This window comes from Somniosus microcephalus, chromosome 11 (genome assembly GCF_052327205.1).
Source record: "Somniosus microcephalus isolate GS21.2 chromosome 11, FLI_Smic_1.0, whole genome shotgun sequence".
In the NCBI taxonomy this organism is placed as follows: domain Eukaryota; kingdom Metazoa; phylum Chordata; class Chondrichthyes; order Squaliformes; family Somniosidae; genus Somniosus; species Somniosus microcephalus.
Genome location: NC_140997.1, coordinates 20,742,396 through 20,814,315, shown reverse-complemented (window position 1 = coordinate 20,814,315; position 71,920 = coordinate 20,742,396). Strand labels below are relative to the sequence as shown.

The window sequence follows — 71,920 nt, the reverse complement described above, 5'->3', positions numbered from 1 at the left end:
CGCCCCCGCCCTAGCCCTGAACTCGCACCTTTCTCTAGTTTCTCTCCGATCTCCCCTCATGCCCTCTCCGAGCTCATCTTGTCCATGAGACCCACCTCCTGATTCCTCGCCCCCATTCCCATCAAACTGCTGACCACCAAACTTCCCTTCCTGACCTCTATGTTAGCTGATATTGCTAACGGTTCCCTCTCCTCAGGTACTGTCCCCTCCACTTCAAATCTGCCGTCATCACACCCCTCCTCAAAAAACCCACCGTCGACCCCTCCGTCCTTGCAAACTACCACCCCATTTCCAATTGCCCTCTCCTCTTCAAAGTCTTTGAACGTGTTGTCGCCTCCCAAATCCATGCCCATCTTTTCCACAACTCCATGTTTGAACCCCTCCAATAAGGTTTCCGCACTTACCATAGCACTGAAACGGCCATTATGAAAATTACAAATTACATTCTACATGACTGTGACTGTGGTAAACTATCCCTCCTCATCCAGCTCGACCTATCTGCCGCCTTTGACATGGTTGACAACACCTTCCTCCACCAACGACTCTCCTCCGTCGTCCAACTAGGTGTGACTGTCCTCGCCTGGTTCCATCCTTGTTTATCCAGTCATAGTCAGAGAATCACCTACAATGGCTTCACTTCCCACTCCCGCACCGTTACCTCTGAAGTCCCCCAAGGATCTATCCTTGGCCACCTCCTATTTCTACATACTGCCCCTTGGCGACATCATCCCAAATCACAATGTAAGGTTCCAACATGTACGCTAACGACAGCCAGCTCTACTTCACCACCACCTCTCCTGACCCCTCCACGGTCTCTAATTTGTCACGTTGTTTGTCTGACATCCAGTCCTGGATGTGCAGAAATTTTCTCCAACTAAACATTGGAAAGACCAAAGCTAGTGTCTTTGGTACCCACCATAAACTCTGTTCCTTAGCCACCAACTCCATCCCTCTCCCTGGTCACTGTCTGAGGCTGAAGCAGACCGTTCGCAACCATTGCATCCTATTTGACCCTGAAATGAGCTTCCGACCATATGTCCGCTCCATCACCAAGACTGCCTACTTCTACCTCCAGTAACATCGCCTGTCTTCGCCCCTGCCTCAGCTCATTTGCGGCTAAAACCCTCATCCATGCCTTTGTTACCTCTAGACTTGACTATTCCAACGCATTCCTGGCTGGTCTCCCATCTTCCACCCTCCATAAACTTGAGGTGATCCAAAACCCGTACCCTAACTCGCACCAAGTGCCATTCACCCATCACCCCTGTGCTGACTGACCTACATTGGCTCCCGGTCCGGCAACACCTCCATTTAAAAATTCTCATCCTTGTTTTCAAATCCCTCCATGGCCTTGCCCCTCCCTATCACTGTAACCTCCTCCAGCCCTACAACTCTCCGAGATCTCTGCACTCCTCTTGCGCATCCCCGATTTTAATTATTCCACCATTGGCGGCCGTCCCTTCAGCTGCGTTGGCCCCAAGTTCTAGAATTCCCTCCCTAAACCTCTCCGGCTCTCTCCACTCTTTTAAGACGCTGGTTAAAACCTACCTCTTTGACCAAGCTTTTGGTCATCTGTCCTAATACTTCGTTATGGTGCTCAGTGTCAAATTTTGTTTGAAAATACTCCTGTGAAATGCCTGGGATGTTTTACTATGTTAAAGGAACTATATGAATGCAAGTTGTTGTTGTGGCTCCACGTCTGCACTCTTTTCACCCAGAGGATGGTGGGGGTCTGGAACTCACTGCCTGAAAGTGTGGTAGAGGCAGAAACCCTCATCACATTTAATCTACAAGGCTACGGACCAAGAGCTGTTAAGTGGGATTAGGCTGAATAGCTCTTTTTCGGCTGGCATGGATGCAATGGGCCAAATGGCTTCCATCTGTGCCGTAAATTTCTAGGATTCTATGATGGAAGTACCGTTCGATGGGGCATGGTATGTGTCCATACTGTGGTCAAGGGGATGGTGACAATTCACTCTGATAGTTTATGGCATGTTGTGCTGCTCATCTTGGCTCATGAGGAGTTCCCGGTATCTGCTGTCCACTCAGGCCTCAAAGCCACACTATTCAGTTATTTAATGATCAAGTAGCAACTATTCTTCTCATTGTGGGGAGCAGAGATAAGCAGGGTCCCTTTTGGGTTAGGTTGGCTCCAAGATGCCCCACGTGCCCATGGAAATATGGAACCAAGTGAACCCTTTGTGGCAGATTCGGTAATCCACAATTATCCATGATGCTGTTGCAATTGACCAACAGGCCTGGCTCATTAATGGACCTGGAGGGGTAGACCTATCACTGATGTCTGGGATTCTTCCCACTCAGCTCCTAATACCTCTGCAAGCCAATGCCCTAACGGTTTGGGTCCACCTAGTTGGACAAGCAATACGCTGTTGATAAATTATGTAGCTTTAGCTGGTTAAACTCCAGCAGTAGCACTTTTACAAATGTTGGGATTCCTATGCCTTTAGCTATTGGCAATTGGTACATTATCTCTCTGGATTTGGGTAATTGAGGTCTGTCTGTATAAGTAAGAGCCGGGACTCCATATCAGGCAAAAATATCTCTACCTGTATGAGTTTCTCTGTAGCCTGGTTTGAAGAATCTTAAGCATGCTTATGGGGTTCCAGACACAGGTTGATTAAACAAAATCTACAAACAAATTGGTGGATGTTCTGTTGATTCTTGGTGCAGAGTACTACGGTGAATAACCCATTTAGCTGCCTTTCCCTACAGTAAATACTTTTCTTGTCAGCATTACGTCTGCCTCATATCCCAATTGACAGAGGTGAAATTATTATGGGCAAAGGAGGGAATGGTGTAATTGTTTTAACATGGTAGGATTTTCCATTTTGTTCCATATGTTTCCCTGATTTTATCATTGTGTTTAAAAATGACAAGGAATAATGTTTCCAGATAGTAACAGTGAAATAAAATGTATGTTTTGAAAACAAAATAAAATTCATTCCCAATGATTTGAAGATAGTTCCCCACAAGTATCCAATGAATCTGCTTTCCCCACCCGCTGCACTGCACTGTTTCTTCCTTTAACTATTGCTGTTTGTGGGAAGCTTGTTGTGCGTAAATTGGCTGCTGCGTTTCCTACATTACAACAGTGACTACACTTCAAAAAGTACTTCATTGGCTGTAAAGCGCTTTGGGACGTCCTGAGGCCGTGAAAGGCGGCTTTATCAATGCAAGTTCTTTCTTTTCTTTCTTTTAACCTGAAGATGGAACCGACAGGACTGGGGACTTGCGTGAGGGGGGACTCTGTGGAGCAGGGCTGATGCTGGCTGTCTCTCTTTTGCTGCAGTGTAAGTGCTTCAGTTGGTGAACCAGCCAAGGGCTGGAGAAACTCACCCAGGAGGGCGGGCACATGCAAGCCCAATGTTCTAACCCACACCCCCATGACTGGTACAGCCAATGCTTTATCACTGAAGTCATAGAGTCATAGATTTATACAGCACAGAAAGAGGCCCTTCGGCCCATCGTGTCCGTGCCGGCCATCAAGCCCTATCTATTCTAAAACCATTTTGCAGCACTTGGTCCGTAGCCTTGTATGCTATGGCATTTCAAGTGCTCATCTAAATGCTTCTTGAATGTTGTGAGGGTTCCTGCCTCTACCACCCTTTCAGGCAGTGAGTTCCAGATTCCAACCACCCTCTGGGTGAAAAAGTTTTTCCTCCAATCCCCTCTAAACCTCCTGCCCCTTACCTTGAAACTATGCCCCCTGGTTATTGCCTCCTCTACTAAGGAGAAAAGTTCATTTCTATCTACCCTAACTATGCCCCTCATAATTTTGTACACCTCAATCAGGTCCCCCCTCAGCCTTCTCTGCTCTAAAGAAAACAACCCTAGCCTGTCCAGTCTCTCTTCATAGCTGAAGCGCTGCAGCCCAGGTAACATCCTGGTGAATCTCCTCTGCACCCTCTCCAATGCAATCACATCCTTCCTATAGTGTGGCGACCAGAACTGCAAACAGTATTCCAATGATCTAAGTAACACAAAATATTAATTTGACAGCTTGGCTAAAGAATATATAGATTTTTTAAAAATCTATTGCATTGCAAATGAGAACACTGGCTAATTTTAACCGATGTATAGGATGGAACAAAATGTTTTCTGGTTGACATATATCTGTATAAACAGTTTCCTTAGGTTCTTCCCCTTCCCTGCCCATTCCTACATTCTGCCCGAACGCATCTCCTCCCATAAAACACCCAGGTTACAGAGTCTTGTTAGCAGGTTTCCTGCAATCGCACTTTGCTCAGAGGCTCTCTTCAAATTACGACTGGACTTTCAGAAGCAACAGGAATCAAAGTCACTTTTCTGATGTTTTATTGCACTTTTTTGAGCGTTTCTGAAAATTTGTCCTCACTGTGACCTGCTCTGTATTTTCTGTTACTTTTAAAGCATTTTTATGCCATAAGTCACTTTAAAAATTGAAAAACTGCCCCGATTTCTGATTCTTAGAGGGAAAAATGGAGTCATGCCCCTTTGGGGCGCTAACTTCACCGGGGCACTAAATTAGCATCCCCGCGGCCAAAATTCACCGGTAGTGCACCAAGAGGGAAGCGGGGTGCTACTGGAAGTGCCCCGCCTCCCTCTTGGGGCGCTGCAACTGAATATTGCGGCGCAACATGCCACAGCGCCACACGCTGCGCCACGTTGCGCCGCAGTACTCAGGCCTTCCTCCACTTCTTAAAGGGGAGGGGCCTAGCGCAGCGCAACCCGGGGCCCAGCTAGGCCCAGCAGGATTCGGAGTGCCGGCAAAAGAGCCCGGGCTCACGGAGCGCAGCCGGCATTCTGCAGGCGCGCTGCAGAGGAGGCCGGGGACGGCAGAGGGGGAAGGTGCTGGCAGGCAGCCAGCAACAAAAATGGCCGCCTGGCACCTCCCCTTTAATTTGCACTGCCCCGGCTGCAGGTAGGTCCCCCTGACCCCGTCGGACATAGCGTCAAGTCCGGGGGCGCTACCGAAAATCACGGGCGGGGCGCTACGCACGACACTGACGTCATTGCTGGCAGTGCCGCGGGGCGCTAACTGACCGCCGCCGCTAACCTCCCACTGAATTTCGCAGGAGGCATTGGCGTCGCCGTGCCCAGGCGCTAGTTGCTTTGCGCTAACGGGAGGCGCGAAGCAACCGAATTTTTAGGCCTTAAACTTGTGCCTGAACGATGGTTGAATGACTTGAAATTAAATTTTCATACTTAAAGAAGGAATATATGGTGTGGGTTCCCGGTTGTTTACGCTAATTTACGCCCATTTTTACATTCGGGCATATTCTAATTAGATTGGCAAGGAAATCCGGCGTATCTTGAGATCGGGAGAATGGGCACAAGAATGGGAGCATGTTCAGCTCTAACTTCCAGGATGCGTTCACGCAGAAAATTCAAGGCTGTAGATAGGGATTTAAACTAAATAGTGGGGGATCCGCTGAGCGGAAATTAAAAAAGTCAAAGAAAAATGAGAAGGCAAAAGTGCAGGGTAGCGATAGGGGTCATGATAACCAGAGTGTGACAGGAGGAGACAGAACGTATACACCCAAGAGTGCATCAGAAAGAGAGGTAAAAATGGTAAAAAAACAAAATTAAAAGCTCCATATCTGAATGCACGCAGCATTCGTAACAAGATAGATGAGTTGACAGCACAAATAGAAATAAATGGGTATGATCTGATAGCCATTACAGAGACGTGGTTGCAAGGTGACCAAGGCTGGGAACTGAATATTCAGGGATATTTGCCATTTTGTAAGGATAGGCAGAGAGGAAAAGGAGGTGATGTAGCTCTGTTAATGAGGGATCAGATCAGTGCAGTGCAGTGGTGAGAAATGATATTGGCTTAGAAGATCAAGACGTAGAATCAGTTTGGGTGGAGATAAGAAATAATAAGGGTAAGAAGTCACTGGTGGGAGTGGTCTACAGGCCCCCAAACAGTAGCCACACCGTAGGACAGAGTATAAATCAAGAAATAATACAGGTTTGTAAGAAAGGTACAGCTATAATCATGGGAGATTTTAATCTTCATATTGATTGGACAAAGCAAATTGGCAAAGGTAGACTTGAGGAAGAGTTCTTAGAGTGTATGCGGGATGGTTTCTTGGAACAATACGTTGTGGAACCAATCAGGGAGAAGACTATTTTAGATCTGGTAATGTGTAACGAGGCTGGATTAATTAATGGTCTCGAAATGAAGGATCCTCTTCGGCAGAGTGATCATAGCATGGTAGAATTTCAAATTCAGATTGAGGGTGAGAAAGCTAGGTCTCAAACTAGTGGCCTGAACTTTAATAAAGGTAATTACAAAGATATGAAGGCAGACTTGGTTAAGGTGGACTGGGAAAATATATTACAGGGTAAGACTAGAAAAGCAGTGGCAAACATTTAAGGAGATATTTCATAACTCTCAGCAAAGGTATATTCCAGTGAGAAAGAAAGACTAAGAGAAGGATGAACCATCCGTGGTTAACTAAGGAATTAAAGGATGGCATCAAATTAAAAACAAAGGCATACAATGTTGCGAAGAATAGTGAAAGGCCAGAGGATTGGAAAGTTTTTTTAAAACCAGCAAAGGACGACTAAAAAAATGATAGAGAGAAGATAGCTTATGAGAATAAGCTAGCAAGAAATATAAAAAACAGACAGTAAGAGCTTCTACAGGTATATAAAAAGGAAGAGAGTAGCTAAAGTAAACGTTGGTCCCCTAGAGGATGAGTCTGGGGAATTAATAATGGGAAACGGAAATGGTGGAGACCTTGAACAAGTATTTTGTATCGGTCTTCATGGTAGAAGACACTAAAAGCAACCCAATAAAGGATAATCAAGGGGCTATTGGGGTGGGGAGGGGGGAACTTAAAACAATCACTATCACTAGAGAAAAAGTACTAGGCAAACTAATGGGACTAAAGGTGGACAAGTCCCCTGGACCCGATGGCCCGCATCCTAGGGTCTTAAAAGAGGTGGTTGCAGAGATAGTGGATGCGCTGGTTGTAGTCTACCAAAATTCCCTGGATTCTGGAGAGGTCCCAGCGGACTGGAAAACCGCAAATGTAATGCCCCTGTTTAAGAAAAGAGGGAGACAGAAAGCAGACAACTGTAGACCAGTTAGCCTAACATCTGTCATTGGGAAAATGCTGGAGTCCATCATTAAGGAAGTGGTAGTAGGACATTTAGAAAATCATAGTGTAGTCAAGCAGAGTCAGCATGGTTTTATGAAAGGGAAATCATGTTTGACAAATTTGCTGGAGTTCTTTGAGGATGTAACGCGCAGCGTGGATAAAGGGAAACCAGTAGATGTCGTGAATTTGGATTTCCAGAAGGCATTCGATAAGGTGCCACATAAAAGGTTACTGCACAAGATAAGAACTCACGGGGTTGGGGGTAATATATTGGCATGGATAGAGGATTGGCTAACTAACAGAAAACAGAGAGTCGGGATAAATGGTCATTTTCGGGTTGGCAAACTGTAACTAGTGGGGTGCCGCAGGGATCAGTGCTGGGGCCTCAACTATTTACAATCTATATTAATAACTTGGATGAAGGGACCGAGCGTAATATAACCAAATTTGCTGATGATACAAAGATAAGTGGGAAAGCAAATTGTGTGGAGGACGCAAAGAATCTCCAAAGGGATATAGATAGGCTAAGTGAGTGGGCAAAAATCTGGCAGATGGAGTATAATGTGGGAAAATGTGAGGTTATCCACTTTGGTAGGAATAATAAAAAAGCAAATTATTATTTAAATGCGAAGAGATTACAAAATGCTGAGGTACAGAGAGATCTGGGGGTCCTTGTACATGAATCACAAAAAGTTAGCATGTAGGTACAGCAAGTAATTAGGAAGGCAAATGAATGTTGGCCTTTATTGCAAAGGGAATTGAGTATAAAAGTAGGGAAATAACAACAGAAAATGCTGGAAAAACTCAGCAGGTCAGGCAACATCCGTGGAGAGAAATTTGAGTTGACGTTTCGGGTCGAACCCTTCTTCAAAACTGGAAAGAAAAGAAACTAGATCGAAGGCAGGGCTTCAAAAGTATCAAAAGTATCAAAAGTATGATACTTTTGCTATCATAAAAGTAGGGAAGTCCTGTTACAACTGTACAGGGCGTTGGTGAGACCAAACCTGGAGTACTGCGTACAGTTTTGGTCTCCTTATTTAAGGAAGGATATACTTGCATTGGAGGGAGTTCAGAGAAGGTTCACGAGGTTGATTCCGGAGATGAAGGGGTTGTCTTATGAAGAAAGGTTGAGCAGGTTGGGCCTATACTCATTGGAGTTTAGAAGAATGAGAGGGGATCTTATTGAAACATATAAGATTCTGAAGGGGCTTGACAGGGTAGATGCAGAGAGGATATTTCCCCTCGTAGGGGCATCTAGAACAAGGGGGCATAATTTCAGAATAAGGGGACACCCATTTAAAATGGAAATGAGGAGGAATTTCTTCTCTCAGAGGGTCGTGAATCTTTGGAATTCTCTTCCCCAGAGAGCTGTGGAGGCTGGGTCATTGAATATATTTAAGGCGGAGATAGACAGATTTTTGAACGATAAGGGAGTCAAGGATTATGGGGAGCAGGCAGGGAAGTGGAGTTGAGGCCAAGATCAGATCAGCCATGATCTTATTGAATGCCAGAGCAGGCTCGAAGGGCCAAATGATCTACTCCTGCTCCTACGTCTTATGTCTTATGTCAACTTCATGCACCACACTCTCCAAGTTACTTTTCATCCTGCTACTATTTGGAGTCAAGTCTGGGAGACCCACACTTCCCATTGTAAAAGGGAGGGATACTGGAGATCCACAAAAAGCCACTTACCATTGCACTGCTGGTGCATTGGAGCTGTTTTTTTAACAGTATAAATGCAGGCAGCTGACAGATGGATGCCATCCTCCCACTATCCGAACTAAACAAGTGCCTGAGATTAAAGAGTGCCACCATCGGCAGGAGTACCGGGTGTCTGCAGTTGACAAGATGGAAATGTAGCTCAGGTTGAATTACCAGATCCAACAGCTCAGAATATTACAGTGTGTCCCATTGGTAATCACATTGCTGTTAAATTTTTGAGACATAATTGAGATCTTTGCTTAGTGTTTAATGCAGTTGCTTGAGCACAAAATCTGGGCTAAGTAGTGTCAGCTGTGGCTCAGTGTGTAGCACTCTCGCCTCCGAGTCATAGGTTGTGGGTTCAAGTCCCAGGGACTTGAGCACATAAATCTAGGCTGACACTCCAGTGCTGTGCTGAAGGACTGCTGCACTGTCAGAGGTGCCATCTTTTGGATGAGACGTTAAACCAAGGCCCCATCTGCTCTCTCAGGTGGATGTAAAAGATCCCTAGGCACTATTTTGAAGAAGAGCAGGGGAGCTATCCCCGATGGCCTGGGGCCAATATTTATCCCTCAATCAACATGACAAAAACAGGTTATCTGGTCATTATCACATTGCTGTTTGTGGGAGCTTGCTGTGTGCAAATCCACATTTCCTACATTACAACAGTGACTGCACTTGAAAAAGTACTCCTTTGGCTGGAAAGCGCTTTGGGACATCCTGAGGTCATGAAAAGGCGTTATGTAAATTTAAGCTTTATCTTTTCTTTATTGTTAAGAGAGTCACGCAATCACAAGAAACTGATGATGCAATGAATAAACATTACTCACGTGGAAATGTGCTCATTTCCTGTTGAAATAAGTTGCTTTAACCTAGACATAGCCCAGGGTGAGGTGGGAGCAACACCTTAAGCACAAATCCTAGATTCGAGTGTATCAGGCGATTACACCTCGCCCACTAGTTGAAGGGGCTGCTCCACCATTTCTGGCTCCACTTCAGTCTCCACGCTCCTGATCATTGGCCACCGGGTGGGGAGGTGGGGCACGGTGGGCAGGTCGGAGGACCTCCTTGTGGGTCTGGTCCTGGGCCTGGCCAAGGTGGCCATTCACAGGTCCAGGTTGGATGTGGGGTGGGCACTCTGGCTGCCTGCCTCTCTTCCGCAGATTTTTCACGCCCGGGTGGCCCTGGAGAAGGAGCACGCGTTGTCTGCCAGTACACTTGAGACCTTCCTCAACTGGTGGGCACCACAGGGACTGGAGTCTGTAGTCTTCACGGGGAATAATATTATTTGAATTTATTATGTCTCCTTCCATTTGTATGATTTGGATTTTATGCCCCTCTAAAAGAACAACAACAATTTGTATTTATATAGTGCCTTTAATGTAATAAAACATCCCAGGGCGCTTCACAGGAGTGTTATACGCAAAAAATTGACACCAAGCCTCATAAGAAATTAGGGCAGATGACCAAAACTTGGTCGAAGAGGTAGGTTTTAAGGAGCGTCATAAAAGAGGAAAGAGAGGTAGCGAGGCGGAGAGGTTTAGGGAGGGATTTCAAGAGCTTAGGGCATAGGCACCTGAAGGCACGGCCACTGATGGTAGAGCGATTATAATCAGGGATGCTCAAGAGGGCAGAATTTGAGTAGCGCAGATATCTTGGGAGGTTGTGGGGCTGAAGGAGATTACAGAGCTAGGGAGGGGCGAGGCCATGGAGTGATTTGAAAACAAGGATGGGAATTTTGAAATCAAGGCGTTGCTTAACTGGGAGCCAATATAGGCCAGCGAGTACAGGGGTGATGGGTGAACGGGGCTTGGTGCGAGTTAGGACACGGACAGCCGAGTTTTGGTTGACCTCAAGATCACGTAGGGTAGAATGTGGGAGGCTGACCAGGAGTGCGTTGGAATAGTCAAGTCTAGAGGTAACAAAGGCATGGATGAGGGTTTCAGCAGCAGATGAGCTGAGGCAGGGGCAGAGACGGGCAATGTTACGGAGGTGGAAATAGGCGGTCTTAGTTATGCCACTGATATGTGCTTGGAAACTCATTTCGGAGTCAAATATGACGGCAAGGTTGCGAACAATGTGGTTCAGCCTCAGACAGAGAGGGCAGCCTCAGACAGAGAGGGTTGGAGTCGGTGGCTAGGGAACGGAGTTTGTGGCGCGACCCGAAGACAATGGCTTTGGTCTTCCCACTATTTAATTGGAGAAAATTTCTGCTCATCCAGTACTGGATGTCGGACAAGCAGTGTGTCAATTTAGAGACTGTGGAGGGGTTGAGAGAAGTGGTGTTGAGGTAGATCTGGGTGTCGTCAGCGTACATGTGGAATCTGATGCCGTGTTTTCAGATGATGTCGCCAGCAGATAGATGAGATAAAAAGGGAGCACTTCTGTAAGATTTTTTTTTGGTGTGATGACACTGGGGCAGATTAAAATAGGCACCTTGTCCACACGCAGGGTTTCAACACCTTGCATCATTGCAAATCCCAGATACCCTGGGCCTTATTGTCTTTCATGGTGTTATGTAATATACAGTAAGCAGCTCCTCCTCCCTGCCTTGTGACCAACGCTCCCTTTAAATAGACCCAGTCCCAGCTCAGGCTTCCCGCAGCCGAGCCTTGACTCCTCTCGGAATGGCTTTCGAGAGTCTGGGGGTGATCCGGAGTGTTCTGTCCGACCAGACCTGGATCCTTCTCCTCACTTTCCTGGTCCTGCTGGGTTGGTAAGTGTCTGATTTATTTATTTCCCGGGTGTCCTCGTTCTAACCAAGTGAGAAAATACCCACAAAGTTTGGCTGGACTCACTCTTTGCACAAGGAAAGTTTACAGCATTTGACACTAGTTTGTTTTGAACCGTGTGTGTGTGTGGGGTGGGGGGCTCCTCGGTCTCTGCTTGCCCCCGCCAATGCAATCCCCGCAGACCGGACCTGGGTCCTGAGCCGCGGACGGTGCTGGAGATCGGAGCCAATTCCGGGGTTTTCCCCCTTCCTCCTCCTCACTGCCCGCGGCTTCACAGCAGATCAGTCTTTTGGGGTTGGGGCTCTGTCAGTTATTGCAGATTATCCCAGGGTGGAGCTGGGATGGAAGCTGATTCCAATGGATTTGATTTTTTTTGAGGGGGTGGGGGAATTGATCCTAATGGGATTTTAATCCAGGTGGGAATTTGAAACATTGTACTTGTTTTTCAAGTTTCTACCCGAGGGCCAGGTGAGCCTCAGGACAGGGTGAGATTAAACCCTTCTGTTTAGGGACTGCCTAAGAAGAAGGTTCTGGCTATTAACACAAAGCTGGGCTATCTTGAAATCCCAAGTCTCTGCTCTATATAAAAGGGATATATTTCACACTTCTGTACAGACAGGGGAGTTCACGATAAGAAGCTATTCTACTCCAGGGATTTGTGATACAAGACACCTTTCGAGGAAGTTTTACCTGGCATGAAATGCTTTCATTTGGGCTTCTGCATTGTGTCAGATGGAGGGCATGACCGTGTAATGGTGTATGGTACGTTGGAGGGAATGACCTTGAATATGGAACCTTGCAAAAATGTTACACTAGGTATAATTATATAAGTAACAATTTCTATGTCTTATCACTTCAAAGTGTGAGACTGCAAGGTTTATGACTCATCCTCTTGCATTTGCTTGATTTTTAAAATTCGTTTATGGAATGTGGGCGTCGCTGCCACGGCCAGGATTTATTGCCCATTCCTAGTTGCCCTTGAGAAGGTAGTGGGGATCCGCCTTCTTGAACCGCTGCAGTCCGTGTACTCCCACCGTGCTGTTAGGTAGGGAGTTCCAGGATTTTGCGACGACGAAGGATCGGCGATATACTTCCAAGTCAGGATGGTGTGTGACTTGGAGGTGGTGGTGTTTCCATGCGCCTGCTGCCCTTGTCCTTCTAGGTGGAAGAGGTCACGGGTTTGGGAGGTGCTGCCGAAGAAGCCTTGGCGAGTTGCTGCAGTGCATCTTGTAGATGGTACACACTACAGCCACGGTGCGCCGGTGGTGGAGGGAGTGAATGTTTAAGGTGGTGGATGGGGTGCCAATCAAGCGGGCTGTTTTGTCGTGGATGGTGTCGAGCTTCTTGAGTGTTGTTGGAGCTGCACTCATCCAGGCAAGTGGAGAGTATCCCATCACATTCCTTGTGCCTTGTAGATGGTGGAAAGGCTTTGGGGAGTCAGGTGGTGAGAATCACCACAGAATACCTAGCCTCTGACCTACTCTTGTTGCCACAGTATTTGTGGCTGGTCCAGTTAAGTTTCTGGTCAATGATGACCCCCAGGATGTTGATGGTGGGGAATTCGGCAATGGTAATGCCGTTGAATGTCAAGGGCTGGTGGTTAGACTCTCACTTGTTGGAGATAGTCATTGCCTGGCACTTCTGTGGTGCGAATGTTACCTGCCACTTATCAGCCCAAGCCTGAATGTCATCCAGGTCTTGTTGCATGTGGGCATGGACTGCTTCAGTATCTGAGGAGTTGTGAATGGTGCTGAACACTGTGCAGATATCAGTGACTTCCCCACTTCTGACCTTATGTTGGAGGGAAGGTCATTGTTGAAGCAGCTGAAGATGGTTGGGTCTAGGACACTGCCCTGAGGAACTCCTGCAGCGATGTCCTGGGGCTGTGATATTGACCTTCAACCACCACAATCATCTTCCTTTGTGCTAGGTATGACTCCAGTTTTCCCCTCGCTTCCCATTGACTCCAGTTTTACTAGGGCTCCATGATGCCACACTCGGTCAAATGCTGCCTTGATGTCAAGGGCAGTCACTCTCTCACCTCCCCTCTGGAATTCAGCTCCTTTGTCCATGTTTGGCCCAAGGCAGTAATGAGGTTGGTAGCCGAGTGGTCTTGGCAGAACCCAAACTGGGCATCAGTGAGCAGGTTATTGGTGATAGCACTGTCAATGATGCCTTCCATCACTTTGCTGATGATTGAGAGTAGACTGATGGGGTGGTAATGGGTCGGATTGGATTTGTCCTGCTTTTTGTGGACAGGACATACCTGGGCAGTTTTCCACATTGTCAGATAGATGCCAGTGTTGTAGCTGTACTGGAACAGTTTGGCTGGAGGTGCAGCTAGTTCTGGAGCACAAGTTTTCAGCACGATAGCCAGGATGTTGTCGTGGTCCATAGCCTTTGCTGTATCCAGTGCGCTCAGCCATTTCTTGATATCACATGGAGTGAATCGATTTGGCTGAAGACTGGCTTCTGTGATGGTGGGGACCTCGGGAGTGGGATAATCTGGATCATCCACTTGGCAAATTTGGCTGAAGATGGTTTCAAACCATCTACTTTTGCACTTGTTTGCTGGGCTCCACCATCCTTGAGGATGGGGATATTCATGGGGCCTTCTCCTCCCGTTAGTTGTTTAATGGTTCACCACCATTCGCGACTGGACATGGCAGGACTACAGAGCTTTGATCTGATCCATTGATTGTGGGATCATTTAGCCGTGTCTATAGCATGCGGCTTCTGCATTTTAGCATGCATTTAGTCCTGTGTTGCAGCTTCCCCAGGTTAGCACCCCATTTTTAGGTACGCCTGGTGCTTCTCCTGACATGCTTTTCTACACTCCTTATTGAACAAGGGTTGGTCCCCTGGTTTGATGGGAATGATAGAGTGAGGGATATGCCGGGCCATGAGGTTACAAATTGTGGTGGAATACAATTTTGCTGCTGCTGCTGGCCCACAGCACCTCATCGATGCCCAGTTTTGAGCTGCTAGATCTGTACACAATCTATCCCATTTAGCACGGTGGCGGTGCCACACAACACAATGGAGGGTGTCCTCAGTTTGAAGATGGAACTTCGTCTCCACAATGACTGCGGTGGTCACTGCTACCAATACTGTCATGGACAGATGCATCGGCGACAGGTAGATTGGTGAGGATGAGCTGAAGTAGGTTTTTCCCTCGTGTTGGTTCCCTCACCACCTGTCGGAGGCCCAGACTGGCAGCTATGTCCTTCAGGACTCGGCTAGCTCGGTCAGTAGTGGTGGTACCGAACCACTCTTGGTGATGGATTTTGAAGTCCCCCACCCAGAGTATATTCTGTGCCCTTGCTACTCTGTGTTTCTTTCAAGTGGTGTTCAACATGGAAGAGTACCAATTCATCAGCTGAGGGAGGGCGGTAGGTGGTAATCAGCTGGAGGTTTCTTTGCCCGTGCTTGATCTGAAGCCATGTGTCTTGATGGGGTCCACTGTCAATGTTGAGGACTCGCAAGGCCACTACTTCCTGACTGTATACCACTGTGCCACCACCCCTGGTGGGTCTGTCCTGCTAGTGGGACAGGACATACCCAAGGATGGTGATGGAGGATTTTGGGACATTGGCTGTGAGTATGACTATGTCAGGCTGTTGCTTGACTCATCTGTAGGACAGCTCTCCCAATTTTGGCAGAAGTCCCCAGATGCTGGTGAGGAGGAATTTGCGGGGTTGACTGGGCTGGGTGTGCCGTTGTCGTGTCCGTAGCCGGTGCCGAGGTCGATGCCGGGTGGGCCGTCAGTTTCATTCTTATTATTGTGTTTTGTAGCGGTTTGATACAACTGAGTGGCTTGCTAGGCCATTTCAGAGGGCAGTTAAGAGTCAACCACATTGCAGGCAGCCTACAAGATAGCCACGCTGTTACACCTGGCCTGGATATCCAACTTGGCTATTGACATTTGATTTGCTTTGCTACTCATATGAAAAAAGAGAAGACTGCTTATTGCAAAGCAAAACAGAGGATAGAGTGCTGAAAATAAAGTTGAACATAAACACACCTGGGCACTTGGCAGCCCTTTGCTCTGAACATTAATTTAAATTTAAGATGATTAAAGGAGTTGGTAGGTAGGGTAGATTTCCTCGGGTGGGGGGAGTCCAGAACAAGGGGCGATAACCTTAAAGTTAGAGCTAGGCCATTCAGGGTGATGCCAGGAAGCACTTCTTCACACAATAGGGTAGTGGAAATTCAGAACCGCCCCCCCCCCCCCCAACCCCCACCCCAACCAAAAAACAAAATGATGAGGCTGGGGGTCAATTGAAAATTTCAAAACTGAAATTGAAAGACTTTTGGTAGGTAATGGTTATGGAACCAAGGCAGGTGGATTGAGGTAAGATGCAGATCAACCATGAACTAATTGAATGGCAGCACAGGCCCGAGGGGCTGAATGGCCTCCACCTGTTCCTATATTCAAACCTTGGCCATGCCCCCATTTTCTCTAAAGCAGAGAATGCTGGTGATGTGGGTTGACATCCAGCAGAGGGGAATGAGGGTGACACTTTGGATGTAGCTCATTCATCAGCACACCCTTCTGGGAGGGAAGGAATGTGCCTGGGGTGTTGCCCTGTCTTTTCTCTTTACAGAACTAGTGGGCCGACTGAGTTTCTAGAATATTTTGTTTGCAGCCACCAGTTGTGTTTTTTCCCAATTTCACCCATTTATTTTCTTTCTTTCTGTGTGAGCCTTTTGATTTTCTTTTCCTACACCCAGAATGATAATTTGAGTGTTTTATCTACCAGTGCTGACTGGCATGCTGTGTACTTTCAGCATTTTCTGTTTCATTTTTTTGTAAAAGATTCTCTTAATCTCAGAGATGCACGAAGAAGGATGATAAACCCTGGACAAAATCCATTTGACTGTTACTGTTCTATCAGGTCTTGCATAAGTCAAAACTTTCTTCAGCTTCACCTTGGTGAGACCAAAACCACCCTGTTAGACTCCCACCAGATACTCCATGCCTAAGAATGGCCTAGATCCTCTTTCTGGCTGATGATGGGCTTCCATGGCATCCTGTTTGACCCTGAAGGCCAAGGGATGGTGGTTGGGCATTTTCTAGTTGGAGGTGGTCATTGCCTGGCATTCGTGGTGTGAATGTAACCTGCCACTTGCCTGGATGTTGTCCAAGTTGTGCTGTAGGTTGGCATGTACTACTTCATTATCAAAGGAGTTGTGAATGGAACTGTGAAATCTTTAGCAAATGGCCCTACTCCTGACTTTGACAGAAGGAAGGTCATTGATGAGGCAGCTGTTTGCCACGAGTGTAGGACCTTGAGGAACACTTACAGCAATGTCCTGCGGCTGCGATGATTAGCCTGCGATAACCATGACCATTGTCCTCCGTGTCAGTATGACTTCAGACACTGGATGTTTTTTCTTTCACCACCAACCCCTCTTATTTTGGCTTAATAAATAAGAGGCATGGAGTACAAAAGCAAAGAAGTCATGCAAACCGTTATAAATCACTGGTTGGGCTCTAGTTGGAGTTTTGTGGCCAATTCGGGGCACCACACTTTAGGAAGGCTGTCAAAGCCTTGGAGGGTGCAGAGGTGATTTACTAGAATGGTACCAGCGATAAAAGACTTCAGTTACGTAGAGAGACTGGAGAAGCTGGCGTTGTTCTCCTTTAGAGTGGAGAAGGTTAAGAGGAGATTTGATAGAGGTGTTCAAAATCATGAATGGTTTTGATAATTGTAAATATGGAGGAACTGTTTCCAGTAGCAGAAGGGTCAGTAACCAGAGGACACAGAATTAAGATAATTGGTAAAAGAATCAGAGGCGATGTGAGGAAACTTTTTTTACACTGCGATTTGTTATGACCTGGAAGGCACTGCCTGAAAGGGTGGTGAAAGCAGATTCAGTAATGATTTTCAAAAGGGAATTGGGTAAATACTTGAAAAGGTAAACTTTGCAAGGCTATGGGAAAGAGCAGGGGAGTGGAAATAACTGCCTAGCTCTTTCAAAGAGCTGGCACAATGGGCCAAATGGCCTCCTTCTGTGCTATATCATTCATTCTATGATTATATGTATTGTGTCGCATGAAACGTTGCCAGTTGCTTGTGGTTATTGACTTTTCTACTAGTGCTAAAAGCTCATTTTCAATTCTCTGACGTTTAATCACAATTCTGAAAGTGGCAAAAACATTTAAAACTACAAATCCTAAAAGCGAATGCAGCTAACGTCACTTTCTAATTGCATCTGGTGTATTAGTTTCCCGAGGGTGTGACTCCTTCATCTTCTCCGCATGTATAATTAAATTCTTGCCAACGTTATTACATATCCTTTTTAAAAATTCATGTGGGGTGGCCAATTATAAAATGTTATAATACAAATAAAAATTTGTTTGTTTAGCACTTTTTTTATTGATTGGCTCAGAAGCGTCTTGTAGCACTTTAAATTTGATGTGAGTGGGTCTGGGATAATCTTCATATTGATCTTGTGTGCACCAAGTATGGATAATGATAAGCAACCATTTTAAACACATAAATCACATGGCTGCCAGCTCTCCCACGCCATTATTTTTAAGTCTTAAGTGGCAGCGGTGTGAACATTGGCTTAAATGCAGCAAATTTACAATCAGTGTTGATTTTGGAGCTATGATAATTAGCTGTTCAACTTTTGCGGTGAGGGTCTCTGGAGCAGCGCAAAAAGTCCCATCAAATTATAGCATGGCCTAAGTCACTCGTGTCGTAGCTTCCTCAAATTTCTTCACCATAATAAAGGCGTATGCTGTAGATACGCCATTACTATGGCGCGAGTTTGCAGCAATTTCAGGCCTACTATATAAACACCTGGGCTTTCCTGATTTTGCTCAGTGAATTCACTCAGCGAGTTGCTGAGCCCTACAGATCCTTGGTGTTTACTGAGTTACAGCTAGGATTGAAAGTGCTACCATTGAAATCAATGCTTCTGGGCCAGAGTAAACTGGGCAGGGTTTCTGCTCCTAATCACACTCTGGCAACCTTAGCTGTGGACAAGATCAGACTATGCCATGATGTGGGGGGCTGTAAGTATACACATACCCTTAATTTTTTATTTTGGTATATATTAAAATGTTTTGCCAGGCGAAAAGGTTTTTTCGAAGTGAAATAAAGTTGTAACAGTCTGTCTATCACTGATAAGTGGACATGGAATGTGCTTTATTAAAAGGCAGCAAACTTTTGGTAAGCAAATGTGCTTTCAAAAGGAACTGTTGGATTTGAAAGCTGCTTTGTGATGGAGATATTTCAAGAGCTGGGTGTCGGATAGCAGATACTGATAGAACAAATAGTTGTGACTGCAGGGGGTAGTCATAGACAACAGAGATAAACAAACCCCCTTAGATTCGCAGACTTCATGTCTACAACAAAACAGGCCACAAGGTTGTAGAATGACTTTTGGTGGCGAAAGGGGAGGAGTCAAGCCTTGAGAGTTCTGAAATACAGGATGCAACGTAACACATGAAATGTGACCAAGTGGTTTACTGCCACTTCTGTAAACTTTTATGTGTGAATGAACAATTTTGGGCCTTGATAAAGGCAGCTAACGGGCAACCACACAGGAGGTGTGAGTGTGAAAGTTTGACAGTTCAAACAACTTAGGTCGAACATTAAAGGAACATCTCACATTTTCCGAATGATTGATTTACTGAAAAGGGCAAGGAAAACTGTATAAAAAAAGTGACTAAAATATCGGTACTGCAGTCGAAAGGCAAAGAGCTGCTGCAGTCGAAAGGAAGTGGCATATAATCAACGCTGGACTGATCATCTGCGGGTGGTTGTATGTATAATTTCTTGTAACATTATTGGTGCACTGCTCGAATAGTGGTTGGGGTTTTGAATCTGTCTTCGGAGCAATAAAAGGTTAAAGTCCAAACCTTGTGTCTGGTGTAATCAAGTTCGAACGCTATAACCTGTTGGATGGGCGAGGGGTAATTCCGCACGTCCTACAGGGCACACCGCACCTCCCCCACCCCCACAATGGAATAGTCCGCCAATGCTCACCATCTAGGCCCACAATTGGATACTGGTCACTTGGATGTGGTGCTGGTAACTGAATGATATTGAAGGAGCTATATCTCACCAAGTAGTCTGTACCTTCAAAGAGAAGGGGGCGGGCGGGGGAGGAACAATCACCCCTTGGAGAACTGAGTGGATTAGTGTCATGGTAGGAAGTGACTACACACCCAGGCATTTGGTCATAAACAACACGGAATATCCGTATGGATCTGCAGCTTGTTCATCCTTTTAACATAGAGGGGGTTCTGTATCTGTCTCTTTGACTAGCACCTGTGCATTTTTTTAAATTCCAGAAGATCAAAGGAGGGATTAGCTGTTGCTGTACTTAGGTTAGATGGCACGCTAATTAAGATCTAACTAATATCACTCACTAAAGAATCGAGCTTGTTATTGGTTGAATGGATGATTAACTGACCTAGTTCTGGTGGCCAGTGTTTTGTATTTGGGGCGGTGAGAGAAAGCCAGTACCTGGATACACCTCCCATAGTTGGATTGGGTTTCAGACTGGCACAATATATTTTGCAAGTAATGCTGCCCTTGCAGAGGCCAGGAACCATCAGCTTTAGTAATGCTCGCTGTCTGTGGTTCCACAGCACAAAGGGTTTTGAGTTTATTGTAATGCTGCCGCCACTGAATTTACAATATCCATGGGCTATTACTTGGTTCGACACCAGACTTGAATGTTGCTGGGTTTCTGCTGATGCAGTGACTAAAGCAATGCACAATCCTGTCCTGAAGTCTCTAAATCCTGAACCTTGTTTTAAGATGTTCAAAGATTCTTTACAATTTTTTTTAAAGTGAAGATGTCTGTCAGATGAGAGATTGCTGTTTGAATGAGGGATTATTTTCAGGGATTTATGTATGGGAACACAGTACATGGATATATTTGATGTAGCTCATACTAACCAATATAGGTTTTGTTGTTTATAAAGATTGTAACCATTTAAATTCAATTTGCAGGTACAGCGTTTCACCCTATGGGTTTTTTAAACGGCTTGGAGTTCCAGGGCCAAGGCCCCTGCCATTCATTGGAACGTTTCTGGAGTACAGAAAGGTATGATTTTTTTTCTTTCTCCTCTTTCTTGACCATGTCATTAACTCCTGTTAGTGCTTTGTCTGTTATTGAACCATTCTGCCATTGCACTGTTTCTTCCTTTAACCGAGAACTGAGTGAGACTTCTCCGAAGCTCCTGCTAATAGTGTTCTATATCTGGGTGAGCGGAGACTCGCGGCAGAGCAGGGGTGGTGCTGACTGTCTCTCTCCATGCTGCAGTGTAAGTGCTTCAGTTAGTGAACCAGCCAAAAGCTGGAGAAACTCTCCAGAAGGACAATCTTGCCGAGTGTCCGTAGGGCCTAGTATTTGAACTCCTGCCCCTGTGATTGGCAGTGCCAGGGCTTTATCACTGGAGTGACTGCAGTGCTACAAAAGAATTCATTTAACAGCTTGGCTAAGGAATGCATTTTAGTGGTTAGAAAGGCAAATATTTTTATTGCCATTAATTTGTGTATAAGGTGGAACAAAATGTTTTCTGTTTGTCCTATAATTGTTCAGCTAGTTTTTAATTAAAAAAAAATTGGTTGTCTTTTCAAATGGTAGCATGAATACATTTGAACTTCCTTTGTCCCCACCCCCAGTAGAGCCCTTTCCTAACCCAAGTGGATTCGCAGGTGACCTACTTGCAGGCTTCTGGCGATTTCTTGAATTGGTTGCTAGGGGGTGCAGGAGAGAGGCTGAGGGTGAGTTAGGGTAACACCCACTCCTTTTGGTGTTTCTCTTCCTCTCCAGTCAGCACCTCCCCCAGTGACCGGACCGAGATTATCAATACTGTGGTGATCGGGGCAGGAAGCACGACTCTAAATGTTGCCCCTTCTTGGGATGGTGTGTTGCTGCAATGCTTTAGTCTAGCCATGTCGTTTATGAAACTGTGAATGGAGATTTTGGCAAGGCCTATAATTTTGCACTAGTGGGGGTAGAGATTACGCAGTAATATCAGCGGAATCTACTAAACCGGTGCTAAGATTGGGAATTTTTAAACGTGAGTTGTGCCCAAAACCACTTGCGTTCGTGGTTACCGCTGGTTCAAGATCCCTTTGGTCCCGATCAGGCCCCGCCCACAAAACTGGCACCGGCCCCCCAGGTCAAAATTGCGAGATTCCGCCGATTGCACTTGTGGTGTATGTAACCTGTTCCACCTTAAGAGAACTACCTTAAGAGATGTACTACTTTCTCTTGGCTGCTGTATACTGTAATACCGGTGGTGACCACACCGGTATATAAGTGTTGTGTAGGGATTTGCTGGGCAGTTCAGCCCTGACCTCCGAATAGTAAAGACCTGTTAAAGTTATTCTTGTGGTCTGTGTCCAGTGATTTATAATAAGCATAACTGGGACACACAGACTTAACAGTGGCGACGAGTCCGATCTTACCCTGCGGCAGTTTTACATCCAAGGCAGCTTCGTCCTCAGAACGGGCGTCGAGAAGAGGCATCCGCCCTCATCATCCTGCTGAGCACCATCGCACGGGAGGCATCGAGAACCCGGGTTAAAAAGAAAAATTCTGACCACGAAGCCCTCCATCAGCGACAGGCAGTGATCATCCCTTCTACCACGGTGGTGGGTAAGCCGATCAGCGACACGAGCAGAAAGTCGGCCGCGTTGACTGTGGAGTGGGGGAGGGAAAACGGAGGAAAAAAAGGGCGGAGAACTCGACCACGGCCGGTGAAAAGGGCCGGGCTGCAATCGAGGCCGAGAGGCGCAGCGACTGGGGCAGCTTAAGGCACGAGAGCCGCGGAGAACTCAAACGCAGCCGGTGTAAAGGACCGGGCTGCATGCGGGGTTGAGAGGCGCAACAGCAGGGGAAGCGTGAATGCCCACGGGAACCGCGGGGGAGTAAAAGCAGCGTCGGGGAATTGAGAACTGCTGGGGAGGCGAGAACGGCAGCAGCACGGCAATCGCCATTGCAGCCAGCAGGGGAAGAAGACGAGCGCGGGAAAGACCGCCAAGCGCGGGAAGCCGCCATTTTAGTAGGTGGGGTGTGGTAAACCACTGTTATTGTATATTGTTACCTCTGGGTGGCGCTGTGTACCAAGGCATGCCTCAGCTGACTCCGCCCACATGACCAGGTATAAAGGTGGGGGTTTCGCCGACTCACTTCCTTCTTGGAACCAGCCACCCACGAGAGGCATGCTCTGTTCTCTAGTTAATAAAAGCCTTTTCATCACCTTCCTGATTCATCGTCTTTTATGGAGTAATTGATAAGCGTATCAATTTTATTAACTAGAAGTAAAATGGCGACACCTGAACAGCAACAGCAGCAGGCGTTGCTGCGAGCCCTCAGACCAGCATGCCTGGACCTCGACCCTCAAGCAGCGGGTTCATCAACCAATTTCGAACACTGGCTGAGCTGCTTTGAATCCTTCCTAGGAGCCTCCGCCGTGACATCGGAGGAGAACAAACTAAAAGTTTTGACCGCCCAGGTGAGCCCTCAAGTATATACGCTCATCCGGGACGCTACTACGTACACGGCGGCCCTCGAACTACTAAAAGGGCAATACACGCGCCGAGTGAACACGATTTACGCCAGACACCTTTTGGGATCCCGCAGGCAGCAACCGGGGGAATCGGTAGAGGTATTTTTACGGGCGTTACAGACACTCTGCAGAGACTGCGACTGTAAGGAGGTAACGGCTGCGAGGCACGCGGAGGGACTTACTTGTGATGCCTTCGTCAGGGGCCTCCAGTCCGACTACTCCCGGCAGAGACTGCTCGAAAGCAAGGAGCTCGACCTGAAGACGGCCGTAGCCCTTGCGCTCTCGCTAGATGCGGCCCACCGAAACCTCGAAGCATACTCGCGTAACGGCGCCGCGCCATGGCCATCGCGACCGTGGGACATGGGACCGCTGCCCCCGGCACCAACTGCTGCAGCGATGTCCCGAAATCAACTGGGACAGCCGCCCCCGGTAAGAACCGCAGCGACGCCCCGTAACCAGGCCCAAAAATGCTATTTCTGTGGCCAGTTAAAACACCCTAGAGCGCACTGCCTGGCTAAGACCGCTACCTGCTCGGGCTGCGGGAAGAAAGGCCATTACGCCAATGCCTGCAGGGGAAAACCAGCGAACGCCAGCAGCGCCGCGTGCGAACCATGGGGGCAGCCATCTTATCCGCCATTTTGTGCACCTCCGGCCGCATGGCCGCTGCCATTTTATCCGCCGCACTCAACCGCCACTTCGTCTCCGGACTCGACCACCGTCTCGTCGGACGACCATACCGACTCACTAAGCCATACACTGGCCTCCGTTACGCTGGATCAAGCCCTCCCTCATCATCTATACAGCTCCATGATGGATATCACGGTAAACGGCCGCGCCACCACTTGCCTAATCGACAGCGGGAGCACAGAGAGTTTTATTCACCCAGACACGGTACGTAGTCACGGTCCTGCCGACGCGCCATCGGATTTCTATGGCGTCCAAGTCCCATTCAATGGACGTCGGCGGCTACTGTGTGGTGACCCTTTCGGTTGGGGGCACAGAATATAAAAATTTTAAACTTCTAGTCCTGCCCCGTCTCTGCGCTGCCGTGCTGCTAGGGTTGGATTTTCAGTGCCACCTTAAAAGTGTCACATTAGCATACGGTGGACCCCTCCCCCCACTCACAGTCTGCAACCAACACCTTTTAAATCGCCCGCCGCAAACCACCTGCAGCCTTTCCACATTAAAAGTCCCCCCCCCCTCCCTTGTTCGCTAACCTCACCCACGACTGTAAACCCATCGCTACCAAGAGCAGGCGGTACAGCGCCGGGGACAGAGCTTTCATTAGCTCTGAGGTGGAGCGGCTCTTGAAGGAGGGCATTATCGAAGGGAGCACTAGCCCCTGGCGAGCCCAGGTTGTAGTCGTTAAAACCACTGATAAACGCCGCCTGGTCATTGACTACAGCCAAACCATAAACCGGTACACTCAGCTGGACGCATACCCCCTTCCTCGCATATCTGATATGGTCAACCAGATTGCGCAATACAAAGTATTCTCCACCATTGACCTTAAGTCAGCATACCACCAGCTCCTCATCCGCCATGAGGACCGCCAGTATACTGCCTTCGAGGCGAATGGCCGCCTCTACCACTTCCTTAGGGTTCCCTTCGGCGTCACCAACGGGGTTTCGGTCTTCCAAAGGGAGATGGACCGGATGGTTGATGAGAACGCGCTGCAGGCCACCTTTCCCTATCTGGATAACGTCACCATCTGTGGCCACGACCAGCAGGACCATGACGTTAATCTAGAAAAATTCCTCCGTACGGCCCAACGGCTGAACCTAACGTACAATAAAGAGAAATGTATGTTTCGCACCAAACGCCTCGCCATTCTCGGCTGCGTGGTGGAGAACGGAGTCATCGGGCCCGACCCCGACAGAATGCGCCCCCTAATGGAGCTACCCCTCCCCCACTGCCAAAAAGCACTGAAGAGATGCCTGGGGTTTTTCTCCTACTATGCCCAGTGGGTGCCCCACTATGCAGACAAAGCTAGACCCCTCATCAAATCCACCTCCTTCCCCCTGACACCAGAGGCGTGTGCAGCCTTCACTCTTACCAAGAGCGATATTGCGAAGGCCACAATGCACGCAGTGGATGAGTCGATCCCCTTCCAAGTGGAGAGCGATGCATCCGACTTCGCCCTAGCTGCGACCCTTAACCAGGCGGGCAGACCCGTGGCCTTTTTCTCAAGGACCCTCCAGGGCCCCAAGACCCGACACTCCTCTGTCGAAAAGGAGGCCCAGGCTATTGTGGAAGCGGTGCGTCACTGGAGGCATTACCTGGCCGGAAAACGGTTTACCCTGCTCACTGACCAGCGTTCAGTAGCTTTTATGTTTAATAATAAGCAGAGGGGCAAAATCAAGAACGACAAGATCTTGAGGTGGAGAATCGAACTCTCCACCTACAATTAAGATATCTTGTACCGGCCCGGGAAACTAAATGAGCCCCCAGACGCCCTATCACGTGGTACATGCGCCAACACGCAGGTTGATAGACTGCAGACCCTCCACAATGACCTCTGCCACCTGGGGGTCACCAGGTTCTTCCATTTCATCAAATCCCGTAACCTGCCCTACTCCATCGAGGAGGTCAGGACCATGACCAGGAACTGCCAAATCTGTGCCGAGTGCAAACCGCACTTTTATAGGCCGGACAGAGCAGGCCTGATCAAGGCCACTCGCCCCTTCGAGCGCCTGAGCGTCGATTTTAAAGGGCCCCTCCCCTCCTCTGACCGCAATGTGTACTTCCTCAACATAATTGATGAGTACTCCTGTTTCCCGTTTGCCATCCCTTGCCCAGACATGACCAGTACCACGGTCATCAAATGTCTGAATGACCTCTTCGCCTTGTTCGGGTTCCCTAGCTATATACATAGCGACAGGGGCTTATCTTTCATGAGCGACGAACTTCGGCAGTACCTGCTAGCGAGAGGTATTGCTACGAGCAGAACCACCAGCTACAACCCCCGGGGGAACGGCCAGGTGGAAAGAGAGAACGCGACGGTTTGGAAGGCCGTCCTCTTAGCCTTAAAATCTAAGGGCCTTCCGACCCCTCGCTGGCAGGAGGTCCTCCCTGCGGCGCTCCGCTCCATCCGGTCACTGCTTTGTACTGCCACTAATGCCAACCCTCATGAGCAAATGTTCGTTTTCCCCAGGAAGTCCACATCGGGAACCTCGCTACCGGCATGGCTGACTTCTCCTGGGCCCGTCCTACTGCGGAGGCACGTAAGGACCCATAAAACGGACCCCCTGGTCAAGAGGGTGCACCTCCTACACGCCAACCCCCAGTATGCCTGGGTGACATACCCAGACGGGCGGGAGGACACGGTCTCCATACGAGATCTCGCACCCTCGGGTACCCCTGAACTACCACCGTTATCCCCCACCACCCCTCCCAATCCAACCCCTGTAGACGACATGCCGGAGCCCCAGGACCCTTCGTTGACCACCCAGACACCAGATCCGGCGTTGGATGCTGCAACACCGCCGCCGCCACCACGACGATCAGGACGTCAGACAAGGCCTCCTGATAGACTTAACTACACGAACTTGTAGTACCCTTCACCCCGCCGGACTTAATTTTAAACAAGGGGTGAATGTGGTAAACCACTGATATTGTATATTGTTACCTCTGGGTGGCGCTGTGTACCAAGGCATGCCTCAGCTGACTCCGCCCACATGACCAGGTATAAAGGTGGGGGTTTCGCCGACTCACTTCCTTCTTGGAACCAGCCACCCACGAGAGGCATGCTCTGTTCTCTAGTTAATAAAAGCCTTTTCATCACCTTCCTGATTCATCGTCTTTTATGGAGTAATTGATAAGCGTATCAATTGATAAGCGTATCAAGGGGGAAGAAGACAAGCGCGGGAAGCCGCCATTTTGAGAAAAAGAAAAATTAAAAAACTTGCAAGGATGCCTAAACATGGGAACATTAATACCTTTGATAGCGATATCGAAGATTGGACCACGTATGTAGAACGCATGGAAGTTTATTGTAAAGCAAATAAGGTACCAGATGATGAGAAAGCACTAACCCTATTAAGCTCAATGGGTGCGAAGACATACGGGCTATTGAAGCACCTTCTGTCACCAGATAAACCGGCGGATCAGACTTTTGCGAATATTGTTACTGTCCTGAAAAATCATTTAAACCCCACGCCGCTGATGATAGCGGAACGATTTAAATTTTACAGAAGAACGCAGCTGAAAGACGAAAGCAACGCTGAATTTTTAATTGAACTGCGTAAGCTATCAAAGTACTGTCAGTTTGGAACAGGACTAACAGATGCGCTGAGAGATAAATTTGTGTGTGGATTGTTAAAAGAAGGAACACAAAAGCGACTGCTTGAGGAGAATGATCTTACGCTTGATAAAGCTGTCACTATTGCAGCATCGCACGAAGCCGCAGTGAGAGGCACTGCGGAAATGCAGCTACGGTCACCGGAACTCAGCACCAATCAAATGGTCTTGGGTACAGTAAAATGTTATCGTTGTGGAAAGACAACGCACGATCAGAACCAGTGCTGGTTCAAAAATCAGGAATGCAGAAAATGTGGCAGGCTTGGTCACATAGCTAAAGTATGCCGGTCAGGAAAGAAGACCAGCAACAAAAAGTCACCGCAGGAAAAGTACAGAAAGGTACACAAGGTGACAGAGAACAGTTCAAATGAACAGAAGTCAAATTCAGACTCCAGCAGTAATGAACTGGGTAGTCTAAGAGTACACAATGTTGGTAATGAAGCAGACCTCCAAACAATCTGGGTCACACTTCAGATAGCAGGAGTCCAAGTGAAGATGGAATTGGACACTGGATCGGCATTGACGGTCATGAATAAGCAAGATTACAAAAGGTTATTCCCACATATTCCCCTACGGGATACGGAGATTGTATTGAAAACATACACGGGGCAAAGAGTATACCCCATCGGGAAGATAGAGGTAAAGGCGGTCCACAAGGGCAAAGAAAGCCGAGGAATGGACTTATATGTGCTACCTGAGGGAGGTCCACCACTACTGGGACGGGAGTGGATTCGGAAAATAAATATGGACTGGCATTCCTTAAAAGCACTAACGGTAGATTCCGATAAAAAAGATGTCAAGCCTAAACGATTGTCCAGAATATTGGACGATGCTAAAGAGGTGTTCCAACAGGGACTGGGAACACTGAGAGGAATTACGGCAAACATCAAGGTTGAAGAACATGCAAACCCAAAATTTTTCAAAGCCAGACCGGTACCTTATGCGATACGACCTGCTGTGGAAGCTGAGCTGGACGGACTAGAACGTTCAGGAGTACTGTCTAAGGTAGACTGGAGTGAGTGGGCCACACCCATTGTCCCCGTCATGAAGCGTTCATCGAGCAACAAGCCGGGGGAACCGGGGAAGGTTCGCATCTGTGGAGATTTCAAGATCACTGTTAATCCGGTGCTTCACATGGTGCAGTATCCGCTTCCGCGGATTGAGGATATCTTCGCTTCGTTGTCTGGCGGGAAACACTTCACCAAGATAGACCTGGCGCAGGCGTACTTACAGATGGAAGTTGAGGAAGAGTCACGCCGGTATCTCACGATCAACACGCATAGAGGCTTGTACCGTATAATAGACTGGTTTTTGGAGTGGCATCGGCTCCAGCAATTTGGCAGAGGGCCATGGAGCAGGTATTACAGGGAATTCCAGGCACACAATGTTACCTGGACGATATTCTGATTACAGGAGATGATGACGAGGAACACCTTGCAAATTTGGAACTGGTGCTCACCAGATTGAAAGAATATGGACTTTGAGTTAATCGCCAGAAATGTGAGTTCTTTCAGAAGCGGATCTCGTACTGTGGTCATGTCGTTGACCAGGAGGGGCTTCATAAGTCTCCTGACAAGATCGAAGCTGTTGTGAAGGCTCCCGCTCCGGATAATGTATCCCAGTTGAGGTCGTTCCTAGGGTTGATTAACTATTACCATAAGTTTCTGCCAAATTTATCCACGGTGCTGCACCCGCTGAACGCTCTTTTGCAGAAGGGAGTACCATGGAAGTGGAGCGAGGACTGTAAGAGGGCCTTTCGCAAAAGCAAGGCATTGATCACCTCAGAGGAAGTGTTGGCTCACTTCAACCCAACGCTGCCTATTCGTTTGGCTTGTGATGCTTCTCCATATGGTATTGGGGCAGTACTCTCACACAAGTTGCCAAATGGCCAGGAGAGGCCAGTTGCGTTCGCATCCAGATCATTGACTCCGCTGAGCGCAACTATGCTCAGATAGATAGGGAGGCTCTCAGCCTTGTGTGGGGAGTAAAGAAGTTTAATCATTACCTGCAGGGCCAAAAGTTTACGCTTCTGACAGACCACCAGCCGTTGGTATCCATTTTTAACCCTAAGAAGGGTGTTTCGGTGATGACAGCACAGAGACTCCAGAGATGGTCCCTTTTCCTAGGGGCACATCAATATCAGATCGAATTCAAAGGTACAAAACAGCATGGTAATGCTGATGGGCTGTCGCGCCTGCCACTACCTACAGAGGAGGAGGCACCGACGGTTGACCCTGTTGAGTTATTTCACTCGAGCATCATCGAATGTTTACCAGTCACCAATGCAAGTATTGAAAGAGAAACCAGGAACGACCCGACACTGTCCCGGGTCTACGAAGTGACAGTGAAGGGATGGCCAGCACATGGTGATCCACTGTTACCGGCATTCTCAGCAAGACGAGAACAGCTGTCCGTCTGTCAAGGAACATTGATGTATGGAACAAGGGTGATTATTCCTCCTAAGTTAAGAGAGAGAGTTCTAAAGGAACTGCATGAAGGTCATCTGGGGGGAGTCAAGATGAAAAGCCTTGCTAGGGCTTATGTGTGGTGGCCGGGTATCGACCAACAGATAGAGGATCTGACGAAAAGCTGCTCAGGGTGCCAAAAAGTGCAAAATGCACCTCCGATTGCACCGCTGCATCCATGGGAATGGCCTTCAACCCCATGGCAACGTGTACATATTGGCCTAGAAATTGGGTTCTGGTCTTGCCAGGGCTGTAGCGCCAGAAAGTTTGCGCCAGCGGTAATGCGGCAGCGCCCGACGAAAATTCGGGTGCGCCGGGCCCAGACGGCGGCGGGCGCTAAAACCCTCCTTTAGCGCCTCAAAACGGGCGTCAACTTGGGTTTCCCGGCGCTAATCCCCCGCTGCGGCACCCGATGCGGTGCGGCAGGCGGGGGAACTGCAGGCCTCCTCCTCCTGTTAAGGAGGAGCTGCCTGCAGCCAACAACTGTCCGGCGGATTGACCCGACATCTGAGCCCGGCACCTCGGGGAAGTGCCGGGTTCGCATGAGACACTGATCAGGGCCGCGGGGGGGGAATGCAGGAGTCCGGGAAGGGAGGTGCGGGCAGGCGGCCGCCGGGAACGCGGCCGGCCGCCGCTCCACCTTTATGCGCCGGCGCACACTGGGGGAAGACTCTGTTGCCAGAGTCTTAGTTGCGCCTGCCACGGGCGAGGCGGGCGCAACTGAATTTCGGCTTGGGGCCGGGTTACCACGGCAACCGGGACGCTGCGCACACCGATGACGTCATCGGTGCCGGCGCAGCGCTACCGGTCTACCGCCGCGGAAGGGCCCCAGGCAATTTAGGAACCGGCGCCAATTGCAGCGCTAGGCCCTCTAGCGCCGCAAAATCGGTGCTAAGGGCACTGAATTTCTAGGCCATTGACTTTGCTGGTCCATTCATGGACTCCATGTTTTTAATTGCGGTGGACGCACATTCTAAATGGCCAGAAGTGATTAAGATGACTACCACTACCTCGGAAAAGACGATCGCGCTGCTAAGAACGATATTTGCAAGAAATGGATTGCCAGAACAAATATGTTCAGACAACGGACTGCAGTTCGTGTCAGAAGAATTCCAGAAATTCATGAAGAAGAATGGGGTGAAACATTATACCTCTGCCCCATATCATCCGGCTACAAACGGGTTGGCCGAGAGATTTGTACAAACGTTCAAAAAAGCAATAAAGGCCATGAGCGAAGATCAGATTCCACTACAACACAAGGTGGACAAATTCCTACTGGCATATCGAAACGCCACTCATGCAGTGACAAACCAAAGTCCTGCCATGATGTTCTATAACAGGAGGTTGCGGTCCAGGTTGGACTTGTTAAAACCAAATGTGCGGAGGGAAGTTGAAAACAAACAGTTCCAGCATATAAATAACAAGACCACTCGGAGTTTCGAAATAGGACAACCAGTGTTAGCCCGGGACTATAAAAACGAGAAATGGCAATCTGGAACAATTCGGGCCAGACAAGGACCCCTGATGTACACGGTAGATATTGGTGAAAATGTAATACGGCGTCATGCTGACCAACTGGTAGAATCGAGAACAAGGGTCGAACCCATGGTTACGGCAGAGACAACCGTGGAAGAAGTTAGTGAACCTGAAGCATCTACCTCAGAAGTGAATGTACCTGATGATGATGTCCAATCCATAAGAGACCAACTAGATGAGTCACCCCAGCAACGAGAATCAGAGACCCCTGAAAGGCGTTATCCAACTCGAATCAGGAGGCCTCCTCAGAGACTGAATCTTTGAACTGTTTTGCATGAAGTTGTATATATATATGTTATTATGTTATGTTAAATGGGGATATAACTGTTAAGCTAAAAAGGGAGGATTGTGGTGTATGTAATCTGTTCCACCTTAAGAGATGTACTACTTTCTCTTGGCTGCTGTATACTGTAATACCGGTGGTGACCACACCGGTATATAAGTGTTGTGTAGGGAGTTGCTGGGCAGTTCAGCCCTGACCTCCGAATAGTAAAGACCTGTTAAAGTTATTCTTGTGGTCTGTGTCCAGTGATTTATAATAAGCATAACTGGGACACACAGACTTAACAGCACTGGTTTGGGAAGGCTCTTCAAATTGTGCTCCATTTTCTTAGGTGCACAGGCACTTGTCGGCAATGGCATGTTTTAAAGGTTTTCATATCGCAAAATATTAAATTTACTAAGAAACTGATGAGTGTACACCAGTGAAACTATTAAATGGTTCAGTATCGCTTTTACGTTATTTTCAGTAATTTGAAATCAGGTTACTCAGACTGGACAGCCTTATTTTTTTTTTAAATGCTTATTTTTTGCCGATTAAACCCATTTCAGTTGTATTAATAAAATTGCACCAGGTTACCACTCTTAAATACATCAAGGAATACTTTTTTAATGGAAAGAAAAATAAACAATTGTTTTATTGCGCTGGTCCATGGAAGATTTTATGTTTATGATTATGCAAATGAATTTTAGCGGAAACTTGAACTGTAAACTGATCAGCGCATTCCCGATTGCGCCCAAAGCTGAAACTCTACCCCGTGATGTTTATTATTAAAAGTAAAACGGGAAGTGTGTAGTAGCGATTCTTGATGTAAGCGGAATGTCTGCTGAACACTCAGCTGGGGAAGTCTGTGGTTAATGCCAGCTTGAAATATTTAGTCATCCCTTGCTTGGCGCCTCTGGGCAGCAGCTGAGCCAACATTTCGTGCCAGGGCTGTCAGATTGGGAGGTTTGGATTGAACGAAGTGTGTATTGGGAAACACTGATTTCAAAACTTTAAGGGGGCAAATTGTGGTTGTGATTGGCGTTCTGTGGATTTTGTGGCATTACAAAGGTGCAGTTGGACAGATATCTCAAGTGATTTAACCCTTGTGATCACTGAGCATTGAAAGACTTTTATACTTGTGGGGTTTTTTTGTTCTTTCGGGCGAGTTCCCCATCTCGGCCGCCCTGCAGGCTGCATGCCTTGTCTGTAGGAGGGAATGGAGAGAGAAATGGTCCTATGGCGCTTCTAACAGCCAGCTGAGATCCAGTTACCCAGTGCCCTGTTAGCCACAGCTGGTGACTCACCCAGTAAGACCAGAGTGAAGGGCAGGAGCTGAAGGGTGTCTGCCCCATCTCATCCCATCTGCTGCTGAAACCCTCATCCATGCCTTTTGGGACCTCCAGACTTGACTATTCCAATGATCTCCTGCCCAGCCTCCCACCTTCCACCGTCCATAAATTGAAGCTCATCCAAAACTCTGCTACCTGTGTCCTAATTCATACCAAGTCCTGTTCAACCATCACCCCTGTGCTAACCAACTTACATTGGTTCCAAGTCCTTGAATGCCTCACTTTTTAAAATTCACATCCTAGTGTTCAAATCCCTCCATGGCTTCGCCTTTCCCAATCTTTGTAACCTCTTACAACCCTCCGAGAACTCGGTGTTCCTCCAACTTTGGCCTCCTGTTCATCCTCTACTTCTTTCACCTTGCCTTTGGCAGCCGTGCCTTTAAAGGTCTACCTCCTCAGCTCTGGAATTCCCTCCCTAAACCTGTCTGCCTCTGCACCTTTTAAGACCTGTCTTAACACCTACTGCTTTGACACTGTATTTACCCAGTCAAGCAGCACCTCTATCTGATCACCTGAAATGTAGATCGGATGTGGCCCTGCATCTCCATGTCCTTGTCTCTCCTGCTGGCCGGACGAGCAAGGTTCTGTGAGGGCTGGGCAAGGATGCATACTTGTGGTCTTTTGGGGTGGCGGGGTGGTGGTGGGGGACGGTGGGGAGGGTAGCTCGGGTAGTGTAGTGGGAGTGCAGTTGTGGGTTTACGGTGCCCTCCATTCTCTGCTGGTTGAGTTTCTATTTGCCTCAGCAGCCAACAGTGGGAGAACTGTACATCTAACGCCAGCTGCCCTCCTCCAGCATGTAGACCTCGCTACCACAAGCAGTGGCTGAGGCGAATAGCAAAGATGCATTTAAGGGGTAGCTCGGTAAGTACATGAGCCAAAAAGGAACAGAAAGTTATGCTAATAGGGTGGGAGGAGAATTGTGTGGAGCATAAACACGGTGTTAGATCCGTGGTTCAGTGGATAAATAATTACACGGAAGCTGTACACAAACAAATAACAGGTCTTTACTGGAGGAGGGTAATCTCTAGACTGGGGTACAGAGGCATGCGCACAGCTTATATACCGGTGTGGTCACTGCCGGTACTACAGTATACAGGAGCTGTAAAAAGTAGTTCTGACTTAAAGCACATACACTACAATTCCTCCCTTTTTAGATTAATAATACCCCCTTAATATTCAAATAACAATGACATTTTTACATGTACATTCAATAACAAAAGTCCATTTATAGATTCAGTCTTTGGGGCGGCTTCCTGACCCTTTCGGGATAGCGCCTTTCCGGAGGTTCTTGTTCTTGGTGCAGAGGTGATTCTGACCCCTTTTCATCGGGTAGTTCATCGGGTTCCACTGCTACTGGGTCTGAAGTAGATGCTACCAGTATGTCGGGTTCATCCCCAGGTACTCGAGACATGGGGTTGACGCCTTCCTGTGACGCTAAGATCTGATCGACGTGGCGTCTCACAATGTTCTCCCCGACATCCACTGTGTACATTAATGGCCCCTGCCTTGTACATATCATTCCGGGTTGCCACTTCTCTGTTCGATAGTCACGGGCCAAGACTGGTTGCCCTACATTGAAGCTCCTTGTCGGCTTCTCGTTGATGTGCTGGAATTGTTTGTCCTCAACATTTCTTCGCACATTTGGTCTGAGCAAGTCCAGACGAGCTCTCAACCTTCGGTTAAAGAACAGCATGGCCGGGGTCTGGTTGGTAACTGCATGTGTCGCGTTTCGGTAGGCTAATAAGAAATTGTCCATCTTATGCTGTAGTGGAATTTCCTCGTCGCACATGGCCTTTATCGCCTTCTTAAAGGTTTGTACGAACCTCTCAGCTAATCCATTGGTGGCTGGATGATACGGGGCGGATGTGTAATGCCTTACCCCATTCCTTTTCATGAATTTTTGGAACTCGTCGGACACAAACCGTGGTCCATTATCAGAGCAGATCTGCTCTGGCAAACCGTTTCTGGCAAATATGGTCCGTAGGACTGCAATCGTTTTCTCTGTAGTGGTTGAAGACATCTTTATCACCTCAGGCCACTTTGAATGAGCATCCACTGCTATTAAGAACATTGAGTCCATGAATGGACCAGCGAAATCAATGTGCACCCGTTGCCATGGAGAGGAGGGCCACTGCCATGGGTGTAGAGGGGCATGTGGTGGTGCATTTTGGACTTTCTGGCATCCTAAGCAGCTCTTAGTTAGGTCTTCGATTTGTTGATTGATTCCCGGCCACCACACATAAGCCCTAGCAAGGCTTTTCATTTTCACTCCCCCCAGATGACCTTCATGTAGCTCCTTTAGCACTCTCTCCCTTAACTTGGGTGGAATCACCACTCTGGATCCACACATCACTGTCCCCTGGCATACTGACAGCTGTTCTCTTCTGGATGAGAATGCTGGCAACAGTGAGTCGCCATGTGTTGGCCATCCCCTCACCGTCAATTCATATACCCGTAACAGCGTCGGATCATTGCGGGTCTCCTCTATATCCGCGTTTGTTACTGGCAATCGTTCAATTATCGACGAATAAAATATCTCGATAGGGTCCACTGCTGGTGCTTCCTCCACCGTAGACAGTGGCAGGTGCGATAGCCCATCAGCGTTCCCATGCTGTTTCGTGCCTTTATATTCTATTTCATATTGATTCGCCCCTAGAAACAGGGACCATCTTTGTAACCGCTGTGCAGTCATTACTGGCACGCCCTTCTTAGGATTAAAGATGGAGACAAGTCGTTGGTGGTCAGTCAGCAAGGTGAACTTCTGCCCATGCAGATAATGGTTGAATTTTTTTACTCCCCATACTAGGCTGAGGGCCTCCCTGTCAATCTGGGCGTAGTTGCGCTCGGCTGAGGTTAGTGACCGAGACGCAAAAGCTACTGGCCTCTCCAACCCGTCTGGGAATTTGTGCGACAGCACCGCTCCAATGCCGTAGGGTGATGCATCACATGCCAAACGAATCGGTAGTGCTGGGTTGAAATGGGCCAACACCTCTTTTGATGTGATCAATTCTTTACACTTCTGGAAAGCTCGTCTACGTTCATCATCCCACTTCCATGTTACCCCTGTTTGCAGTAGGGTGTTCAGCGGGTGTAATACCATAGACAAATTTAGTAAGAACTTGTGGTAATAGTTTACCATCCCGAGGAACGACCTCAGTTGTGACACATTTTCTGGTGCTGGAGCCTTGACTACTGCCTCAATCTTGTCAGAAGACTTATGTAACCCCTCTTCATCGATGACGTGGCCGCAATACAAGATCTGTTTCTGGAAAAACTCGCACTTGTGGCGATTAGCTCGTAGCCCATACTCCTTTAATTTGGCGAGCACCTTCTCCAAGTTAGCGAGGTGATCACCGTCATTTTCGCCCGTGACCAAGATGTCGTCCAAATAACACTGGGTCCCTGGAATCCCTTGCAGGACCTGATCCATCGCCCTTTGCCAGATAGCCGGAGCCGAGGCTACTCCAAACACCAGCCGGTTGTATTGATAGAGACCTTTATGAGTGTTGATCGTAAGGTAATGTTTCGAAGCTTCTTCTACCTCCATTTGCAAGTACGCCTGGGCTAGATCAATTTTGGTGAAGCGTTTACCACCAGATAGCGAGGTGAAAATATCCTCAATTCGTGGAAGCGGATATTGCACCGTGTGAAGGACTGGGTTCACTGTCACCTTAAAATCCCCACAGATGCGGACCTTCTTTGGTTCCCCAGGCATATTACTCAACGACCTCTTCATTACAGGAACGATGGGTGTAGCCCACTCGCTCCAGTCCACTTTGGACAGTACTCCTGAACGTTCCAACCCTTCCAGCTCTGCTTCAACCGCTGGTCTGATCGCATAAGGCACTGGTCTGGCCTTCAGAAACTTTGGGCTTGCATATTCCTCTATTTTAATTGTTGCTGTTATTCCTTTTAGTGTTCCTAGTCCCTCCTGGAACACTTCTTTTGTGTCAGTTAGCATTTTTGACAGTCATCCAGGTGTGACGTCGTCATCCTTTTTGGCCTCAACCTTCAGTGCCTGTATGGGATGCCAATCTAATTGTATCTTCCGGATCCATTCACGTCCTAGCAGTGGTGAATATTTGGCAATACATATATATCCAGTTTAGGTATTTCCTGGCCTTTATATGTCACTTTCACCCTTATTTTTCCTTTGGGGTAGACTTTTTGCCCCGTATACGTCTTCAAGACAATCTCTGTAGCTTTCAAGGGTATGTGTGAAAATAGCCGCTTGTAGTCTCTTTGATTTATGACTGTTAGAGCTGACCCTGTGTCCAATTCCATTTCCACTTGGACTCCGTCTATCTTGAGTGTAACCCAGATAGTCTGGTGATCCTCCATTTCGGTTACATTATGTAGTTTCAGACAACCCAGCTCCTTGCTTCCGGAGTCTGTGTCACTTTTCTGTTCGTCTGAACCACTGTCCATCACCTGGTGTACCTTTTTGTACTTCTCCTGTGGAGATTTCTTACTGTTGGTTTTCTTCCCAGACCTGCAGACTCTTGCTATGTGTCCTGCTTTCCCACACTGTCTGCACACTTGGTCCTTGAACCAACAATCTTTCTGGTCATGTGTTGTTCTGCCACAGCAATAGCACTTCTCTGTTCCATAGGTCATTTCGTTGGTGCCATATTCTTGCGGTCTCTGTTGTATCTCTGCAGCGCCCCTTGCGGCTGCTTCGTGTGATACTGCCATACTGAAAGCTTTGTCCAGCGTAAGTTCCTTTTCTGATAGAAGCCGTTTCTGGGTTCCTTCACTTTGTAGCCCACACACAAACTTGTCCCTTAACGTGTCTGCTAGTCCCGCTCCAAACTGGCAGTATTTCGATAGCTTGCGCAGTTCCGTTAGGTACTCAGCATTGCTTTCATCTTTATGTTGGTTCCTTTTATGGAACTTAAACTGTTCTGCTATCAGCAGCGGTGTGGGGTTTAAGTGGTCCTGTAGGATTTCTACTATGCTTTCAAAATTCTTGTTTACCGGCTTCTCTGGGGTTATTAGATTTCGCAGTAACCCATAAGTTTTTGCACCCATGGAATTTAATAGAACCAGTGCTTTATTAGCATCTGGCACTTCATTCGCCCTGCAGTACACCTCAATATGTTCCATATATGTCACCCAATCGTCGACTTCATTGTCGAATGTAGAGATACTGCCACTCTTCGGCATCCTTGGTTGTGCGTTAACTATCACCAATGGCGCCTCCCGCGCTTCCCCTTCTTCTCCGCTGGCACAAAATGGCGTCTCCCGCACTTTCCTTCCTTCCCGCGCTCGCCCGTCTTCTCCGCTGCGGCTTCGCAAAATGGCATCTCCCGCGCTCTTCCTTCTCAATGGCGCCTCCCGCGCTTTCCCTGCTTCTCCGCGGCTCAATGGCGTCTCCCGCGCTCTCCCTGCTTCTCCGCGTCTCCCCTTGCTTTGCCCCGCGGACCCTGATCAGCCCGTGATCCCTGGCTGTGCTCTGCGCGTTCTTCTCTTGATATTTGTCGACGCCGCTCAGTCTAGAACCCGGCTGTTTCTTGCCCTCTCTCCGGTTTGCAGTATTTTTCCTCGACGCCGCTCGGTGATCAACCCCCGGCTGCGCCCTGCTCTCTTCACCCCCTTTCTTACCCCGTCGACGCTGCTCGGCTCTCTCTCTCTGCCGTCGGTCGGCTCCAGCCGCCGCTGCTCGGGAAGGGTCTGCTCAGGACCTGTCGTCGGTCTCTTACTGCTCGTTGTGGCTGGGGAACCAAGCCCGGCTCTCCACAGCCTCCCCAGCGAAGTTGGATCTCTGCCTGACTGCTGGGCGGTTGCTCGCGGTCGACGCCCGTGTTCCTGGACTCGACTATTTTTTTTGTTTTGTTTTATGTTGCAGGTAGATTCGCATCGACACTCGTCGCCACTGTTTGATCCGTGGTTCAGTGGATAAATAATTACACGGATGCTGTACATAAACAAATAACAGGTCTTTACTGGAGGAGGGTAATCTCTAGACTGGGGTACAGAGGCATGCGCACAGCTTATATACCGGTGTGGTCACTACCGGTACTACAGTATACAGGAGCTGTAAAAAGTAGTTCTGACTTAAAGCACATACACTACACACGGCATCGACCAGTAGGGCTGAATGGCCTGTTTCTATCTAAGTGCCTTAAAACTGTCTGCTGCGATTTGGTTCTTTTGAGTTCACATAAATGCACACTTGCAAGGTGCGGTCTGTCTTGAAATATGTTTGTGTGATGGGATGTGGAGGGGAAACCAACCAGTTTTAGTATTTATGGTCCTTGTTCCTTACCTTCTCAACAATACAATTTTCCCTCCAAGTGTCCCCATTCATAGCTTACGTTGTTACTGTTCCACCTTTGTATTTTGTGAATACTTCTGCTTATGATTTTGTTTTCTTCCTGGCCAGGGTATGTTTAACTTTGATACAGAATGCTTCAAGAAGTATGGAAAGATCTGGGGGTGAGTGCATTTAATCAGCCAGTAATGTATATGAAGGTGTGGGTCTTATTCCTTTTCAAAGATACATTTCACTCCAGCAATGCAAAATGTAGTCCAAAAGTGCTGCACATGTCATAAGCTCAGCTTAAAGGCACAGATCATTCCAAGTAGTGTTGGCATTGATGCATTCAATTACTGCACTTTGAAGGATGCTACATTTACATTGACGTTCACTGATGTCATGGGTACCTTCATTTTTATCATTCCACTCAAACCAATGCTACATTTACATTGAGTTATGCTGTTTTTGGGCGTGTTTGTTCAACCTTAATACATTTGGTTCTTTTGCAGACATTCAAACTGGGGAAGTGTCTCCAATGGTGCATTATACTATGAGCCTGAAATTCACTCCGTTTTGGCCAAGACACAGATGGGGCAGTTCTCCATTGAAGGGACTGAATTATTGGGGTGACGCCCAGTTCTGCTGGGACTCTACCCATTTTCACCATTGCAAGGAATTCTGGCGGTGGGCGGGAGGGATGGCTGAATCACCTGTCCATGCCCCCTAATTGCCCTTGAAGAGGTGGTGGTGAGCTGCCTTCTTGAACCGCTGCAGTCTTTGTGGTGAAGGTGCTCTCACAGTGCTGTTTGAGAGGGAGTTCCAGGATTTTGACAAAGCTACGGTGAAGGGACAGCGATATATTTCCAAGTCAGGGTGGTGTGTAACTTGATGGGGAACTTGCAAGTGATGGTGTTCCCATGTGTCTGCTGCTCTTGTCCTTCTAGGTGGTAGAATTGTGGGTTTGGGAGGTGCTGCTGAATAAGCCTTGGGAAGTTGCTGCAGTGCATCTTGTAGATGGTACACACTGCAGCCATGGTACGCCAGTGGTGGAGGGGGTGAATGTTTAAGGTGGTGGATGGGGCGCCAATCAAGCGGACTGCTTTGTCCTGGATGGTGTCGAGCTTCTTGAGTGTTGTTGGAGCTGCACTCATCCAGGCAAGTGGCGAATATTCCATCACACTCCTGATTTGTACCTTGTAGATGGTGGAAAGGTTTTGGGGAGTCAGGAGGTGACACACTCGCCGCAGAAAACCCAGCCTCTGACCTACTCTTGTAGCCACAGTACTGATGTGGGTGGTCCAGTTAAGTTTCTGGTCAATGGTGACCCCCAGGATATTGCAGGTGGTGGGTTCGGTGATGGTAATACCATTGAATGTCAAGGGGCGATGGTTAGACTCTCACTTGTTGGAAATAGTCATTGCCTGGCACTTGTGTTGCGCGAGTGTTACTTGCCACTTATCAGATCAAGCCTGAATGTCATCCAGGTCTTGGTCCATGCCCGAATGCAGCGCCAACATCTACAGCCATCTTCCTTTCGGCTAGGTATGACTCCAGCCAGTGGAGAGTTTTTCCCCTGATTCACATTGACTTCAATTTTACTCCGGCTCCTTGATGCCACACTTGGTCAAATGCTGCCTTGATGTCAAGGGCAGTCACTCTCACCTCACCTCTGGAATTCAGCTCTTTTGTCCATGTTTGGACCAAGGCTGTAATGAGGAACCCAAACTGAGCATCGGTGAGCAGGTTATTAGTGAGTAAGTGCTGCTTGATAGCACTGTCGACGACACCTTCCATCACTTTGCTGATGATTGAGAGGAGACCAATGGGGCGCTAATTGTCCGAATTGGATAAGTCCTACTTTTTGTCGACAGGGCATACCTGGGCAGTTTTCCACATTGTCGGGTAGATGCCAATGTTGTAGCTGTACTGGAACAGCTTGGCTAGAGGTGTGGCTAGTTCTGGAGCAGAAGTCTTCAGCATGACAGCTGGGATTTTGTCGTGGCCCATAGCCTTTGCTGTATCTAGCGTCATTGATGCCCAGTTTTGAGATGCCAGATCTGTTCTGAATCTATCCCATCTAGCACGGTGGAAGTGCCACACAACACGATGGAGGGTATCCTCAGTGTGAAGACGAGATTTCATCTCCACAAGGACAGTGAGGTGGTCACTGCTACCAATGTTGTCATGGACAGATGCATCTGCGACTGGTAGATTGGTCAGGACGAGGTCAAATATGTTTCTCGCTCGGGTTGGTTCTCTCCCCATCTGCCACAGTCCTAGTCTGGCAGCTATGTCCTTCAGGACACGGCCAGCTCGGTCAGTAGTGGTGCTACCTAGCCATTGTTGGTGAATGTGGTGAGCTGCCTTCTTGAACTGCTACAGTCTACGCTTCTCCACTAGACTAGTGGATCGCGAGTGGAGCTCGGGGCCAGGGATCGCGGGGTCAGGGCCCAGGGAAGGCGTGGCACGGGCCAACAGCGAGGTCAGGAGCACCATAATGCATCCTACGAAACCCAGGCAGAGAGGACCTGCGGGAAGGAGGGAGGAGGACAGTAGCATTATGTTTGTGTGTGTGTGCTACGCCGCCTCCATGGGGTAGGCTTCGCCATAAAAAATGAACTGGTTGGGCGTCTCAGAGACTCTCCTAGCGGTATAAACGAGCGCCTCATGACTCTTCGGCTCACCCTAGCCCAGAACCAGTGCGCTATGGTCATCAGTGCGTATGCCCCAACACTGGAAGCCACAGACGAGACCAAAGAGGAATTCTACTCCAGCCTCGAACAATCCCTGTCGTGAGTTCCAACGGGCGACAAGCTGATCCACCTTGGCAACTTTAACGCCAGAGTTGTAAAGGACGCAGACCTCTGGGGAGGTGTGATCGGCATAGAGGGGGTAGGGAAAGCCAATTCCAACGGTACCCTCCTCCTGTCAAAATGCTTAGAACATGGCTTTGTCATAACCAAAACCTTGTTCCGTCAGAGAGACAAGTACAAGGCTTCATGGCAGCACTCTCGCTCCAAGCACTGGCATCTGCTGGACTACGTCATCTTCCGAGCGATGCACCGCAAGGACGTCCGCATCACCCACGCCATGACAGGAGCTGATGACTGCTGGACAGACCACCGCCTAATCCGCTCTGTCATCTCCATCAATGTAGCCCCAAAACAGCAGCGGCAACAGAAACAATGCCGCAGGAAAATTAATGCTGGAGCGCTCAAAGACCCCGCTAAGAAAGCTCTATTCAGCCTTCGCCTCACAAACAACCTAACGACTCCCAGTGATGCAGAGACACAGAGTGCCCACAGTGCCTGGTCTGCACTCAAGGCCTCCATAATCAGCACCTGTGAAGAGACGCTCGGTCACTCGACCAGGAAACACCAAGACTGGTTTGACAAGAATGACCAGGAGATCCAGGAGCTAATAAGCCGCAAGCGCAACAAATTCCTGATCTGTAAACAGCAACAGAACTCGAGAGCAAGAAAGCAGCTCTACAGAAGCCTGAAGGCCAAGGTCCAACAAAAAACTCGCGACCTAAAGAAGATGGTGGGTGGAGAAAGCGCAGGAGATCCAGCAGCTAGCCGACAACCACGACGTACGTGGATTCTTTAGCGCAGTCAAGACCATCTACGGTCCAAGCACCCAAGGCCCTACCCCACTGCGGGCCAAGAACAGAGAGGTACTCATCAAGGACAGGGAGGCAGTCAGTGCCCGCTGGAAGGAGCGCTTCGAAGATCTCCTTAACCGCGACTCTGTCTTCGACGCGAGTGTCCTCAACTCCATCCCACAGCATGATACCCGCCACCATCTCAGCACAACCCCAGCCTGGCATGAGGTTGAAAAGACCATCCGACAACTGAAGAACAACAAGGCCTCGGGATCAGATGGACTCCCCGCCGAGGCACTAAAGAATGGCGGAGAAGCACTACTGGCGCGAATTCATGAACTCATTTCTCTTATTTGGAAGGAGGAGAGCATGCCAGTGGATCTCCGAGACGCCGTAATTGTGACCATCTTCAAGACAGGTGACAAGTCCGATTGCGGTAATTACAGAGGAGTTTCCCTGCTGTCTGCCACAGGGAAAGTCATCGCAAGAATCCTCCTCAATCGCCTCCTCCCAGTGGCCGAAGAGGTCCTCCCAGAGTCGCAATGCGGATTCCGCCCACTAAGGGGCACAATGGACACAATCTTCACCGCGCGCCAATTACAAGAGAAATGCAGGGAACAGCACCAACTGCGGTACATGGCCTTCTTTGATCTCACAAAGGCCTTCGACACTGTCAACCGTGAGGGATTATGGAGTGTCCTCCTCAAATTCGGCTGCCCTCAAAAGTTTGTCACCATCCTCCGCCTGCTTCACGACGACATGCAAGCCGTGATCCTGACCAACGGTTCCACCACAGACCCAATTCACATATGAACCGGTGTCAAACAAGGCTGTGTCATCGCACCAACGCTCTTTTCGATCTTCCTTGCTGCAATGCTCCATCTCACCCTCAGTAAGCTCCCCACTGGAGTAGAGCTAATTTACAGAACAAATGGGAAACTGTTCAACCTCCATCGCCTCCAGTCCAGATCCAAGGCTGTCCCATCCTCTGTCGTTGAATTACAGTATGCAGACGACGCTTGCGTCTGTGCTCACTCGGAGGTCGAACTCCAAACCATCGTCAACACCTTCACTGAAGCGTACGAGAGCATGGGCCTTACACTAAACATCCGTAAGACAAAGGTCCTCTACCAACCTGCCCCCGCCAAACAGTACGGCCCCCTGATTATCAAAATCCATGACAAGGCCTTGGACAATGTGGACCACTTTCCATACCTCGGGAGCCTACTTTCAACAAGGGCAGACGTCGACGACGAAGTCCAACACCGCCTTCAGTGTGCCAGTGCAGCCTTCAGTCGCCTGAGGAAGAGAGTGTTTGAAGACCAGGACCTCAAACCCGGCACTAAGCTCATGGTCTACAGAGCAGCAGTGATACCCGCCCTGCTGTATGCCTCAGAAACGTGGACCATGTACAGCAGGCACCTCAAAGCACTGGAGAGGTACCACCAACGCTGCCTCCGCAAGATACTACAAATCCATTGGCAGGATAGGCGCACCAACGTCCGTGTTCTCGCTCAGGTCAACATCCCCAGCATTGAATCTTTGACCACGCTCAATCAGCTCCAATGGATGGGTCATGCCCGATACGAGACTCCCAAAACAAGCGCTCTACTCTGAGCTCCGGTACGGCAAGAGAGCCCCAGGTAGGCAGAGGAAACGCTTCAAGGACACCCTCAAAGCCTCCTTGAAAAAGTGTAACATCCCCATCAACACCTGGGAATCCCTGGCCCAAGACTGCACAAACTGGAGGAGAAGCATCCGGGAAGGCGCCAAACACCTCGAGTCTCTTCGCCGGGAGCAAGCAGAAGCCAAGCACAGGCAGCGCAAGGAGCGTACGTCAACCCAAGCACCCCACCCACCCGCCCCTTCAGCTACCATCTGCCCCACCTGTGACAGAGACTGTAGGTCCCGCATTGGACTCATCAGTCACCTGCAAACTCATTTTTAATGTGGAAGCAAGTTATCCTTGGTTCCGAGGGACTGCCTAAGAAGAAGAAGAAGTTGGTGATGGACATTGAAGTCCCCCACCCAGAGTACATTCTGTGCCTTGGCTACCCTCAGTGCTTCTTCCAAGTGGTGTTCACCACTATAAATCCAACCAGTGCAATTTTGGCATTGCACTAACCCTAAACTTGTGGATTGTAAATTGGGTGTGAGGGTCTGAACTGAAGCAGAGCGAGCTCGCTCACCTTCATTCTGGGATCAATTGGTCCTGAGCTCCTGATTCGAGCTGCACTTGTGCTGGAGCTGTAATGCCAATGCGAAGCAAAGCTGCTTCCCACTGATCTGGTTGTCACGTTACTGCAGCCTGGATTATATACTGCAATTTGAGACATTGGCCATTACATAAAGTAAGGAAATGTCTACAAATACTAGTGTGACATCATTGCAGTGACGAACCTTGGTCGTGAAGAGGACACCAAAGCTGTTGCAGTAAGTCTGGATTAGTGGGGTTTGCCCAGGCCACTCCCCCAGTCAGCCACTAGACTCTTTCTAAGGCCCCAATTCACTTTCTAACACTTGTGTGTCTTCCTTTAGGACTTTTGATGGGCGGCTGCCCATTCTCACCATCCTGGATACCGACCTGATTAAAACCATCTTTATAAAAGAGTTTTACACTTTGTTCACCAACAGGCGGGTAAGTATTGACGTGCACTGAAGGCTATTTGCAATTTACTACTAGTTTTTCTCGCTACTAAAATATGCCCTTGTTTTCTTTCCCATTATCTCCTTATTTCCACTAGGCTTTGGTGGTTCAGCTAGAATGTAGGCTGGTCTTTAAACTGCATGGGAGTTGCGAGAAGAGTATGTTTGATGGGGGGGGGAGACCCAACAAACCGATGGGCTGATGCTGTGAGTTGGTGTCCTACCTCTACCTCTCTCTGGTGCAACAGTGGTTGCCTAGGAAGTGATAGATCCCATGACGTGAAACAACTTGATGCATCCAGGAACACGCGAGTTGATTTTATTTTTACTGTGGAGGTTGGAGGGTTGTGTGCAACTCCTGATGTGTGCATACTAATTCATGATTTGTATTCGTACACTGTACATGTTGCATATAATGGCAATCATCTATTGAAATGGAACACTTCAGCTTGTTTGTGTATATCTAATGTCCCATTTGCTCTTTGCAAACAGAGATAACCCAATAGGCAACGAGTCCTAACGAGTTGACCAGCCGTGTGTGTTGTACAACTGCAAGTTATTTGCCTCCTTGTTATTGTCCCACTCCTCCTAATTCTCCTCCTCTTTCTGTCTCTTTCTCTTCCTCCTTGTACTCCTGTTTCATTGATGTGGACAATTTAAGGAATGCAGTTTAGTGTTGAATATTTCTGCCATGTGAAATATTGCAGGGTTACTGTGAAGCATCCCGTTTATAGCATGGAATTTTTTTTTATAAAAGAAAAAATGGGATTTAAATAATTTTGTGGAGTGTGGGATTATTTGATGTGAAGTTGTGCCCCTAGAATCCTTGGTGCCAAAGGGAATAAGAAGAAATGTTCACTTTGGTACAGATGACAAGAGCAGAGTAAAGTGATTATTAAATATACACACTTTATGCATTATCTGTGACCATAGTCAACAATGTTCCACACTCCGTGCAGCCACTGTCCAGATAAACGGTGATGTGAGTGGTGGGGGGAGAGGGAGAGATTAAGCTCTAAGAACATAGGGCCATAGAACATACGACATAGGAGCAGGAGTAGGTCATTTGGCCCCTCGAGCCTGCTCCGCCATTTAATAAGATCATGGCTGATCTGATCTTGGCCTCAACTCCACGTCCCTGCCCGCACCCCATAACCCTTGACTCCCTTATTGTTCAAACTCCATCTGCACAATTTTTGCCCACTCACTTAGCCTATCTATATCCCTTTGGAGATTCTTTGCGTCCTCCACACAATTTGCACCTATCTTTGTATCATCAGCAAATTTGGCTACATTACACTCGGTCCCTTCATCCAAGTCATTAATATAGGTTGTAAATAGTTGGGGCCCCAGCACTGATCCCTGCGGCACCCCACTAGTTACAGTTTGCCAACCTGAAAATGACCCATTTATCCCGACTCTCTTTTCTATTAGTTAGCCAATCCTCTATCCATGCCAATATATTACCCGCAACCCCTTGAGCTCTTATCTTGTGTAGTAACCTTTTATGTGGCACCTTACTGAATGCCTTCTGGAAATCCAAATACACGACATCTTCTGGTTCCCCTTTATCCACCCTGCTCGTTACATCCTCAAAGAACTCTAGCAAATTTGTCAAACATGATTTCCCTTTCATAAAACTACGCTGACTCTGCTTGACTATACTATGATTTTTAAATGTCCTACTACCACTTCCTTAATGATGGACTCCAGCATTTTCCCAATGACAGATGTTAGGCTAACTGGTCTATAGTTGCCTGCTTCCTGTCTCCCTCCTTTCTTAAATAGGGGCGTTACATTTGTGGTTTTCCAGTCCGCTGGGACCTCTCCAAAATCCAGGGAATTTTGGTAGATTACAACCAATGCATCCACTATCTCTACAGCCACCTCTTTTAAGACTCTAGGCTGCAGGCCATCGGGTCCAGGGGACTTGTCCGCCTTTAGTTCCATTAGTTTGCCTAATACTTTCTCTCTAGTGATAGTGATTGTTTTAAGTACCCCCCTCCCCACCCCAATAGCCCCTTGATTATCCATTATTGGGATGCTTTTAGTTTCTTCTGCCGTGAAGACCGATACAAAATATTTGTTCAAGGTCTCCGCCATTTCCCTGTTTCCCATTATTACTTCCCCAGACTCATGCTCTAGGAGACCAATGTTTACTTTAGCTACTCTCTTCCTTTTTTATATACCTGTAGAAGCTCTTACTGTCTGTTTTTATATTTCTTGCTAGCTTACTCTCATAAGATATCTTCTCTCTCTTTATCATTTTTTTAGTTGTCCTTTGCTGGTTTTTAAAAATTTCCCAATCCTCTGGCCTTTCCCTATTCTTTGCAACATTGTATGCTTTTGTTTTCAATTTGACACCATCCTTTACTTCCTTAGTTAGCCATGGATGGTTCATCCTTCTCTTAGAGTCTTTCTTTCTCACTGGAATATATCTTTGCTGAGAGTTATGAAATATCTCCTTAAATGTTTGCCACTGCTTTTCTACAGTCTTACCCTATAATATATTTTCCCAAGTCCACTTTAACTAAGTCTGCCCTCATACCTAAAATCAAAACTCTGCAATTAACAGGTTAAGGAACTGTTGAACTGCACAGCAGATCGATGGAAGAAACACACCAACCTAGAATCCCACGGTGGGATGATGACAGCTCAATGTGCAAACCTGACCTCCCTACACTGCCAGTGACTCATTGTGGCAACCTCTTGTACAATGGCACATAGGGGTAGAAATGGATTAGGGAAACGGGAACATTGGATCAGGAGTAGGTAATTCAGCTCCTTGAGCCTGCTCCACCATTGAATCACATCATGGCTCATCTGCACCTCCACTCCATTTATCTGCCTTGGCTCCATAATCCCTTGATACCTTTACTTAACTATCGCTCTCAGTATTTTAATTGTCCCAGTATCCACAGCCTTTTGGGGGAGAGAATTGCAGATTACTACTAGGCCTGTTTTCGGATCTGAAATAGGCGAGGTGCTCAGAGGCTTGTCCCGAGTTCGGCCTCGGGCTTCATCGTAATAATTCCGGCGAGCTGCGATACCGGTTTGCTGAATACCAAAATGGGCTGCCTACAAAACCAGCAGTGACTCTTGGGTAGTTTGTGGGGGTTGGGGGAGGGGGGTTTGGGGAATCAGAGGGAGTGAACGGGAAGGAGGTGGGCTGGCAGTGTTGCTGTGGAGGCGGAAGATGCACTCTACAATAACCTAAGTTGCAACAAGAAAAGTACCTGTTTGTTGGCGGCCTCCCAACAGCCCACTTGGGGAACTCTGGTTAGGCCGCATAAGAAATGAAAAAACTGAGGCCCGGTGCATGCGAGTCAGCACTGACCAGTTCCTGGAATTGGTTCTGAATTGGGAATTAGGCCCCTCCTAATGTACGGAGCACCTGTTTTAGGAGACCTCCAGGAATTCCTGAATGTTGACCAACCCAATATGGTGTTGGCTGCATTTCAGGGGCTCTTCGTGCGGCACACAGCATCCGAGAACTTGTTGGTTTTTTTGCCTTTGCCCTGTGCCGCAAAATGGCACAGTGGTGTCCAATTGCTGCCTGCCCAAATGCAGCCTGAGCGCACTTTGTGCAGTTTTAAGAGATCAGTTTATGAAGTAATGTCATTGAACCCGATATCTAATTAAATAAAAAAACTAGAAGTTAAGTCTTCATAGTTTTTCTGTAGGACTTTGGTCTGAATGGGCCACTGGCGGAGGCCGTCTCAATTGTCAAAGATGAACACTGGAAGAGAATCCGCAGTGTGCTTTCGCCCAGCTTCACCAGCGGGAGACTGAAAGAGGTAAAGATATATTTTGTCTGTGCTGGTACTTGTGATGTGCAAGGTTAGGTATGCACACAAGTGAGTTGGATGCAAAATCGTCCAATAATAATTGACTTCTTATGAGGGTGAGGGAGTAGATGCTGATACACTGTATTTTAACTTCTTGTATTGTAGTTGCTCCCAAAGTTTAACAGTGAATTAGACATTGAAATACAACCTGTTAACATCTACAAGGTTCCAAGGTGATCAGGCTCTGATTGTCTTGCCTTCACTTGAGCGTGTCCAGTTCCGCTCCGAGAACATTCTAACAATCTAAGCTTTATGTTTTCCTTATATTAAAAAGACACCCTCTTTCCCAACTATTCTTATTCCCCTGAAAGGCCTCCCATCAATCGTGGTCTTTGTCTTAGCCTAACGGCCATCTGTTCTACCTCATTAGAGATAACACAGTACCTGACTCTCCAGGCCTCCCTATCACCATCCTATAAAACATAAGATAACATGAATGTCTCCTTACTTAGAATGCTCCAACGACAGGCTTTACTAGACAAGGTTTCAATCTTTAGCTGCCCAATTCTTAAGGATGCAATGTTTATATAGAAAGCCCTATTATAAAATGGAAGCCTGCAAAAGTACTTCTCTTGCATGTACTGTGAACTGGTGGAGAGGTTCAGATGGGGTAGCTAAATATTGGTAACCTTATCAGTCTCAGCAGATCCTACGGTCTTATTACTCTAACGGATACTTGCATTGTTATAGAACATTTTAAGATGCTTTACTGAGGAAAAATTAAAAAGGATCAGCTGCCAATCCTTGATGGGAGAGGTACCTGACAGATTAACCAAAAAGACAGTCAAAAAAACTTCCAGAAGTAGAACTGAGATAGCTAAAGGCTGTTTCCCTTTGGGTGGGTGAAGCGAGGGAGGAATAGACAGAAGGCCAGAGTTGGTCTATTGGAAGGGATGTAAGGCAGGATGAGGCCATGGCGGGATTTGAAGACGTGAATAAGAGTTTTGCGTTGAGAGACGCAGCCAGTGTAGAGCGTAAAACCACTCGCTACTCCAGAATCATCCTGGAGAACAAAGATAACCCCTGGATTCTTTCTCCACTGCCACCGTTCTCCTTAAACCCCTTTCCCCTGCCTCTCCATCCTCCCCTCCAAGTCTGAGGAGGTCATGGCCTACTTTGTCACTTCAGATTGAGAGCCTCCATTTAACTGCCTCTGCTTCATCGCCCCCCCCACCCATCCACACACTAGCCCTGAACCTAGTCTGTTTCTAGTTTCCCTCCCATCTCCCCTTGAGTCCTCTCCAAGTTCATCTCATCCATGAGGCCCACCTTCTGCTCCCTTGACCCAATTAGCACTAATTGCTGACCCCCCCTCCCCCCCGCCCCACAAGTCGTACTTCCTTTCCTGGCTCCCATGCTAGTTGATATTGCAATTTGTTCCTTCTTAGGGAATGCCCCTTCTTTCAAAACTGCTGTCATCATGCACCTGCTCCAGGGGGGAAAAAACCCAACCCTAGATCCCTCTATCCTTGCAACATCCCTAGTCCTCCATTGTGTAGTCTCTTCCCAAATCGGTACTCCTTTCCCACAACTTGATGATTGAGTCTCTTGGGTTTCTGCCCCGCTACAGCAGTGAAACAGCCCTATTCAAAGTCACAAATGACATCCTCTGTGACTGTGACCATGATGCATTTTCCCTCCTGTATCTCTCTTCAGCCTTTGACACAGTGAACCGTACCATCCTCCTCCAACACCTCTGCTCTGTTGTCCAGCTGAGTGGGACTACCCTTATGCGGTTCCACTCTTACCAATTCAATCTTAACCAGAGCATCTCCAGGAATGGCTTGTCTTTCCACCAAATGCACCATTACCTCTAGGGTCCTCCAATGATCTAACCATGGCCCCCTCCTCTTCCTCAGCTAAATGCTGTCCGTTGGCGACATCATCCGCAGACATGGGGTCCACTTGAATGTTGACAACACCCAGCTCTACCACAACCCCTCAACTGCTTCACTTCCTGTGTTGCCCGACTGATTAATTATCTGACAACCGGTCTTGGATGAGCTGCAATTTCCTCCAGTTAAATACTGGGAAGACGAACGTGATCATCTTCAGCCCCTGCCACCCTCCGTAAATCCCTACATCAGCTCATCCAGAATTCCGCTGCCCAGATCCTGCACCAAGTCCGACTCCTTCACCACCTCCCCCCCCCACCACCCCCCTCCCCATTTCTCCAATTTAAATTTTTGCCCATGTATTTAAATCTCTTCATGGCCTCATTCCTCCCCATTTCTGAAACCTCCTCCAGCCCCCCCTGAACTCTCTGTTCCTCTGACTCTGGCCTTTTGCGCACATTCCCCACCCCTCGCATCACCATTGGTGTCCATGTTTTCCGCCGCCTAGGCACCATGCTGGAATTCACTGCCTAAGGCTCCTCTGCCTCTCCACATCCTCCTCCTTCTTAAGACCCTCCTTAAATCCCACTTGTTCGACTGAGCCTTTGGCCACCTCTCCTAATATTTCCTCCTTTTGGCTTGGCGTGCATTTATTTTTGATAACAGTTTGGGCCTGTGCCGGCATTTAAAGATGCAATATAAATGGAAGTTATTTGCTATTTTTGCCTCTCTGGGGATGTACCGAAAAGAAGGTAAAAAATATTTCGCAAACCAAATGTGTCCAATCACCCACATTCCTTCAGCCAAAGCGCTCTCACAAATGATTCGTATTCTGCAACCAGCAGCATGTTGACTTCCAGTCTGCAACACGTGGATATGCAGGTGTAAAGTATCTAATGTGACTGATTTTGACATCATTGATGCCAGATTAAGTTGATGCAGGGTATGGCTTGCATTTTTCTTTCCTGTTTTTATTTTACTCTTGGTCAGGAGAGCAGGTATCATTAGTCAACAATTTATATAATGCCTTTAACGTAGAAAATGTCCCAAGGCGTTTCAAAGGAGCGTTGTCAAACAAAATTTGACTGAGCCGAGTGAGAGTGAGAGTGAGAGGTTGAAGGCACGTCCACCAGTGGTGGGTCAAAAAAAATCAGTGATGCACAAGAGGGCAGAATTAGAGGGTTGTATGACCAGAGGAGGTTGGAGATGGGGAGGGGGCGAGGCCACTGAGGGATTTGAACACTAGGATGAGAATTTTAAATGTGAGGCGTTGCCAGACTGGGAGCCAGTGTAGGTCAGTGAGCACAGGGGCGATGGATGAATGGGACCTGGTGCGAGTTAGGACATGGGCAGAGTTTAGGATGAAATCAAATTTATGGAAAGTTGAAGGTGGGAGACTGGCCAAGAGATCATTGAAATAGCCAAGTCTGCAGGTAACAGGCCACCCTATAACCATTTAACCTTGTCAGTTCTGCTTTGTGTGGGGATAATCAGAAGCATGTTGCAGAGGGAATAAGATCGGAGGTCTTGTTTTCCAACCTGTGCAGCAGCTGAGATAATCAGCTTTGGTAGGATTTCCAATTAATGGCCTAATCGCCTGCTATCTATTATCATAGAAAAGGGCCGACCTCACCCTGGAATCAAAAGCAGGCAGACCAGCCCTAAGAGAGAAGATCCCCTCTTGACCAAGAATTCATTGAGGTGGCCACTATGGATACATACTTTAGTACAAGCAAGAGTTTTAAGATGGAATTCACTAAATTTCAGTGTGATTCCAAATCATTTGGGTCTAGGGTTGCCATCCCTCCAGGATTGCCCTGGAGTCTCCAGGAATTCGAGACTAATTTCCAGGGCACTGCGGCGAGCAACCCAATAGAAAAAAATCATAGGGGTGTTCATTTAAAAAAAGTGTATAATTAAAAAAAATATTCTTTGAACACTTTGTTTTGCTAGTTTATAAAAATGTTTGGACATGGGGTAATTTGCTATTCAACTGACGGTGAAGAATATCCAATCTGGGAATGAAGAGTCTATTCACTTTCCGATTGGCCTAGGAAGGTGATGCCCCACGAGGATGGACATGTCAAGCGACCAATGGCCAGAGTGTGGGGGCGGGGCAGTTGGAGACAGGAGGTCATGTGATGAAACCCCCGGAATATGTACAACCATATTTGGGTCCAGGCCAGCTTTGTGTACATCCCTTACTTTGGTTGCCCTTTTTTTCCCTCCCCAGATGTGTCCAATAATCAATCACTATTCAGAAAATCTTGTGAAATTTGCAGAAAAGAAAGCAAAGCTGAATGAACCTGTCGACATGAAGGAGTGAGTAATTTGTTTGTCTGATTACGGATCCGCGTTCCTCCACCACAAACCTTTCCTATCCCATCAAATCATTTTCACTTTGCTCCAAGGACCTTCTAATTCACACTGTTCTGAGAGGAGCGTGACCCTCGCTGACACTTCATAAACTTATTGATCGTCCTGTGTCAGCCAGTTATACCTGCTTCTGGGCTGGTTCAGACGGGACATACTAACTTCTCATTGCAGCTCATAAACATACAGCTTCCATACTGGACAACCACATATACCCTTGTATTTTATTTTTGAGGAATTTAACTCCTTCTATTTGTTTATTTCCCCTCTTGGGGTAACCGTGTTGGCCAAGAAGGTGGATGAAATGCTCCCTCGATTTCACCAATGTCACTTTGAGCGGTTCTGAGGGATCTGTGGGAATGACCTATTGTGACGGTTCCTCTGATCCACCCCAATTGGGTTCTACTCCATGTTCCAACACAATGGGGGGAATTTTAACCCCAAAAAACGGGTGGGTTTGGGTCAGGTGGGAGGTTAAAGTCTTAGAAATCTGAAACCCGACCCCAACCTGCCCACTTCCGGTTTTAATGGAGGCGGGACGGGGGTTGGGGGGATGAGCAGCCAACCTGCTCCCCGGAGGCGGGTTGGCATTTTAAATATTATAATGAGGCTGTGTTCCTCACTTAGAAACTCCATTTTAAATTTCACTCTGGGCAGCCAGGTTTCCCGGGCCTCTGGGGAACCCGGCAGCTAAATGGAGGCGAGGACTGCTGGATCCAGGAGTGCCTTTCCACTTACCTGCTGGATCCAGCGTCCATGCCTCACTAATACCCCCACCCCGCACGATCGGAGACCTTGTAGTTCCAGGTTTCCCGACCACAATCCAACCTCCCCGCCTCCAAGTTACAATCCTGGCCATTGTGCCTGCATCTATTTTCAAAAAGCCATTTGAACTGAGAGCAGACAACCTTTTTCTGTTTCCATTTTCCTCTGTTTAAAAGCACGAGAGGACAGGGTGTTCGAATAGCTCCCCTCTTTCAAGACTCCTCGGTGGTTTCTCGCCCTTTGGGCGTTGTTCCAGTCCAAGCAGAAACCCGGTCGCAGTGGGTGAATGTTTCACTCTGAATATTGATTTTAATCCAAACAACATCAACATATTATAAAATGGATAGTGAGTCACTGGAGAAGGTGCAGAAAAAGATTTACAAGGATGATACCAGAACTGAGAGGTTGTATCAGGAAAAGGCTGGGGCTCTTTTTCTCTAGAAAAGAGAAAGCTGAGGAGTGACTTAATAGAGGTCTTTAAAATTATGAAGTGGTTTGACAGGGTAAACGTGGATAAGATGTTTCCACTTGCAGGAGAGCTATAGGGGCTATAAATATGATAGTCACCAACAATGTTCCCTCTAATTTTATTTTTGGGTGCGTATCCTCTTTAACAGGCTGCATGGCCCATTCAGATCTCCAAGCACGCACGTTTTTTCCATTGGAAAGCTGGCAAGCGACCTGTGCGTGACCTGAAGATCGCTCTGCGACCACCCAGCTTAAAGGGAACATTGGTCACCAATAAATCCAATAGGAAACACTGGTTAATTGTCAGGAGTGGTAAGAATGTGGAACTTGTTACCACAAGGAGTGGTTGAGGCGAGTAGCATAGATACATTTAAGGGGAAGCTAGATAAGCACATGAGGGAGAAAGGAATAGAAGGATATGCTGTTGGGGTGAGATGAGAGAGGTGGGAGGAGGCTCGTGTGGAGCAAAAACGCTAGCATAGACCAGTTGGGCCAAATGGCCTGTTCCAGTGCTGTAAACTCTGCAATGCTTTAACTGTGCCTCAACTATCGGCTGTTAATCAGTTCTTAATGAGCACATTTCTCTTCTGCCAGTATCTTCGGAACGTACAGCATGGATGTGGTCTCCAGCACTGCATTCAGCGTGGATGTCGACTCCATCAACAATCCCAATGACCCGTTTATCAACAACATAAAGAAATTTATGAAATTCAGCTTCTTCAACCCTGTACTTCTCTTTGCTTGTAAGTGATTCAAAATATTTGTTTTCTTTTAGTTGAGCTAGGGTAGTGATTTTTTTTTCTTGAGTCTTTTTGGTTAAGGTCATTCGGGCCTCAATTGCCCTGTTTCCCTCGCTGTGCCGTTACCTGCTCGCACTTCCAGCAACTTGTGAGCAAAACTTTTTTTTGAGCTAAAGGATGCAGGAGCAAGGCTAACTAACAGCTGATGCCCTTAGATGTCCTGCTACAGCAAAATCTGGTCCAATAAGTTTTGCCTATGAGCCTCTGTAATTCAACAATTTGACTGCCAGGTGGCTTTTTTTCACCGTTTGCTCAATGCTTACTGAGAATTTTCAGTCCCGTTTTTACCCGCCCCCCGAACAGCGTGTGAAGGGGCGGTTTGAAGCAGAGATCATAACCCCTTTTAAGTAGAAAATGGATAAATATTTGAAGCCGAGGAAGATACAGGACCATGGGAAGAGATCAGGGTAGTGGGATTAGTCTTGGATTGCTCTAGCAAAGAGCCGGCACAGACATGGGCTGAATGGCCTCCTCCTATACTGTAAACTTTTAAGACTTGGTAAGAGAGGGAATAAAATGGAAACATTGTCAGGAGCAAGGTCTATAGAAGTTCAGAATCAGTCTCGGTGGGTAGCACGCTTGCCTCTGAGTCAGAAGGTTGTGGGTTCAAGTCCCACTCCAGAGGTTTGAGCACTTAATCCAGACACTTCATGCAGTGCTGAGGGAGCGCTGCACTGAGTTGCCATTTTTCGGATGAAACCTTAAACTAAGGCCCCGTCTGCCCTCTTGGGTGGATGTAAAAGATCCCATGGTACTATTTCGAAGAACGGGAGTTCTCCCAGTTTCCAGGCCAATATTTATCCCTCAACCAACATCACTAAAACAGTTTCTGTTAATTATCACATTGCTGTTTTGTGGGAGCTTGCTGTGCGCAAATTAGCTTTTTTTATTCATTCATGGGATGTGGGTGTTGCTGGCAAGGCCTGCATTTATTGCCCATCCCTAGTTGCCCTTGAGAAAGTGGTGGTGAGCCACCGCCTTGAACCGCTGCAGTCCGTGTGGTGAAAGTACTCCCATAGTGCTGTTAGGGAAGGAGTTCCAGGATTTTGACCCAGCGACAATGAAGAAATGGCGATATAATTCCAAGTCAGGATGGTATGTAACTTGGAGGGCAACTTGGAGATGGTGGTGTTCCCATGCTCCTGCTGCCCTTGTCCTTCTAGGTGGAAGAGATCACGGGTTCGGGAGGTGCTGCTGAAGAAGCCTTGGCGAGTTGCTGCAGTGCATCTTGTAGATGGTACACACTGCAGCCACGGTACGCCGGTGGTGGAGGGAGTGAATGTTTAAGGTGTTGGATGGAGTGCCAATCAAGCGGGCTGCATTGTCCTGGATGGTGTGGAGCTTCTTGAGTGTTGTTGGAGCTGCACTCATCCAAGCAAGTGGAGAGTATTCCATCACACTCCTGACTAGTGCCTTGTAAATGGTAGAAAGGCTTTGGGGAGTCAGGAGGTGAGACACAGTATTTATGTCATGTTTCCTACATCACAACAGTGGTTACATTTCAAAAAGACTTCTTTGGCTGTTAAGTGCTTTGGAACGTCCTGAGTTTGTGAAAGGCGCTATAGAAATGTCTCCCTCACCCGCTCCTTTCTAAACCTGTGTGCAGAGCTACGACTGTTGGTCATCTGTTTGATTTTTGATTTTTCTTTTTTCCAGTGATTTTTCCTGCCTTTCTCCCAATCATGGTAAAACTTGATTTCAGCTTCTTCCCTCGAGATGTGACTGCCTTTTTCATGAGTGCTTTGACGAGTTTGAAGGCAAAGAGACAAAAAGAAGTGCACACCGTGAGTGTTAAACTAACCATTGAAACGGTTCAGGTTGCTGCACCTGTTCTGCCACTCTCCCGCAATACTGACTATCCTTCACTGCCTTATTCTCACAACTAGAAAGGAAATGGCTGTAACAACATTGGTATAATTAGAAGGGACGGGTACCTGGGGAATATTGTGTCATTTTGCAGTTGTTGAAGTTTGCCAGCCAGGCGTGCGGTTTAAATGTTCAATCTGGTTGGATCCAGCCCTACGGTCGCATGCCTGGGATTGCTGCTGGGGTTCACCCATCTCCCGCTGTAATGTGGAAACGGCGGGGGTGACGGCTACTTTCGCTGTCTATCCCAGGCTTCCGCCAGTCTTTGGCCGAGGTTACAGTGGGTGATCAGGAGAAGTCTGCGGAAAGTCTACCCCATGGTGTTTTGGGTCAGAAATAGGGGCCCAGTAGTAAAAGAGGTACTGGATGACCGGTGAATAGAAGACCTGATTAAAGATGGATGGGGTGGGGTGGGGAGGAGGAGCAGAAGAGGAGACTATACCAGTATTCTTGGTGTGAATGAAAGCAGTCCTGATCTTTTCTCTTGGTCTGTATCGATGTTGATTAGAAATCTTATTATTGTATTGTATGTAAGTGAAGGCCTCTAACTGTTCCCTAGCCTTTCCAAAGTTGTTTTACGATTGACAGCTGTAGTGTGTAATCTGTTTGACACCAGGTGTGGTGGTGGTGCACTACCCGTTTGTACTTTGTGCTCCATTAAATGTCCAGAGCAAAACCGGAATTGATTTAGTTGATGGACAGCAGTGACTGTTTGAGGCAAATATATTCTTGCAGCTAAATTGGATTAGAGGGTGTTGTCCAATACTGAGGCCACCTTTACAGCAGAGTTGTAGCTAATTAAATGTTGGGAGAAGTGCCTGTCAGTGACTGTGCAGGAGAGGAGCAGCATTACTGGAGGTGGTTTGTCATGTTGAGCATCTTGTATTCAAAGTAAAGTTGGTTAAATTGATCCAAGAGCAAGAATCTCCATTTATTGCAGCCTACCCAAAATGGAATAACTGTGTCCTTGACTTGTTTAACCGACTATGGCGAGGGTACAGGAGAGCTTCATTAGGAAGATAAATCAAGGATGAGAGGTTTTAGCTATGAGGAGAGACACAAGAAAATGTGTCTTTTTCACAGGAATACAGACAGTTCAGAGGAGATCAGATTCAAAATGTTGTTGAGGTAAACGGGGGGAAAACCTTTCCACTAGTTGGTGCGTTGGTAACTCGAGGGCATAAATCGAAAACCATGTGAGCAATTAGGCAAAATTATTTTCATGCAGAGGACTGATAGGACGCAGAAAGCCCGACCAGAAGCAGAATCCATAACCGCTTCTAATAGGGAAGTGGATAAATATTTGAAAACAGAATTTTAAAAGGCTGTTGCGGATGGGACTAAATTGTTAGGTCTGAGAACCAATGCAGCTGTGCTGAGCTGAGTGATCTTCTGTGTCGTGGAATTCCAGGGTCCCTACTCCACCACCAGCAGAGTGGAGTAGTGGGGACTCCCGCTGGCCACCCACGGCCATCAGTGATGACCCTGTCCCATTGTAGGGGATGGAGTAATTTATATAGTCACCATGAGTGGCTCTGCCTGACTACAGGCTCTGCTGCTCCAGTCGGGGGAGCAGGCAAACCTTGAAGGCCAAAGATTTAAGGTTCTTAGATTTTGTCTTCTCCCCACAGGGATAGAATGGCGAGCCCTGTGGGATTGATTACCTTTCTCTCAGTGAGTCTCGGGGCCTTTACTAGATACATAATTGGCTGACTGGAATTCCATTGGGCCTGGGAAAAATGTAATGGGCAGAATGCCCGGCGTAGATCAGGAACTCCCTCTGACACTCCCCAGAGCAGTCTTTGAGCATGTTTGAATGGGTGGAAGACTCGACCGCTCTTCCCCGACTAGAGATCGGGGTGGATTCTGAGTCTGGCCCCTCTGGAGGCAATATGTTCTAGTTCCTCCTTTCCACCCCTCGGGAATTTCAGGATCTATGACTTTAATCCTAAGAATCCGGTTTCTGTGCCATCGGAGCCGAGTCCTCACATGGTTCTTGTTTAACTCTCAGGATCGGGTGGATTTTCTGCAGCTGATGGTTGATTCTCAAACGACCGACATCAGCCCCGAGGAGCAGAATGGAGTCAGCAATTCGACATACAAAGGTACCATCAGTGGAAAACCTCTCCTTCCCTTCATCCTTGTTTCTGTCCCTGAAGTTAATGCTCCCTGTCTATCTCTCTGGTCTCCCCATACCCTACCTGGCTGACAGTTTGGACACGTGACCTGCTCTAAAACCAACAGTGAGGGGGTTCAGTGAGAACAGTCTGGGGAGGCCTAACTCCTGCTGGGATTTGTTTCCTCTCTCGCCCTACTGGGAATTGCCTGGTTTCTGGCCAGTGATTCCCCACAGTCATGGGTTTGAGATTGGGAACTGGATAGTGCAGGGAAATCGCAGACACACATTAATCACCCCTGTGTGGCTGTGCACTGGAGTTCCAGTGAGCACTACCTGCACATTAACCCTTTCAACGCTGACTGTCCCTTGTTGCTTTTAGAAATGTTCATCTTTTCTATCTTACAAAAGCATAAAAGTGCTGATTTACACAAGCATTAGAAAGTAGATTTGAACTGCCGTTTCACTTGTAGTTTCCTCTTACTAAACTCTAGCTTGTAATCTATTCTGCTTACTGTGCTGGGCATATATTCAATGTTTTTAGTACGTGCCTAATTTAGTACTCCAGGCACGGTTATTGGAAGCGTTGAATTATCTGTGGCATTGCATTTTTAAGTAGCTGTAATAATGATACAAGTTTTCTGAAATATTTGCATTGAAAACCCAACATTTTAAGCTTCTATGTTGTAAGGTGAAGTTTGCAGTACAAATTCTGATTCTTCCGATTCTCTGCAGCTCTGACTGACACGGAGATTCTGGCACAGGCCCTTGTGTTTATCCTTGCCGGGTACGAGACCTCCAGCAATACGTTGTCATATGTGGCGTACAATCTGGCTATGCACCCAGACGTACAGAAGAAACTGCAGCAAGAAATAGATGAGGCTTTTCCCAACAAAGTGAGTCGTTGAGAAAGAACTTGCATTTAAATGGTGTCTTTCAGGACATCCCAACCCCCTTTACAGCCAATGAAGTACTTTTGAAATGCAGTCAATGTTGTGATGTAAGAAACGCGGCAGCCAATTTGCGCACAGCAAGGTTCCACAAACAGCGATGTGATAATGATCAGATAAATATTGGCCAGGGAGAACTCCCTTGAATTTCAAAATTGTGCCATGGAATGTTTTAAATCTACCTGAGACGAGCCTCTGTTTAATGTCTCAACTGAAAGATGGCACCTCCGACAGTACAGCACTCCCTCAGTACTGCACTGGAGTGTCAGCCTGGATAAGTGTGCGCAAGTCTTGGGCGCGGGACTTGAAACCACAGCCTTCTGACTGAGGTGAAAGTGCTACCAGGTGAGCCATGGCTGATGGCGAGAGAGCTGGGGTTTACCGATAGGGATCATTTCCTGAGTGCACGCTGGCGATGGGAACCTCACCTGCTGGGTGGAAGCAGCTATTGGGGAAATAATGGGCGCGCTGCTTGTGATTTTCCATCCTTTTGACTTCAGCACTACTGGCGTGTGTTCAGAGAATTGCCCCCAGGGGCCATAGTGGCCAAGTCAATGAATGGGGTTCATTTCCTGTGGTATTCGATCACCAGCAGCTGCTCTATTTTCCTGTGACCTTCAAATGTCCACAATGTGCTGAGTTTAGTGTGCTTTGACGTCAAGTCCTTTACAGGTCTTCGATGGACAATTGTTCACCAAAATGTTTGTGTGTGAGGAGGGAGGGAACAGCCAGGAGAGCTGTATGTTATTTCGATCCTGTTGATGATGATTAGCTCACGTGATGTGAATGACCTCATTTACATTGCATTCCATGCTGGACAGTGGTGGCCATCATCCCTGGATCCTCTTCATTTCATCCTGCTTTTTTTTACCAGCAGGTAACACCCCCACCCCTCTTTATTGAGTTGTTATTTTGTTCTTTTCTACCCCCATCATCCTTAAATAGATCTTCTTCACCCTTAACAGATAGCAAATAGACAATCTGCACTCTGGCTTTCTGCATTGCTCTACAATTGGCTAGTATATTCATTACAAATATAAAGCACTTAATGGTGTTTGATCTGTTTTGTGCTCACGACATATATTACGTAGTATTTACAGCACAGGAACAGGCCATTCGTCCCAACAGGTCCATGCTCCACATGAGCCTCCTCCCACCCTTCTTCATCTAACCCTGTCAACATATCCTTCTATTCCTTTCTCCCTCATGTGCTTACCTAGCTTATTCTTAAATGCATCTATCCTATTGGCCTGAACCACTCCATGTGGTAGTAAATTCCACATTGTAACCACTCTCTGGATAAGGAATGTCTCCTGAATTCCCAATTGGATTTATTAGTGAAGATCTTGTATTTAGGGCCCCTAGTTCATGTCTTCCCCACAGTGGAAAGATCTTCTCTACCAATACACAAAAACAGAAAATATTTCTTCTGGCCTGTAATAAAACATAACATTCTAGTTTGCGCCCCCCTACTCCCAGCTTTTACTAGAATCATAGAATGGTTACAGCACAGAAGGAGGCCATTCGGCCTGTCGAGCCCGTGCCGGCTCTCTGCAAGAGCACTTCAGCTAGTCCCACTCCCCTGCCCTTTCCCCCTAGACCTGCACATTTTTTTTCCTTCAGGTACTTATCCAATTCCCTTTTGAAAGCCATGATTGAGTTTGCCTCCGCCACCCTTTCAGGCAGTGCATTCAGATCATAACCACTCGCTGCGTAAAAAAGTTTTTCCTCATGTTGCCTTTGGTTTTTTTGCTAATCACCTTGAATCTGTGTCCTCTGGCTCTCGACCCTTTCGCCAATGGGAACAGTTTCTCTCTATCTACTCTGTCTAGACCCCGCATGATTTTGAACACCTATCAAATCTCCTCTCAACCTTCTCTGCTCTAAGGAGAACAACCACAGCTTCTCCAGTCTATCAACGTAACTGAAGTCCCTCATCCCGGGGATCATTCCCCCCTCATCCCCAGATTCAGTCTCGTAAATCCTTTCTGCACCCTCTCAAGTCTTCACTTCCTTCCTAAAGTGTGGTGCCCAGAATTGGACACAATACTCCAGTTGAGGCTGAACCAGTGTTTTATAAAGGTTCATCATAACTTCCTTGCTTTTGTATTCTATGCCTCTATTTATGAAGCCCAGGATCCCGTATGCTTTTTTAACTGTTTTCTCAACCTGCCCTCCTACCTTCAACGAATTGTGGACATATACTCCCAGGTCTCTGTGTTCATGCACCCCCTTAGGATTGTGTCCTTTAGTTTATGTTGCCTCTCCTTGTTTTTCCTACCAAAATGTATCACTTTTCTCATTTTTCTGCATTAAATTTCATCTGCCATGTATCTGCCCATTTCACCAGCCTGTCTGTCTGTCTTGAAGTCTATCACTATCCTCCTCACTTTTCATGAAAGTTCCAAGTTTTGTGTCATCTGCAAATTTTGAAATTGTGCCTTCTACAACCAAGTCCATTCAACGGCATTACCATCGGCGAATCCCGCACCATCAACATCGTGGGGGTCACCATGGACTTAACTGGACCAGCCACATAAATACTGTGGCAACAAGAGCAGCGAGAGGCTAGGTTTTCTGCGGCAGGTGTCTCGCCTCCTGACTCCCCAAAACTTTTCCACCATCTACAAGGTACAAGTAAGGAGTGCGATGGAATACTCTCCACTTGCCTAGATGAGTGCAGCTCCAACAACACTCAAGAAGCTTGACACCATCCAGGATAAAGCAGCCCACTTGATTGGCACCCCATCTATCACCTTAAACATTCACTCCTTCCACCAGCGGCGTACCGTGACTGCAGTGTGTACCATCTACAAGATGCACTGCAGCAACTCGCCAAGGCTTCTTCAGCAGCACCTAACAAACCCGCGACCTCTTCCACCTAGAAAGACAAGGGCAGCAGGTGCATGTGAACACCACCACCTTCAAGTTCCCCTCCAAGTCACACACCATCCTGACCTAGAAGTATATCGCCAATCCTTCATCGTTGCTGGGTCAAAATCCTGGAACTCCCTGCCTAACAGCACTGGGAGTACCTTCACCACACGGACTACAGCAGTTCAAGAAGGCGGCTCACCACCACCTTCTCAAGGGCAATTAGGGATGGGCAATAAATGCTGGCCTTGCCAGTGACGCCCACATCCCATAAACGAATAATATTTATCAAGAAAAGCAGTGATCCTGGTACTGACCCCTGGGGAACACCACTGTTTACCTTCCTCCAGTCTGAAAAACAACCATTCACCACTACAATGTTTCCTGTCACTTAGCCAATTTCGTATCCATGCTGCCACTGCCCCTGTTATTCCATGGGCTTCAACTTTGCTGACAAGCCTATTATGTGGCACGTTATCAAACGCCTTTTGGAAGTCCATGTACACCACATCAACCGCAATACCCTCATCAACCCTCTGTTACCTCATCAAAAAACTCGATCAAGTTAGTTAAACATGATTTGCTTTTAACAAATCCGTGCTGGCTTTCCTTAATTAATCTACACTTGTCTACGTGACTGTTAATTTTGTCCTGGATTATCGTTTCTAAAAGCTTCCCCACTACCGAGGTTAAGCTGACTGGCCTGTAGTTGCTGGGTTTATCCTTACACCCTTTTTTTTGAATAAGGGTGTAACATTTGCAATTCTCCAGTCCTCTGGCACCACCCCTGTATCTAAGAAAGATGGGAAGATTATGGCGAGTATCTCCGCGATTTCCTACTGAATCTCCCTCAGCGTCCGAGGATGCATCCCATCCGGTCCTGGTGACTTATCAACTTTTAAGTTCAGACAGCCTTTCTAGTACCTCCTCTTTATCAATTTTTATCTCATCCAGTATCTCCTCTACCTCCTCTTTCACTATGACTTTGGAAGCATCTTCTTCCTTGGTGAAGACAGATGCAAAGTACTCATTTAGTACCTCAGCCATGCCCTCTGCCTCTATGTGTCAGTTCAGTTGCTAAAAGTGTGTTTCTGTGTGAAGGCTCCTCCCACATATGAAGCAGTGATGCAGTTGGAGTACTTGGAAATGGTGATATCTGAAACCCTGCGACTGTACCCTCCTGCACCCCGTATAGACAGAGTGTGCAAGAAAGATGTCCAGCTCAATGGGCTGACCATTCCAAAGGGGACCATTGTCATGGTGCCTGCCTATGTCCTGCACCATGATCCAGCATACTGGCCGGAGCCTGAGGAGTTCAGACCTGAAAGGTACGTAGCAATGGGATTTGTGATTTTCTTTTTCCCGATCCCCACCCTGCCAACCTTTCATGGCCTCTGTTGATACGAGTTGGGATTTATTGTAAACATTTCTGTATTTGCATGGAAACTTCCTACCTATGGGGAATTTTAACTAGCCCAGGCCTCTGACCTGCGTCAAATCCGTAATTTACTGCAGTGCCGTGCCATCACCACACTCTGCACAAGTCTTGACTTCTTACAGGGCACCTGCCACTTCTGCTGCCTTGTTCAGGCAACCATTGTTTAAGTATAAGCCTGAGTGTTGGTGGGCTATTCAGCTGCTGGGGCCTTCAGCAGAGGCGCTTGCACTGCCTCGCCTTGACTTCCAGTACATAGAATGTACAGCACAGAAACAGAGTGCGGAAGTTGTAGTTGTGTCTCGGATTCCGGATGGTTTTGCCTTTTGATGGTCAAGCAGCTTCCGATGCAGTTGGGTGTTTGGTCATTCCATGGCGAAACTAGCTGAAAATGGCAGGCAGATTACCGGCTTGTGTCCTGGACTGTGGCACGGGGTATGAGCGCATGAGTGAAGGTCCTGTTACTATGGTTAAAAAGCTGGTTTGGTTAGGCAGGCGTTGCGTGTGCCTCACCTGTCAAAGGGTCACCAGCCCCCACTGGGCAGAGCAATGTCCTCCTTGAATAGCAACATACACACCTACTTTGCAGCAAGTCTAGTGATCAGGAGCAGACACCAGGCATGTTTCTCTTTGCATTCCACAGACCTTGGGCTACTGAGGTTAAATATAGCACTGCTATCACCACCCTGACTGAGGTCAACTACCTCAGCAATGAGCAGACATCACATTTTGGACTTTACTGTTTAGCCCATTAACCAACTGAACCATCAAGAGCCTTTTGGTTTTTATTTAATTGACCATGTGCAGTCTGTTTTCTTATCACCTGTACATGTGCAAAAGCATGTTGGGGATGCTGGAAGCTGTGTATTTCTCCCTGATTTGGAAGGGCCGCCTGACACCTGAGCTGACCTACCATCTAGAAAGAGCCAGTTGAGACTGCTTCAGGTAGTTCGAGAAGTCACCATCCTGTAATGACAGTAATATTCATACAAACAATGGCTAAAACTGACCAGCCTCTCAATGTCTTGAAACCCAGCAACATGTTCTACCTAAACCTCCAAAAGGAATCTGACAAAGTTCCACATAAAAGACTGTTGGTTCACTGAAAGGCATTAGCAATTCAAAGTAAACCCCTGGAACTGGCTGAAGTTGTGACCTAGAGTACCATGCTTTGGTCAGGCCCTACCTTGAGTACTGTCCAATTCTGGTTGCTGAGACACAAGGGAGACCAAGTACTGGAGGAAATGCAGAGAAGAGCCACAACAAGGCTGATTCTCGTGTCTGAGTTATGATGAGAAACTGGAGAAACTTGGCCACTTCAGCCTTGATGAGGCGATCTTCTAGAGGTACATAAGATAGTTAAGGGAATTGAAAACGTATACCCCGGGTGTTACTTTAATTCATGAGAGGAGAACAAAGATTGAAATGAGTAAGTGGTAAATTTAGGATTAATGTTGAATTCTTTTTTACACAAAGTGATCAATGTATAGGATAGAAATCTTGGGATAGTAGAGACAAACACCCTGGACCATTTTAAGAAACAATTGGAATCTGCAATGGGAGGTACTTTAGGATCTTACTAAGTAGATGGGTTGTGATGGGGCAAATGGCCTTTCTCATCCCTAATGATCAGCATGAATGGGGCAGTAATGGGTTCGGTAGACTTAACGCCCCATTTACGACAACAATCGGGCTGCTGCCACCTGCAGAGAAGCACCTGCCTGTTCAGGTGGTCGGCCTCTTTTAATATGCAAGTTGTGGTCTTATGACATGCAAAGCTCCCAGTTTGGCTTTTTATGATAGATCTGCACACAATTGGATGTCAATTGAGGACAGGATCAACCTTGGCTGTACTGCCGCTCTCCACAGTTGATGAGCCTGCCAACACTCCATTGTCTGGGCTCACACATTCAAGATTGGCCCCCAGTGGCTGTGGAGCGACACCGCAAGAAGCATTAGTGAAGGACTAGCTGGGACAAAAAACAGGATTACAGTTTCACAGTGTTGTATTCTCCATCCGTCTCTCTGATAAATGCATACTATCTCTAACTGAATTTGACAATGATCTATTTCACTTGTTTTGCCTCTGCCAATATAATTAGGTTCAGTAAAGAGGAAAGGGAGTCTCGGAACCCTTGTGTCTACCTGCCATTCGGGATGGGCCCTCGGAACTGCATTGCGATGCGATTTGCACAACTCGTGATGAAGATGGCGCTGGCTTCACTCTTGCAACACATGACTCTTGTGCCGTGCAAGGAGACACCGGTGAGAATTCTGGAATATAGGAATTATTTGAAGGTGTGATTAAATGTTGTGAAGTGGCATTGAGATTTTTGTTTTTGAAGCGAATACAGTGGGAAGGGAATTATGGAATGATAGCTGATGGATAGATAATGAGATGTAACGGAACCATCCATCTCTCCAGTCGAACCCTTCCTGTTGGCTGAATATCACCGTTGCTCTTTCTATTCCAGATCCCATTAGAACTGGATGTGAAAGGACCCATGCAACCTAAAAAACCCATAATCCTGAAATTTGTGCCGCGAGTGAATGCTGATCCAAAGGAATAAAGCACATGGACCATGCGGAGCTGTGAAAATATACAGGAGCGTCTACATCTCAAAACAAAGATAATTAGGATCTTGCACCGCTCAGTAAATGAAAATACATGGAGACTCAATAAAAATATATAGGATCCTGCATTAAGACTTGGGAAACAATAAGGATACAGTGATAAGCATCCATGATCTATCTCCAGTTGCTAAGACTGTCTGAATGTTAAGAGAGTCACCTCATGTTCTATAGGCATACTATTAATAGTGATTGTTCAATAGGAAAAAAAATCTGCCAACTTACTATTACTGTCTGAAAGGAAGACTTGCATTCATATAGTGCCTTTCACGACCACTGGATGTCTCAAAACGTGTTACAGCCAATGAAGAACTTTTCGAAGTGGAGTCTTGTAATGTGGTAAACGCGGCAGTCAATTTGCGCACAGCAAGCTCCCACAAACAGCAATGCGATAATGACCAGATAATCTGTGATAATAGAACGTTGCAAAATAATGTATGGTTTTTAAACCTTGGACATTGAAAATGAATCATCTGTGATTACAAAACTGTTTTGACTATACTATAGATATTCCATCATTCCAAAGTACTAAATGTTTTCTATAGAAAATGTATGTGTAAATGATTTCTTCTTACACTAATTTAATATATGGCTTTTTAAGCAACATTGCCAGTCTTAACAAAATTGAAATACATTTAAAATCATTGAGTACAATATGCTGTTTCGGCTACCTGTGTCTCAAACCAACTGATCAATTTGGGCAGCGAGAGCCCGGGAGCCCAGGAGTGACAGTTGGCGAGAGCGGGAGTGACAGTTGGCGAGAGCGGGAGTGACAGTTGGCGAGCGCGGGAGTGACAGTTGGCGAGCGCGAGAGTGACAGTTGGCGGGAGCGGGAGTGACAGTTGGCGAGCGTGGGAGTGACAGTTGGCGAGCGCGAGAGTGACAGTTGGCGGGAGCGGGAATGACAGTTGGCGAGCGCGAGAGTGACAGTTGGCGGGAGCGGGAGTGACAGTTGGAGGGAGCGGGAGTGACAGTTGGCGGGAGCGGGAGTGACAGTTGGAGGGAGCGGGAGTGACAGTTGGCGCGGGCGGGAGTGACAGTTGGAGGGAGCGGGAGTGACAGTTGCCGCGGGCGGGAGCGGGAGTCGGAGAGACCGTCAACTGTCAACAAGCTCCATCCTTTAGTGCGAGGTTTGACTGGGGGAGACCGCGGGCTCATTAATAGCTGAGTGCGCACTCTAACTCCTTCCACTGATGTTCTGTAATGCGCCAGAAAGTCTTTGGTAAGCACAAGAACAGTTTAATCCAAACAGCAACGAGTTAGTGAAAAGCAAAGTTTCACTGCAGATGCTGGGAATCAGAAGCAAAAAAATCCCCAGAAAACGCTGGAGAAACACAACGAGTCAATCATAATCTGTGGAGACAACAGACAAGTTCATTTTTTTGGGCCCTGAATCCTGCTTCAAAACTGAAAAATAAGAGGTGAACAGGCGTATTAATAAAGGGAGGAGGGGAAAGCACGTATTGGAAAAACCAGACAAGCCCAGAGTGGTGAGTGGAATGATAAAACCTCAGCCAAGTAATGGACAGAAACATTAAGTCATTAAAGGGTCAAAGGGCGTGTCTTGACCTCACTCCTAAGCCCTTATCTGACGGCCGGGTCCCCTGCTGGGGGGCTCTTGCTCCCTCCTCCCCTACTTTTTTCTGATTCGTTTAATATGCTTTTTATCCCTCTTTTTCCAGTGTTGAAGAATGGACACGAGCCCGGATTGCCGACTGTCCGTTCTCTGGCTGACCTGCTGCGTGTTTGGGACATTTTCCCGTTTGCTTCAAGTTGCCAGCATTCGCAGTATTTTGCTTTTTTAAAATTGTGATCTTCTGTTTGGATTCCAGCAAGTCTGCCAGATGCAATAACAGTTTCTCTGTTTCAAGCCTGTTTTCCCAGTGAGACGCAGGCCCATTTCATAATGATACTCCGAGAAAACCCTGCAATGTCCTTTCATATGTTGGCTGACCCCGTCCCCCATGTCCATCGATTCAATGATGTTCATTGTGTTTGGATGGAGGAGGAAGAGGAGGTAAACATCTGGTTGAGCTTTGAGTGTTTCTAACGCTTTACACATTACAGTGCCTTTACGTTGCTGTTCTTCTTAAATCCTGTGTCAGGAGAATCATCTCCATCTGGTGCTCTCCCCTTATTACATTGGTGATCTTCATAGACCAGCTGGGCTGTGCTGAGACCCGATTGCTTGGAGCTGTGCTATATAACTTCCCAGAAAAGTCGGGCTACTCAGTTAAACTGTTGAAGCCAAAAATATCACCGTTTCGAATTAAATTTGCATCTTAAGAGAAAAATCCTACAAAATGTTACTTTTACTCTGCATTCTTGTCCCTCACTGATCCATTTCCATCTGCTCTGCAGTATAGTTTTTTCTTTATTATTCCTTCTACCCACACACGTTCATAATTTTTATCATCCAGTGAAATTGTTCAGAAGAGGATGCTAGCCAAAGCTCTTAGCTTTCAAATGTTGTCCTTTTGAAACTACTGTGAAGAAACTGGGCCTTGTTGCACTCTTCCCCACTTGTCATTGCCACACCTGCCCTTTCACCGCCTCCCACTCCATTTTCCAAGGCCCCAAACACTCCTTCCATGTGAGACAGCAAATTACGTGTATTTCCTCTGATCAATTATACTGTATTAACTGCTCGCAGTGTGGTCTCCTCTACATTGGGGAGACCGAACATAAGAATTATGAGCAGGAGTAGGCCATATGGCCCATCGCGCCTGCTCTGCCGTTCAAAAAGATCTTTGACCTCAACTCCACTTTCCCGCCCGATCCCCATATCCCTTGATTCCCCTAGAGTCCAAAAATCAATCTATCTGAGGCTTGAATATACTCAACAACTGAGCATCCACAGCCCTTTGGGGCAGAGAATTCCAAAGATTCACAACCATCTGAGTGAAGAAATTCCTCCTCATCTCAGTCTTAAAAGGCCGGCTGCTTATCCTGAGACTGTGACCCCTCGTTCTAGACTCTCCAGCCAGGGGAAACAATGGCTGGAATTTTCTGAGGTAAGAGTGGGTGGATTGGAGGCGTGGGGGGAAGTGAAAGTTGTAAAAATGTAAAACCCGACCCGCCTCCAACCCGCCCATTTTCACCTTTCACTCAGGCGGGACGGGTGGGCGGGCTGTCAATCCGCTGGCAAGAGGCAAGTTGACAATTTAAATATAATGAGACCTGAAGCTCCTACTTTAACCTGCTGTACAGGTTTTACAGCAGGCGGCCGGCAGTGGAACTTGAACCCACAACATTCTGATAAAGGTGAGAGTGTTACCCACTGAGCCACAGCTGACAAACATTCTAAGTTTCGATCACATAAGAACAACATCTTGTATTTATATAGCGCCTTTAACGTAGTAAAACCTCCCAAGGCACTTCACAGGAGCATTATAAGACAAAAAATTTGACGCCGAACCACATAAGGAGAAATTAGGGCATATTGGTCAATGAGGTAGGTTTTAAGGAGCGCCTTAAAGGAGGAAAGGTAGAGATTATAATGAGGGATGCTGAAGAGGGCAGAATTAGAGGAGCGCAGAGATCTAGGGGTGGGGGGGGCGGTTGTGGGGCTGAAGGTGATTACAGAGATAGGGAAGAGTGAGGCCATGGAGGGATTTGAAGACAATGATGAGAATTTTGAAATCAAGGAGCCAATGTAGGTCAGTGAGCACAGGGGTGATGGGTAAACGGGACTTGGTGCGAGTTAGGACACGGGCAGCTGAGTTTTGGATCACCTCAAGTTTACGTAGGGTAGAATGTGGGAGGCCAGCCAGGAGTGCATTGGAATAGTCAAGTCTAGAGGTAACAAAGGCATGGATGAGGGTTTCAGCAGTGGATGCGCTGAGGCAAGGGTGGAGACAGGTGATGATATGGAGGTGGAAATAGGCGGTCTTAGTTATGCTGTGGCTATGTGGTCAGAAGCTCATTTCAGGGTCAAATATGACACCAAGGTTGCGAACAGTGTGGTTCAGCCTCAGACAGATGTTAGGGAGAGGGATGGAGTCAGTGGCTAGGGAACGGAGTTTGTGGCGGGGACGGAAAACAATGGCTTCGGTCTTCCCAATATTTAATTGGAGAAAATTTCTGCTCCTTCAGAACTGTATGTCGGACAAGCAGTCTGACAATTTAGAGACCATGGAGGGGTCGAGAGAAGTGGTAGTGAGGTAGAGCTGGGTGTCGTCAGCATAAATTAATTCTTATTTTTAATTCTCTATCTTCTAAATGTGGAGCTCCTGCCAAAGTAGATGCTGGCTTACTCCACAAGCCAATTTGCAGCAGTGAATTAACACAGCCTACATGGCTGCCGCTGGCTCCCACATTTTGCCTTACCTGCCTGCTCTTAAAGTAGTTTCACTGGTAGCTGCTGCCATTCTGACTCTTCCTCTCATCATTATAAAATGGAGGCGAAAAGAAATTGGTAAAAAGAAAAAGCTTAAAAGCCTG

At 47.4% G+C, this 71,920-nt stretch overlaps 1 protein-coding gene across 4 annotated transcripts; it reads left to right on the top strand.

Moving 5' to 3' along the window:
• Nucleotides 1-11,387: 11,387 nt before the first annotated feature.
• LOC147110360 (cytochrome P450 3A30-like) lies at nt 11,388-68,131 on the top strand. 4 transcript variants are annotated; one of them, XM_086000300.1, is made up of 13 exons: nt 11,397-11,529; nt 20,524-20,617; nt 39,393-39,445; nt 45,409-45,508; nt 49,200-49,313; nt 53,433-53,521; nt 55,400-55,548; nt 57,262-57,389; nt 59,483-59,576; nt 60,323-60,483; nt 64,513-64,739; nt 66,949-67,111; nt 67,321-68,131. In XM_086000300.1, exons 1-13 carry the CDS (start codon nt 11,441-11,443, stop codon nt 67,414-67,416), a joined length of 1,557 nt encoding a protein of 518 aa, XP_085856426.1. In that variant the 5' UTR covers nt 11,397-11,440; the 3' UTR covers nt 67,417-68,131. The 4 variants fall into 4 exon arrangements, with proteins under 4 accessions (XP_085856422.1, XP_085856424.1, XP_085856426.1 ...); XM_086000296.1 differs by lacking the exon at nt 49,200-49,313 and having other exon boundaries at nt 11,388-11,529; XM_086000297.1 differs by lacking the exon at nt 39,393-39,445 and having other exon boundaries at nt 11,421-11,529.
• The last annotated feature ends 3,789 nt before the right edge of the window (nt 68,132-71,920 follow it).

Bases quoted from the DNA above. Each gene is read 5' to 3' on its own strand.
- LOC147110360 (XM_086000300.1), top strand. From the start codon at position 11,441: ATGGCTTTCGAGAGTCTGGGGGTGATCCGGAGTGTTCTGTCCGACCAG. The intron at 45,509-49,199 runs GTAAGTATTGAC...GTTTTTCTGTAG, and splicing joins CTTTGTTCACCAACAGGCGG to GACTTTGGTCTGAATGGGCC. The intron at 55,549-57,261 runs GTAAGTGATTCA...TCTTTTTTCCAG, and splicing joins CCCTGTACTTCTCTTTGCTT to TGATTTTTCCTGCCTTTCTC.